The sequence below is a fragment of the Haliotis cracherodii genome, unplaced genomic scaffold (genome assembly GCF_022045235.1).
Source record: "Haliotis cracherodii isolate W230 unplaced genomic scaffold, xgHalCrac1.p SCAF_11, whole genome shotgun sequence".
Lineage (NCBI taxonomy): Eukaryota > Metazoa > Mollusca > Gastropoda > Lepetellida > Haliotidae > Haliotis > Haliotis cracherodii.
Genome location: NW_027266266.1, coordinates 37,859,559 through 37,920,506, shown reverse-complemented (window position 1 = coordinate 37,920,506; position 60,948 = coordinate 37,859,559). Strand labels below are relative to the sequence as shown.

Here is a 60,948-nt window from a genome sequence, read left to right as displayed (position 1 = left end):
TTTGCTCATACGTCGGGGTCTATTGACTTATGTCATTGTGACCTTGATTTGTTGGAAGTTGTACCCTGGAGATTGCGCAGATCACACACATTAAACATACTACTGGATCTCACAAGCGTACAGATCAATGTTCATGTATATTTCAAGGTTCAATCGATATTTCATTGTTCTGTAGTATATAATTTCACAGTGTTCGTTGTTTCAGAAATAAAATATAGGACTCCTTCTCTTTAGCGATAGTTAGTGTGCGAGAGCAATCGGGATTGTATTCTGATCCTTTAAACATACTTTGATAATATTAGTTTTATATTTCCGGTATTACACCTAATTGGAATGTCTCTTGTTTATCCACTGTTGTTTAGTCACATCCTACTATTTTAGAATCACTCCATTTATAAATACTATGAATCCGATACTTCCGATCATTTCCACGAGTGACTCATGTGAGTTCTTTTATAGTTCAGACTGTTTCATATTGTCAAGAGTTATTTTACTGTCACCTTAAACATCGGGAAACAGGCCACATGACCGGAGCGTTAAACACCTCGTCTGATGCTTCCAGGTCACACTGGGACACGGGTGGCCAAGTCGTCTAAGCCGCCGCAATTCTCTGTGCAGAGTTGCCTTCCTTGGACACACCACAAACCTATGATCGTGGGTTTGAATCCCGGTTTGCCCCAATTATGTTTCTAAACGTCTGCGGCCTGCATCACTTCGGGCTTTCCTCCCACATTAAGCTGACACACTGTGATATAAGTGGAAAACTGTTAAAAGCGGCCTTAAACCCAACTCACTCACTCACTCCAGGTCATACATTGAAGGAGACATATGCTTTAAGAATTTTGTCCGTGAACAATGAACACTAATCATCATTGAAGCTTTTGGAACATTAACATTTTAATTATGAAAATACAGAAACAATATTTTATTTTTTTTATGTCCAAGTATATATACACGATAATAGTCATATTTATAGAATTGATACCGTCAGACATTTGCAATGCACGAATTGTATTAATTCCGCAGTTTCTCCAATGACACTACAGTCAAAACGTTAAATAAGATAAGTCAGCTTTACATCACGTCAACTGTGTGACCTACATTGATGATATACAAGAGTAATGTACACTATTCCCACACGGGACACTCGGGTCTTATCAGGGTGACGAATCAGGTAGTGAGTAGGACAGTTACTTGGTGCACTTTCAACCACGAGGCTACCCATACCCCGTTAGCAACAGGAACACATTCCGAAATGGCAGCAACAACATGCTGTTGGTTTATGATGTTCTGGATAAACGTAATGCCAGCGAAAAGAAATGTCGACAATCCTGCTTGTTTCAGTGAGGAAGATTATCAACATTTTCCCTACATACATTTTGTAGGTTACGGCAATAAGAGAAAATATCTAATGCTTGTGTTTTTGCTCAAATTATAGGCAACTTATAGTCCGCCCAATTAGTAATTTTTCACAAAGTATTCATCAAAACTAAAATTGCTGAATATCTTCATCATAACGTCAAGTTGTGTTTGGGAGTGGGTTAGCAACAGCAACAGCAACACACAACTATAGTCACAAGAAAAACCACCCCGACGGGAATTCCGATGAAAAGTCCGAGGTAGCTTTCATCAGATGTGTCTGTTGCTGCAACAGTTGATGATTCTGAAACAATTGAACCGGTTGAAACACAATGCAAAAGTGATTATTTTAACACAGACGCTTCATCAGTCAGTGTAGCATTTGGTCTTTCTGACAATGCTTCAGAAATGCATAAATGTAGTCGATGAGTGAGTGAGAAATATACCAGCACTATCCCGGCGTGTGGCACCGGAAATTAGCTTCACACATTGTACCCATTACACATGTAGATATGTCTTATATTTACCTCTGCTTACCAAATATTGTTTTACCTGTAAAATCAAAATGATAATTTCAATAATTAACACTTCATGATTTCACTTAGTACCGATCTGAACTTCAGGATATCTTACCATCACATGGTCTGTTATTTGATCCTTCCAGTGTCTGATTCCAGTAGAATTGGTCTTCGTCAAGGAAGAGTACCAATGTCAGTCTTTTGTCAATTTCGTCATGAACACTCGTGCGCTCAGTGTGAATGTTCAAATATTTTCCAGTTTCTACTTCTTTAAAGCTGTATGTTGTATCGATGTCTGCTTCGACAGCTGCTATCAGAAATGTGACCGCATCATCTTTAATGGCTTTACAAATAAGAAACTCTTTCCTGTCAATTTTATCATTGTTGGTCCAAAACGTTGGTACCACTTTTTTGTACATCACAAAAGGCCTATCGAAACTCATATAGCACCCACTCTTCTGTCTCAGGTAAAAGCCAGCTTTTCCATCGGGCGATGCCTCCTCCCAAGAAAATACTTCACTAGAATCTCTCCGTGGACATCTCAGTCCTGCATCTTGTGGTTTATCGATTCTGTCCCAATCAAAAGTACCATAAACTACAATCGATCTTTTCTGATTGGTAAACACAACTCTGCCGGATTTAGGATGGATAATGTTTATGTTATGTACCTTGTCAGCATGTGGGAAATGCTGAGGCGTGCAATTCTGAAATCTTCTTTCTTGAGCTAGTAAGCGATCTTGCAGTTTCTGCTTCACTACAGAACACGTTGGGCTGTTCGCAGAACATGTTAAATTGTACAGCTGAAAAGAACTAACCTGCAGTCTCATCAACTCCTCTTTGTAGCTGCTGATATCAGACAAGCTTTGTTTAAGATTATAACGTTGTGATGTGGCGGCTTGAAGCTCCCTGAGAACATGTCTAACATAATCACATGCTAGACCAGAGGTACGTCCTGCAGATACTACGCTGACCCCCGCTATGATCAAATGCAGTTCTGTTAACAAGTTGGGTATCCTCATTAAATCCATCTTCAAGGCCTCTTTTTCATTCTCCAGTGTTTTGTTACAGTTGTTGGTTGTATTTGCCAGCAAGCACGTTTTATAAGACTTGATGAATGTGTCCAAATAGTCATGAATACCAAGGAGACCTCGTTCAACCCTTTCTGCATCATGGACAGTTTGCAATTCCTTTAGCTCTTTCAGCTTTATGAGGAAATCTGTATGCTCATCCTGAAAAGTCAAACATTTAATTGAGAAAAAAAGAAAACAATGTGACAATGTTTGGTAAAAAAAGAACGCTATGTACATGTCCATTCTATTTCACAGTAAGGAACCTTGTTTTATGAATGATGTGAAGAGATAATTTTAGTAACTTATAATTACCTTGATAGAATTGAGAATCTGCAAAATGGAGTCAAGTTTTTCAGCATTCCCGGTTTCTGTGAAGTGATCCGCCAGAGAGTCGATACCAAAGGACATCAGCTCCTTGATGGCAAATTTGGCGATGAACGGTACGATGGGGACAAGTCGTTTTCTGCGCAAAAGGCATTCTCCACCCGCAGCTAAAACGTAACATGTATGTGTTAGGCTGGCCTCTGCAAAACCTGTTTAGTTTTGAGACTGTATCAAATCATGTCATTCGTTGAGTACCTATATATTGTCGGTAGTTATTTCCGATTAAATTACCCTGTCACCTTGACTTTGTTCAATGGATCACATTACTTGCCTGTGTATGTGTTTGTAACGGGTGCCACCAGCGAGGCACGTTACGCTCACCTTTTCGCGAAAACCTTATATTCGCCCATTTACATTCTAAGATCATTTTCATTATATTTATTCAAATCCTATGTTGATACAATTTCGTTTATAACGTTGTGTGCATTGTACATCTGGCATCGTTGAAGACACTCTCATATATGACCTGGCACGAATGGCTGGTGTGCAGAGTTGCGTCCCTTGGGCACAACAAAATCCTACCATTGTGGGTTCGAATCCCGGTTCACCCCGATTATGTTTCTAGGTTTGCCAGCACCATACCCGCGCTCCTTGGTTTTACCAAAGTTGTAAACGCCTAAGACCCGCATAACTTCGGGCTTCCTTACCCCAGTATGCGGAAACGCCGTGATATAACTGGAAGACAGTTCAAGCGGCGTTAAACCCAACTCACTCGCTCATGTATGATCTCCTACAGGTACTTTCAAATACGATATATATGATCATTTACAATATGTCATCATGCAAATGTGCACGTACATGAATGCTAAAGATTGTACAAACAAACACCAGTAGAGATTTATATTCCGTTCACAGCAGAATACAGATACCTATACACATAAAAATGATATATCCGCCTGTCGTTGTGGACGTTGTACCACTAACACGTTTACCCGAACCACACACACACATGCACGCACGTACGCACGCACGCGCGCACACTCGCACACACGCACGCACACCAAACAATACTTGATGGTGGATCTGTACATGCAAGATTAACTATATATTTCATAGTTCAAAGGATATTTCTTGACAGCCTGAAATGTTTATGTACGACAGATATATTTTTCCTGAATTTAATTGCCCATAATTAAGGGTGCATATAACACCCGAGTGCGTATTATACGCGAATAAATAAGTATTGTGTACATTGATCAATCGGAAGTGGTGCTAATTGGGATTGTTCGCTAGCAAATATACATTTATTAACAAATATCGCCGTGAGCGCTTATTAGAGGCGGCGCTTATTACGTCGGACAGCGTAACTAAAAAACGTCAACGCCAGTGAATAACCTGTACACATGTTGAATCACGTGATACATATTTTATGCTTTAATCATTACATATTGAGTATATAAAGCACATCCAACAGACGTCATCTATAGTCCGAATATTTGTTTCTCTTCATGTTATCCAAAACGTAATTGTATTTTGTGTTTAATATTTATCAACTTTATCAACACGTGAATTTAATATAGTTAAAAGCTGCAAATATGAACAATACTTACTCAGGAGTGACAACGTCATGATGATGTAAATCCAGTTTTCTGCTTGCGACTTCATGGTTGAGGTTATGAAATATGACTAAAACAGTCTGGAGGTGAGATATGACGCGTATTTGAAAAACGGTATGTTACTGTAGCAATGACATAACGATTGGATTGTGGTGGACTTTCCACAACATCATGCCTAATAATAACCGTCTAAAACCGTATGAGGAAACCACAGTTTTATATTTCAGCCTTTGGGTAAAACCACGCTGAACAATACCCGTCCTTTCTATTTAACCTACACCTACTTTAGATCGTGTCTCTTGATGACGTCACGTGTGTTTTGTGTGTTTTGCCACTCCCTGCAGACGACCGAACATCGTCGCGTCGGCGAGTGATATACAGCAAAAAGTGTAAACACTTCTGATGCAGAATATGTGTCTGCAACGGGTGGGTGATGATTTCCGCTATCCTGTCAGGTCACTACTGCGTACACGTGACAATTATGTGTGTGTTGGTTAAAGCCCCAACATCCGATCAGCCTAATCGGGGTGCATGCGCAGTAAATATTTTACGTATAAGGAAAATGGGCGGAGCCTACTATTTATAGTAACCCACGTGTCTCAATCTAAAATACATGCGGTAATCGGCAACACGTGAACACTATTATGCACATCATCGGGACATCATCGCAGGTAACATATTAACGTTGTTAATCTAATAAAATCATTTTTTTTAAATTACCTACGTTTACTCGAGGAAAATGGCGACATAGTCCTTCCGAATCTGATCCCACATGTTGTAAGTTTTCCGTTTGAGGACTTTGGTCTCGGCCTAACGTCTTGGGTTTCTAGCATCCATGACATATCTTGATGATGTTGTTGGTCTATTTACGTGTTCATTCCAGTCTAATACTGCCATATTCGTCCGAAAACGATAAACATCGTCAGAAAAATTTATTCTTTTGTTATGATACTGTAGCAGTGAATTATTGAAACTTTCAACAAAAAACGTGTCCATACAATGAACGTAGTCGTCGGTATGTTTATACACAACAGTACTTTTCAAAGCTTGACACAGAAGTAGCTCAGCCTTTGGGTCACAAATCAGTGTTTTGGATGATTCATAGTGCGCGTCTTGTCTACATCTCGACGTTTCTGAACAGTTATTATGGATATCCTTGTAATGATTGACCACATTCATAATATTATCGCGGAGCTTGTTGGCATCTTGATCGCAGTTCCTAATGCACCAATAAAAATGAGTCTTGATACTTCCTGCTTTGTCCGATAACTCGCGATGCCACGTCACACCCTCTTTGTATTTAGGACCCAAACACACACATTTAACCTCCTTTGTAACATTTTTCGTAGCATGCCATGTGTCATTTGTTGACGTTGTAGCAGGGTGCTCCTCCCTGATACATTTATTTATGACCGGATTCCTGTCATGACAATGTAATTTCACATGTACTCCGACACCATTGTCAACACTATCAAGATATTCATAGATACGCTGAGTTCCAATAAGTTCGTGTTTTTGTGTGCGGGCATTGTCTACTTTTGATACAGTTTCCGTCCTGATAACTTTGTGTTAGCGCCAATGCAAACAACATCAGTAAAACGAGAGTTTTTCCTTGTGGCATGGCGAGCGTCAGTGAGAATATTAATTCCATCCATATTCGGGTAGGTCACAATTTCTTCTAGAAGTGCATCCTCGCATGATTCACGACTTAAATCACAAACGACTTCTTTATAGTTTGAAAACATGTCAGGTATGTAAGCTGAACCAAGTCTTCCAATGTCAGCTGCTTTTGCAAATCTGTCGTACTGATTGTGTAACATTCCAGACACAAGGTATCCATGACACATGCGAGAGTTTACCAAATATTTGTTACCAAAATAAGGTGAACTGGGCCATATTATCACATGATCTTTTTCACATCTGAAAGTAACATAGGCAACATGTCCAATCATTTTCATGTCCAATTTCTGAGCAGGAAACGAGGATGACAAACTGTGCGAATAAAGTCGATCACAGAGCTTTTCAAGAGCATTTTCAGAGGCACAAAACATCTTTTGATTGCATTCATCCGTATTTTCACACTTGCAGAATGAAGAATCACGCGTAAAAGATTCGTCAGTTATATTCCCATCGTTTGCATCATCTGTTAAAACGTTTGCACGGACTGAGTCGATATTTTTCTCAATACAATATGAGAAAGTATTATGGAGAAGTTGTTTGTTTGTCACAAGATTAGGGTTCCCTTCTCAAAGGAAAGTTTTGATTTTCTTCGCTTGTTCATAAATGAAATCAATCTCGTCTCTGTTTTCAGCTGAAAAGTTAATTTTTCCTTGTGGCGAAGTTTTTCTCTCCGAATTTCTTCGTTTCACAGCTTCTGGGTTGTCTTTTGAATATTTTCTCTTAATCCCGTTACTATCGCTTAACATTCTAGCAATACCTGCCATTTTTAACAATATTCGACACTCTAGATCTACAGATCGGTTGCATAAAATCAGCAGACAACAAATAGAGAAAAGCGGGAAATTGGGCGTGGCTTATGTAACCCACAGGGGTGTGACAGGTGACTTTCGCTTTTGATAAGAGTTTAACTTTGAGACCTTTTCGAGAACCTAACTTTAGTTGCATACATTATTTCGTTTCCCACAAGTTTTATTTATATAATACAAAATCGGTCGGTTTTGATTGTTTTAATGCAATGAATGCCATTAACCCTCCAGACCAACACAACCCATCCAACCCGTCGTGTATTAGACTACTTACCAACGCTTCGGTCACGCGACATAAGAAACAGCTGACCAAAACAACGCGCTACCATTATTTTGAGGGTTGTAGAGGGTGCTTTCCATAAGTTGAAATTTTGATTTATACGACTAGCCATGCCTAAATATGCTTATTTGTAATGTGAAATGATACTAATTCACGGTAAAAAATTAAACACTCCTTAAATCGCTACAAATCGAATATTCATCAAACTTTTTCATGAGGGGTAATATATCTTTCATATAATGAGCGCTTCCAAATTCTATCGGTTTCTAATGGGTGTCACAACCAAGAAATTTTTTACAGGTCGTTTTCACGTTCGTTCACTGCTCATATATTTCAACGCTTTCGTGTTGTCATCCAAGTTCACTATTACACTAAATGTTGATGAAATACAACAAGAAGCCATTCGAAGTTTATTCAATTACTCGGGATGGGAATACGATGCCGCAGTGCAGGACGTTTCGTCGTGTGATGCCAGTGTTCAGACGCGGGAAAGTGATGCAACGATTGACGAGGCCATGGAAGACAAGTTGAGTGATGCAAGTGTAGATGTCACCCGTGAAGAAGATTCGTTTATTGATGCTGAGGATGGAGTGAACGTTTTAGATTGTGATCTGAATGTCAGTATCGACGATCGTTTCCAGGAAATTCAGGAATGTGAAATTTGTTTTTGCCGCCCGTGTGTGACAACATTTCCTCAAAGTTGGCTTGGCCGAGGCTCCGCCCCCCACGACAGAAATAGTGGGTTCGCAGGAATATTTACAAGAACTACTGGTCGATGTTGGATAGACGAAATGCATGGAGGAATCCAAGGTATCTTTCCAAGAAGACAAGACTGTTGAATCGTGACCATTTGGACGAAATTGTTGTTTGTGTGCGCCGGGAAATTATGCCCCATTGTGTTTTGAACCATGTTCGTGGATTATATCCAAACATTCCTAATCGGGATTATATGGGACATAGGTGGTGCTAGTCCTCAAAACTCTTTCCAAGAACTGCTGGACGATGTTGGACAGAAGGAATGCTTTGAGGAATCATCGAGGGATCTTTTCAAGACTGTTGACTCGTGACTGTACGAAACTGTTGATGATAATTCGGACTAGTGTGCGCGTGAAATTATGCCTGATTGTGTTTTGAATCATGCATGTGCTCGTGGATTCACATGCATTGTATATTCTGAATATGGATTATATGGAACATACGTGGTGATAAATCTGCTAAATAAGTTGAAAGGTAAGACGTCTCCTGAAGTAAACATCGACTATTCATAACCTGCATATTTCTATAAACAAGCACTGTCTACATATTTCAAATTGATCATCTGATTTGTAGAAATCGAATCAAGAATTACTTCATATTTTGTATATGTAACATGTTATATTAACATGTCCACCAAATATGATAGATTTGTGTATAAATAAACTACATATTGTCGACATTATGACTTTTATTTCTTTTGTATAAGTTAATTTGTATAGTCGCTTTTACAATATTTTCGCCAATTGCGGTGCGGTTTTCGCCAGAGAAATCGGTGACGTTTTGCTGAGGTGCCGTTTTAGCCTGCAGCCTTTACAATGACTAGACCTGTCGTGTTTGTCCTTTTAGCGCATAAATGTGAAAGAAATGAAAGCAAACTGTAATAAGGTTTCAATAGCTAGATCTAGATATATTTTATTTGGAATTCCCGTGTCAAAAGTTGTTGGGTCTGACTCACAGAATGTTTCATGCGGATGTGACATTTCATTTCAATGCAAGTCAAAATAGTGTTCATTCGGCAACTTCACAACATACCTGCATAAAACAGTCGTAAACTGTATGGGTATGTGTTCATTGTGGTACTGAACTTAACGTCATTGTAATGCCATTTGGTAGTTTCTTGGCAGTTTCGTTGCAAGTAAACAAACAATGCAATGTGCGAGTTCGCCACGTGGTTTACTATAATTAGATTCGCTCGCGCAGTAGATGTCAGCTGACCGAAGGCTAACTCCTCCCACGTCTGTTGTGCAAAGTTTTTTCACAGACGACTGGGTTTTTTACAACCAAACATCAGATCGAATGTAATATTTTTTTATAATGTGTGACTTTTGTTACATTGACTGGTGTAGGGCAAATCTGTCTGCCAAGATTTGGATGTGAATGTTGTCTCGTTCTTTAGTTATTCAAGATTTTGGGTCACCGATTACTAGCTGACCGATCATCGCAACGTTTGTGCATAAATTTGAATTGCCGCACAGAAAGGCGTGTGAATATTTGTCAAGTACAAAATAACAAAAAAATAATAATAACTAAAGATGTTTCCAATTTATTGTGAAGAATTTAATGTGCGTTATTTATTTGGAATGGGACATGGAAATATACAAAAGATCATATTCAGTACCCCCCCCCCCCCAAATATAAACTAAATCATATTCCGCATATATATCGCCATGTGTTTTAGAGCTAACCGAAAGCATTACCGCAGTAAATGGGGTTTTGCGAAATTGTGGACTGTTTATCCCAGTTCTGGTCGTATCCCAGTTCTGGTCGCTTTGTAGCGACCAGAACTGGGATACGACCAGAACTGGGATAAACACCGTAGAGAATTATATCTCTGGCATGCAACTATGTGTTTGATTGACAAACATTTAATAAGAGCAAAATCATCTGCACTTCTTGTGTTTTGTATTTTTACTCCGTTCTGCAAAGTGCGCCAATGGCAATGCTACTGACTCGATGTCCGACATTTGCAGCTAAATATAGCAGTGTATAAAAGTGGTAATGCGGAACTAAAGCGGAATACAATTTCTTCTTTTTATGCATATCGCTCATGACAAAATGCAATTCCTATAAAAATGGTCGTGTTGCTTATTATCTGTAATTACTGCCCATTGCCATGTTTAATTTCTAACCATGATATCACTCTCAAATGTATTATTTAATTGTCTATCATATCATAACCTTTGTGAGGTGGTGACATGTTTAATAACAGAGTAAATTTTCTGTTAAATAGCTATCTTGGCCACTTCTGAACACAGTGTTTCCTACAAAATAGCAAAAGCCAAATGAAAATAAAATTATTCTCTAATTTATGTATTTTAAAGTTGTTATGCCGCTCATTGGTGGGGATACAAGCGTAATAATTCAAGTTCCTAGGATGTTTGTGTTATGCAATTTTGCAAGAGTTATGAGAGTTGGACATATTTCTTCTCATACACAGTAAAACAGCAGGTAAATGTCTAGGAATAAATACTCATGACATTGTACAATAGGCCATGATGTTCACAAAATATATGTGGGAGGGTATGTACATCAATATAATAATATTAATTATTTTGAATATAACTATGTGTGTCATTAAACATCAAACAATGAATACTCAACATGTCAGAGTTGAAAGGGGTACAGTTAAATTTGTACTGTTCAAGGGATTTCTAAGCAACAACACCTCACAGCCCTCTGGCAACTGATGTGTGTATTTTTGTTTGTATTCTCAAGTCCAAAGTCATTTTTTGTAAATATTACTATCATTATCATGTTAGATTTTAGTGGTAACAATTATTCAAAATCACTCCATTTGATTATTGTGTACATGATGATAAAAGCAACTATTTTCTTATATTAATGGAGGAGGTACATGTAACTGCTTCCAGGCATAGCAGATGCAGGATGTGAGAAAGTTTGTGCTTCATCTTATCAAAGGAACATTAAAAAATAAAAGAAACTAATTACATATGGAAATATTAGAGTAGAAATTGTTGAAAAAAAATTCTCTTGTTAAAAAAAGATGTCTTTAATGTTGCTTTGATTCAACCACCACCCTATTCTTTTTCTCATTGTTTTAAAGGAAAAAATACATATGTAATACCCGGTATGACAAAATCTCCTTCCTGGTCAGTATTAAAATAACTGGGAAACTCATTGAACCATTCCTGGTAGCTTATTGACATGAAAACGTTGAACCTTTCATAACCGTTTTGCCAGCAAAATGTCCTCATATTTCTGGGGAGACCATATGGAATCTAAATGATATTATTTAATATGATTGAAATATTTAGAAAGGTTTCAAAATTACCAACTTAAGACAGATAACATATATTTAATAAACCCATTACTAATAGAGAACTGAACTTGTTATCTCATGCTCTGTCATCATTGACATTAAAATTTGCAAGACAAAGCAACAGTAAGAGTTATCCTCCCTTTACAACTTGATCAAAATGGTCGTCTGGTCCTTGCTGTTGAAGGCCAAGTGGCTGAAGTTTCTAAGATAATATTTCTTTGAAAGACGAGAATGTGTAGGTAAGTCATTATACCTTTACTTTTTACCTTTTTTCTGTGGTTTCTATCAAGGCAGGTACAGACCTAGCACAATGTCATGCATTGTGCAGTCAGTCCCTCCATGATGATCAATTAGCCTATTACAGCTGTGAAGGGGACGAAGCTTTTTTTTAAACTATGTAGTTTCATATGCACAGCTTATTGTCAAAGTACATGTTTCTCAAAGGTTGTAAATGTGAATGACAATGTTCAGAAAACAAAACTCTCAAGATTCCTTTCATTCTTGAAAGCATAACATTTATGCCACTTCTGGTTGAGGGGATGTGAGTAATAATATAGTCAACAATCTCTTAACATTAGTAATATTGACCCATAGCATTCAGATTCTCCTCACAAGTTTGAAATGTTATTTACTATCATCAGCCAAGAAGAAATCTTAAGATTTCATTAATAGTAGATTTTAAAGGTGTTATCCCATTTCTGGTCAAGGTTATATGAATAATAATATACCGGTAGTAAAAAAAATCTTTTAAAATTAGAAATCTTGACTCAAAGTGTTGAGACTTTACTCACAGGTTTGAAATGTTATTTACTATCATCAGCCAAGAAGAAATCTTAAGATTTCATTAATTGTAGATTTTAAAGGTGTTATCCCATTTCTGGTCAAGGGCAGATGAGTGATGATATAGTAAAAAATCTCTTAAAATTAGAGGGGGCACAGGTGGCCGTGTCGTCTAAGGCGCCGCGATTCACTGTGCAGAGTTGCGTCCCTTGGATCCGCCAGCAACCTATGATGGTTGGTTCAAATTCCGGTTCACCCCAATAATGCTTCTAGGTTTGTCAGCACCATCACTTCGGGCTTTCCTCCCACATTAAGCTGACACACCGTGATATAACTGGAATAATGTTAAAAGCGGTGTTAAACCCAACTCACTTAAAAATTAGAAATATTGACCCATTGCATTCAGATTCTGCTCACAAGCTAGAAATGTGCTTTGCTATCAGCAGTCAAGAGAAAATCTTAAGATTCCATTAATTGTAGATTTTAAAGGCGTTATCCCATTTCTGGTCAAGGTTATATGAATAATAATATGGTAGAAAATCTCTTAGAATTAGAAATATTGACCCATTGCATTCAGATTCTGGTCACAAGTTTCAAATGTTATTTACTATCAGTAGTCATGAAGAAATCTTCAGATTCTGTTAACTGAAGATTTTATAGGTGTTATCTCATTTCTGGTCGAGGGGATATGAGTAATAAAATAGCAAAAAATCTTTTAAAATTAAAAATATTGGTCAATAGCATTCAGATTCTGCTCACAAGTTAGAAATGTAATTTACCATCAGTAGCCAAAAGAAAATCTTAAGATTACCTTAATTGTAGAGTTTAAAGGTGTTATCCCATTTCTGGTCAAGGCAAGATAAGTAAGGATATAGTAAAAAATCTCTTAAAATTAGAAATATTGACCCAAAGCACTCAAATTCTGCTCACAAGTTTGAAATATGATTTACTATCATCAGCCAAAAGAAAATCTTAAGATTCTATTATTTGTCGAGTTTGTAGGTTTTATCCCATTTCCGGTCAAGGTTATATGAATGATAATAAAAATTTTAGTAAAAAAAATCTCTTAAAATTAGAAATCTTGACTCATAACCTTCAGGCTTTGCTCACAGGTTTGAAATGTGATTTACTATCATCAACCAAGAAGAAACCTTAAGATTCCATTAGGTGTAGATTTTATAGGTGTTATCCCATTTCTTGTCAAGGTGATATGAGTCATAATATAGTAGAAAATCTCTTAAAATTAGAAATACTGACCCATTACATTTAGACCTTTGTTCATAGGTTTGAAATGTTATTTACTATCATCAACCGACAAGAAATCTTAAGATTCCATTAATTGTAGATTTTAAAGGCATTATCCCACTTCTGGTCAAGGTGATATGAGTTATAAAATAGTCAAAAATCTCTTAAAATTAGAAACACTGACCCATTACATTAAGATTCTGTCAACAAGTGCGAAATATTATTGACTATCATCAACCGAGAAGAAATCTTAAGATTCCATTAATTGTAGATTTTAAAGGCATTATCCCACTTCTGGTCAAGGTGATATGAGTCATAATATAGTCAAAAATCTCTTAAAATTAGTATTATTGACCCATTACATTAAGATTCTGCTCACAAGTGTGAAATATTATTTACTATCATCAACCGAGAAGAAATCTTAAGATTCCATTAATTGTAGATTTTAAAGGCATTATCCCACTTCTGGTCTAGGGGATATGAGTCATTATATAGTCAAAAATCTTTTAAAATTAGAAATCTTGACTCAAAGTGTTCAGGCTTTGCTCACAGGTTTGAAATGTTATTTACTGTCATCAGCCTAGAAGAAATCTTAAGATTTCATTAATTGTAGATTTTAAAGGTGTTATCCCATTTCTGGTCAAGGTTATATGAATAATAATATAGTAAAAAAATCTCTTAAAATTAGAAATCTTGACTCAAAGTGTTGAGGCTTTGCTCACAGGTTTGAAATATTATTTACTATCATCAACCGACAAGAAATCTTAAGATTCCATTAATTGTAGATTTTAAAAGCATTATCCCACTTGTGGTCAAGGTGATATGAGTCATAATATAGACAAAAATCTCTTAAAATTAGTATTATTGACCCATTACATTAAGATTCTGCTCACAAGTGTGAAATATTATTTACTATCATCAACCGAGAAGAAATCTTAAGATTCCATTAATTGTAGATTTTAAAGGCATTATCCCACTTCTGGTCAAGGTGATATGAGTTATAAAATAGTCAAAAATCTCTTAAAATTAGAAACACTGACCCATTACATTAAGATTCTGTCAACAAGTGCGAAATATTATTTACTATCATCAACCGAGAAGAAATCTTAAGATTCCATTAATTGTAGATTTTAAAGGCATTATCCCACTTCTGGTCAAGGTGATATGAGTCATAATATAGTCAAAAATCTCTTAAAATTAGTATTATTGACCCATTACATTAAGATTCTGCTCACAAGTGTGAAATATTATTGACTATCATCAACCGAGAAGAAATCTTAAGATTCCATTAATTGTAGATTTTAAAGGCATTATCCCACTTCTGGTCTAGGGGATATGAGTCATTATATAGTCAAAAATCTTTTAAAATTAGAAATCTTGACTCAAAGTGTTCAGGCTTTGCTCACAGGTTTGAAATGTTATTTACTGTCATCAGCCTAGAAGAAATCTTAAGATTTCATTAATTGTAGATTTTAAAGGTGTTATCCCACTTCTGGTCAAGGTTATATGAATAATAATATAGTAAAAAAATCTCTTAAAATTAGAAATCTTGACTCAAAGTGTTGAGGCTTTGCTCACAGGTTTGAAATATTATTTACTATCATCAACCGACAAGAAATCTTAAGATTCCATTAATTGTAGATTTTAAAAGCATTATCCCACTTCTGGTCAAGGTGATATGAGTCATAATATAGTCAAAAATCTCCTAAAATTAGTATTATTGACCCATTACATTAAGATTCTGCTCACAAGTGTGAAATATTATTTACTATCATCAACCGAGAAGAAATCTTAAGATTCCATTAATTGTAGATTTTAAAGGCATTATCCCATTTCTGGTCAAGGTGATATGAGTCATAAAATAGTCAAAAATCTCTTAAAGTTAGTAAATACAAGAATTTCTGAATTCTGACACTCCTTGTGTAACACACTTACTGGTATAATATTCCCTATAAAAGTACCAATCATGACCTCCCTCTTTCTGATCAAAGGGACATGAGTGATAATATAGTAAAAGGTCTCTTATAAATAGCAGTATTGACCCATTACATTAAGATTCTGCTCATAAGTGCGAAATCTTTTCTTTAGATTCCATTAATTGTAGATTTTAAAGGCATTATCCCACTTCTGGTCAAGATGATATGAGTCATAATATAGTAAAAAATCTCTTAAAATTAGAAATATTGTCCTATTACATTAAGATTCAGTCCACAAGTGTGAAATATTATTTACTATCATCAACCGACAAGAAATCTTTAGATTCCATTAATTGTAGATTTTAAAGGCATTATCCCACTTCTTGTCAAGGTGATATGAGTCATAATATAGTCAAAAATCTCTTAAAATTAGAAATACTGACCCATTACATTTAGACCTTTGTTCATAGGTTTGAAATGTTATTTACTATCATCAACCGACAAGAAATCTTAAGATTCCATTAATTGTAGATTTTAAAAGCATTATCCCACTTCTGGTCAAGGTGATATGAGTCATAATATAGTCAAAAATCTCCTAAAATTAGTATTATTGACCCATTACATTAAGATTCTGCTCACAAGTGTGAAATATTATTTACTATCATCAACCGAGAAGAAATCTTAAGATTCCATTAATTGTAGATTTTAAAGGCATTATCCCATTTCTGGTCAAGGTGATATGAGTCATAAAATAGTCAAAAATCTCTTAAAGTTAGTAAATACAAGAATTTCTGAATTCTGACACTCCTTGTGTAACACACTTACTGGTATAATATTCCCTATAAAAGTACCAATCATGACCTCCCTCTTTCTGATCAAAGGGACATGAGTGATAATATAGTAAAAGGTCTCTTATAAATAGCAATATTGACCCATTACATTAAGATTCTGCTCATAAGTGCGAAATCTTTTCTTTAGATTCCATTAATTGTAGATTTTAAAGGCATTATCCCACTTCTGGTCAAGATGATATGAGTCATAATATAGTCAAAAATCTCTTAAAATTAGAAATATTGTCCTATTACATTAAGATTCAGTCCACAAGTGTGAAATATTATTTACTATCATCAACCGACAAGAAATCTTTAGATTCCATTAATTGTAGATTTTAAAGGCATTATCCCACTTCTTGTCAAGGTGATATGAGTCATAATATAGTCAAAAATCTCTTAAAATTAGAAATACTGACCCATTACATTTAGACCTTTGTTCATAGGTTTGAAATGTTATTTACTATCATCAACCGACAAGAAATTAGAAATCTTGACTCAAAGTATTCAGGCTTTGCTCACAGGCTAGAAATGTTATTTACTATCATCAGCCAAGAAGAAATATTAAGATTCCATTATTTGTCAACTTTATAGACTTTATCCCATTTCTGGCTGAGGGGAGATGAGTAATGATATTGTAAAAAATCCTTAAACTTAGAAATATTAACCCATAGCATTCAGAATCTGCTCACAAGCTAGAAATGTGATTTACTATCCGCAGCCAAAAGAAAATCTTCAGATGCCGTTAACTGTAGATTTTATAGGTGTTATCCCATTTCTGGTCGAGGGGATATGAGTAATAAAATAGCAAAAAAATCTCTTAAAATTAGAAATCTTGACCCATAACACTCAGGTTCTGCTCACAAGTTTGAAATGTGATTTACTATCATCAGCCAAGAAGAAATCTTAACATTCCATTAAGTGTAGATTGTATGATGATATTGTGTATAAAATGTCATAGGTTGATTATGACCTGTGAACATCTGTATAGATTGATGTATTACCACCTTCCATGGAAGTGTGTATTTGTCTATTTCTAGACTTTCTAAAGCCAAACTGGGGAAAGTGGAAATTGATAGTTTATACTGAAGGGTTCATTGGTCTGTTGAGGGCTCAAACAACTGAATACAAGCGAGCTACTGCTAGCACTGACCTGACACACTAGCCATAAACATGTCACAAGATGATTCCCTAATTACTACTGACTAGTTGTCTGTTCAGATCTCTTACTGCTCAGGAGATTGTTGATACTTGAATTCCAAGGAGGAACTATCTCTATGAAGGGTGTGAGAACCTCAGTGTGAATTTAAGCAAGGTCATAAGCTCATATTGTTAATGTTGTAGCAGAAAAAAATAATTTTACTTTACTGGAATTATTTGAATTATACCTTGCTTCAAACCATCCATTCTGTCATTAGCCTTAGATATGTACAAACCCAAGTAATCCTGTGACACATTAAAAGCTGCTTCTTCAGCTCTCATTCTGTTTGATAAGATATTGATATGTTGTCGTATAATGTTCACGTCACTGTCAGGGCGGCACCAAATAAATTGTGTCAGAATTCACCAATAAAAGGTAGCAATGCTCTCTTGGAGCGAGTTTGAGAACCAACAATTTGACCTTGAAGAATAATGTTTCTGATCAAAGTAACCCCTCCTAACATGTCTTTGAAAGTGTCATCATGTACGCGATAAGTAAAATTCAATATAGCCCTCATATTTTCATCACAGGACATATGATTCGCCTGAAGACTAATTCTTACTAATACTTTGTGCACCATGTCTGAACTCCCGAAGCAAAGACAAAAAGAAACTATTCTGCCTGACATAGATTATCAATATGTACATTTTACCTCAACATTCAAGTAGATCTCTACATTAACTATGGTAATAAGTCTTCCATGAGAAGAAGACGTGTTGCTTGCATTGCAGCCAGAGGTGGACACACACACTATTGATTTGTAAATTGACATTTTGGCATGTTCTTGTTTTTTATGAAATCACACATTTTCTGAAGTCAATCAATCAATCTTTATTGTATGAAAGGCCATTGGCCCATATACACATACAGATAAACAATATCATTTACAGCTGTACAGCGCATTATATAATTATTGGATAACTAATATGATGCTTGACATGTAATAGAGGTATTGTAATAACAGTGGTAATAACCACAGTGGCAGCAGTAGTAGTATAAAATACAAAAGGAATACAAAAGGAATGGAATGGAAATATGAAGTTTTACGTCGCAAAGGCTTTCAGCCATAGCACGACGTTCAATACAAAAGCATCTATCAGTAATATACTCATCATGTCATAACAATTTGACAATTTAAATGTATATGCATTTCTAGTAGAAACAAACAGACAAAATTGAATTGTAGATACTCCTGATCTAGATGCGAAATTTTCAAAACAACTAATTATTTCTGGACATATCGGATTTACTAAGTAATTTACTACGCACTCGTAGACTTTGATAGATGTATTGTAATATCTTAGTTAATCTTTGACTAGGGATACCATTAAAAAATAATATTTTGTTCATGGAATAGTGGTTCTTAGTGATATCAGGCATATATTTCAATCTTAGGTTGTCGTAAATTGGACATATAAACAAAAAGTGTAATTTGTTTTCAATATGGTTTTCGCAGAATGGACAAAAACGCATATCCTTAGGAATAGAGGAGAAGCGACCCCTGTTGCACATCAAATCATTTAACCCTAGCCTGAGTTTAATAAATGTGTCTCTAATTTTTCTCTCTGTTATAGTATGCAGGTAAACCTCTGGTGTTAGACAATATTTAAAGGTTTTATAGACGTCGTAGCGTGTACTGTTATCTAGTGACGACATCCAGTTTTGAGTAAACATATCAATTGCTACCTGCTTAAAAGAGCTAAGAAAATACATTTTGTCTCCAACGCTTTGATTTAGCCAAACATATCCAAATCTGTGAGAGAAGAGTAAATGCTTAATGTTTGATGCCCAGGTTACGTAACCAACACTATCACGATAGACAAGCATTTCGTAGCATTTTCTTGGGATTCGTTCCCGCGACATCTCTGTTATTTTGAGCCAGTATCTGAGTAAACGTAAATATGAACAAATATATAACGGGTATCTACCACATTCGCCATAGACCATATGACTTGGAGCTGATTCAGAAACATTTAGAATGACAAATTAAACCATTTGAACATTTACAGGAGTCTTTTATCTGTTGCAAACAGAAATTGTTTCAGATTTGGTAAAAAACATAACTTTGCATTAAATCTTATTTAATGTCACAGGAACTTTTGTTGTTCAGTATATATTATTACTTATATGGCCTCGACCAGGAAAAGGGAGAACACCTGTAAAATCTACAGTTAATGGAATCTTTAGATTTTCTTTCAGCTGATGATAGTAAATAACATTTCAAATTTGTGGACAGAATCTGAATGTAATGGGTCAATATTTCTAATTTTATGAGATTTTATACTGTATTATCATATAATGGGTAGGTTTCTCAGCAGAATAAAGCCAGTGGATAAAAACGATATCCGTTGGGGTCATATGCGGAAAGAGATGCAAATATCAAAGGTCAAGTTGGGACTACTTTCAATGTTTATAAACAAACATGGCATCGCCCTTGTCATTCAGCGATCAAGTCAGAATTAACCATCGGGAATCTGGAGAAATATCAATTACTATGTATTTAACAAGCCAAGGCTCCCTAAATACAATGTTTATTCCTAATACAGGATATTTACCATCCCAAAACACACTCGCGTGATAACCTCTATTTATCACTCATATCACCTCAACCAAAAGGGGGGGCGGTTGGGTAGCCTAGTGGTTAAAACATTGGCTCGTGACGCCGAAGACCTGGGTTGATTCCCAATATGGGTACAATGAGTGAAGCCCATTTCTGGTGTCCCTTCAGTGATATTGCTGGAATATTGCTAAAAGCAGCATAAAACCATAGTAACTTACTCGCTCAACCATAAATGGAATAACACCTTTAAAATCTACAGTTGGAATCTTAAGATTTGTTCTCGGGTGATGATAATAAATAACATTTCGCACTTGTGAGTAGAATGTGAATGCAATGGGTTAATACTGTTAATTTTACAAGATTTTTGACTATATTAAGACTCATATTGCCTCGACCATAAATGGAATAATGCCATTAAAATCTACAATTAATGGAATCTTAAGATTTCTTCACGACTACTGATAGTAAATTCTTGTGAGCAGAATCTGAATGCAATGGGTCAATATTTCTAATTTTAAGAGATTTTTGACTGTTTTATGACTCATATCACCTTGACCAGAAGTGGGATAATGCCTTTAAAATCTACAATTAATGGAATCTTAAGATTTCTTGTCGGTTGATGATAGTAAATAACATTTCAAACCTATGAACAAAGGTCTAAATGTAATGGGTCAATATTTCTAATTTTAAGAGATTTTTGACTATATTATGACTCGTATCACCTTGACCAGAAGTGGGATAATGCCTTTAAAATCTACAATTAATGGAATCTTAAGATTTCTTGTCGGTTGATGATAGTAAATAACATTTTGCTCTTGTGGACAGAATCTTCATGTAATGGGTCAGTATTTCTAATGTTAAGAGATTTTTTACTATATTATGACTCGTATCACCTTGACCAGAAGTGGGATAATGCCTTTAAAATCTACAATTAATGGAATCTAAAGATTTCTTGTCGGTTGATGATAGTAAATAATATTTGAAACCTATGAACAAAGGTGTAAATGTAATGGGTCAGTATTTCTAATTTTAAGAGATTTTTGACTATATTACGACTCGTATCACCTTGACCAGAAGTGGGATAATGCCTTTAAAAGTACAATTAATGGAATCTAAAGATTTCTTCTCGGTTGATGATAGTAAATAATATTTCACACTTGTGAGCAGAACCTTTTTGTAATAGGTCAATAATACTAATTGTAAGAGATTTTTGACTATTTTACGACTCATATCACCTTGACCAGAAGTGGGATAATGCCTTTAAAATCTACAATTAATGGAATCTAAAGATTTCTGGTCGGTTGATGATAGTAAATAACATTTCAAACCTATGAACAAAGGTCTAAATGTAATGGGTCAGTATTCTAATTTTAAGAGATTTTTTATTATATCATGACTCATATCACCTTGACCAGAAGTGGGATAATGCCTTTAAAATCTACAATTAATGGAATCTTAAGATTTCTTGTCGGTTGATGATAGTAAATAACATTTCACACTTGTGGACTGAATATTAATGTAATAGGACAATATTTCTAATTCTAAGAGATTTTTTACTATATTATGACTCATATCACCTTGACCAGAAGTGGGATAATGCCTTTAAAATCTACAATTAATGGAATCTAAAGAAAAGATTTCGCACTTATGAGCAGAATCTTAATGTAATGGGTCAATACTGCTATTTATAAGAGACCTTTTACTATATTATCACTCATGTCCCTTTGATCAGAAAGAGGGAGGTCATGATTGGTACTTTTATAGGGAATATTATACCAGTAAGTGTGTTACACAAGGAGTGTCAGAATTCAGAAATTCTTGTATTTACCCAGTGAGGGTGAAGGTAATACATGGATTCTTACATGAGTTTTGTAAAACAGAATATGTAATGTGTTTATCCACATTTATCCACGTAATGCCAATCGCCAAGCACGGGTACTATCTTATTCCTGTATTTCATTTTCCGCTGTCAGGGGTGCGATTGATTAGCCTATTGGTCAAAGCCTTCGCTCGTCATGTCGAAGGCCCGGGTTCGATTCCCATCATGTGTTCAATGAGTAAACCCTATTTCTGGTGTCCCGTGCCATGATACTCCAGGAATGCTGCTAAAAGCGGTGTAAATACATATTCACCCACTTACTCACTCCTTCTGCAGACGTCTATCCACTAGACCACGCAGGCAGTTGATTTCGTGTAGAAGGGGTCCCCAGCAACACATGCTTAATTTTAATTGTCTTACTAGGTGACTTCATGGATCGGAGGTTGAACGTCCTCCGACGTGCTGGATGTTTGCTTATAATATCAATCACTATTTTGCTCTCTGCCCATGTGGACCAACATTCTACTGCAAGAACCAGTAACAGCAAAGCTGACCATGCAGGTAATAATCCCTTGATCGGATGGGGAGTCAGGCTTAGAATCGTATAATGAGAGGCGACTAACGAGCCTCGGGTAGTCAGGTTCGTTATTTGGTTGATTGCGAGACATCGTACATGTCGGCGTGGGACGTTGTTCATACTTAAACCAATCGTTTATTTACATGTTTTTATATCGGGGTACATGACACACAATTAACGAAGTCACAAGCATGCCCACCCGGTCCATAGATTGTGGTGCCCGTGAAGACCCGGGGTAGAATAGGTCTTTTCAGCAATCCATGCTTGCCCTAAAAGGCGACTATGCTTCTCGTAAAAGGCAACAAACGGGATCGGGTGGTCTGGCTCACTGACTTGGTTGATGCATGTCATCGTATCCCAAATGCATGGATCGATGCTCATGATGTCTATCACTGGATTGTCCGTGTTGTCTGGTCCAGACTCGATTATTTACAGACCGCCGTCATATAGCTGGAATATTGCTGAGTGCGGCGTTAAACAACCAACCAACCGTCGATTGTCGCCTAACATGACAAGCGAAGCGGTGGGTATATTTAAAGCAATGCCCAACATAGACATACACAATGCACTGTCCATGGATCATCGTGATTTTAGGCTAGATATATAAATATATTATTTCGACTTGCTTCAATATATCTTTCCTTTATTTCAAATTGAAGCTACCTGGTTCCTAAAACACTATGGAGTAACTATATACTCCTTTCTGTTAGGTCTGGTTTACCGGTGCATGCATGCATGCATGATGAGTCATATCCGTCTTACCGCTTATATCTGTTAGTTATACATTTATATTTATACATTTATTATAAATTTGCACACCAAACTTCTGAGCTTGCATTACCTGCATCATGTATATGTGATAGGGTTAAGTTAAGGAGGTATTTGAGGTTACCACTAACTTGTATATGTGGGTAGAATGCCATTCTGAAACAATCGTCAATATCCAGCTTGGATACTTCTTAGCATGTTTCAAAGCTTACATTGGTCTGCATCTACAGCATTCTGAAGTATGTAAAATATAATACATCCGATACAAACCCTGTATCGTTATCTATCGTTCTGAGTGATGTATAGTTTATATCCGATATACATACTCCCCCGCGTCTTTCATTTATAATGATGTATATAACATGTCTGATATACAACACCCCGCGTTTCATTCTGAGTAATGTATATTTTATGTCCGATGTACCTGTGTACTTCCCCGTAACTTTGTAAAGAAGAATTATAAAACACTTTCATCTTGTGTAATTTTCGCCTCAATCTTCTGGCAAACCATATACAATTAGCCCATCGAACTAATTAAAAGAAGTGGAAAGAGCTTGTCTAAATACAGAGAAAAGTGAAATAATTGTTTTGAAATTATATAAATATGATTTCTCACATCTACTCATGTGTGAATTACAAGGATTCCCTTCAGCACAGTTACATTAAATAAATTAATGAGGATACATGGGATTGGGGGAGACCGCACGTTAAATTGGGCCACAAACAACAGAATACGGAAAATTGTTTACAGTTACAAACAAAACAAAATCTAAATGGAATGCATAATGTGTCGGGGCTCTTTTATTTAAAGGCCACAATCCGAAATATTTCAGAAACCCCTCGAGTTACCGCTTTTACTTTTGTAATATGGCCGATTCCATCACATTCTATACACTATTGTGACCACAATGTGATGTAGAAACACATCCTTGATTTCAATTATTGATCTAATTATAACATAATTTGTTGAAAGAAATATCGCACAGACACTGTGACATTTGTGCATAAATTTGAATTGCCGCACAGAAAGGCGTGTGAATATTTGTCAAGTACAAAATAACAAAAAAATAATAATAACTAAAGATGTTTCCAATTTATTGTGAAGAATTTAATGTGCGTTATTTATTTGGAATGGGACATTGCTATTTTGTAGGAAACACTGTGTTCAGAAGTGGCCAAGATAGCTATTTAACAGAAAATTTACTCTGTTATTAAACATGTCACCACCTCACAAAAGTTATGATATGATAGACAATTAAATAATACATTTGGGAGTGATATCATGGTTAGAAATTAAACATGGCAATGGGCAGTAATTACAGATAATAAGCAACACGACCATTTTTATAGGAATTGCATTTTGTCATGAGCGATATGCATAAAAAGAAGAAATTATATTCCGCTTTAGTTCCGCATTACCACTTTTATACACTGCTATATTTAGCTGTAAATGTCGGACATCGAGTCAGTAGCATTGCCATTGGCGCACTTTGCAGAACGGAGTAAAAATACAAAACACAAGAAGTGCAGATGATTTTGCTCTTATTAAATGTTTGTCAATCAAACACATAGTTGCATGCCAGAGATATAATTCTCTACGGTGTTTATCCCAGTTCTGGTCGTATCCCAGTTCTGGTCGCTACAAACGTGTGCATGATTTTCATATGTACCTTTCCGTAGTTTAGTTATCGAATAGCACCTGATTAACATCCGTACATACTATTTGGGATTTATTAAATACATCCATTTTGATCTTGAACGAAAATACTAATGCGAGTTCGTCTGCGAGTGGGAAAATTTAAATAATCCATGCTAAGTGACATACATTGTATTTTACCAAATCAAGAGTTTATTGATACCAATTATTGTATATTTTTTTCTATTATTTCACCATGTCACATCGAAGTGTTCATCACCTTTAACTCACAACCTCTTGCAGCAAATATCACAAGGTTTTATCGACTGTTTTGTATCAGGTTTTGGTATATGTTAAAAAACAAAACAAAATGGCAATACACTCGCATCAAGAATATTTATTCGATTCATGAATACAAACGTGATTAAACAATGATATTTAACCCTAAAAAGTTTTACAAAGATTCCAATTTTCTAAAGTCTCCTCCGGGCACGCCAAGCACAGATTTGCGTTTTATGTACAGTCTTTTCACACGCTTGTTTTCTGGGTTTCTATGGTGATTTCTCCTCACGAGATGCTTCTTCGGTACACCTAAACTGAGTAGCAATTTGCGAAACTCATTGTAACCCGTTGGTCTTTTTGACTCGGAAGAAGGGTCTAGAGTGTAATGACGAATCAGCTTCGTGAGGTTTGAATCTTTTAACACGTTTCCGTTTGGCAACACAATTTCCAGATTACCCGTCACTGTTAAGTGACCCGTGACAATTTTATGTTTGAGAAATAGAAACAGAGACATTAGTTTTCCTATAGTTCTTTTAGAACTAATGTTTTTGAGAAGATGATCGGGAACTCGCAACAAAAAGTCATTGTTGTTTACGGGTTGGTTTTCATCTCGACCATCCCTTGTCGATGTGTTGTCGTCCTCCGTTTCATTCGCTGTCTGAGGAGGTGCCGGTGTCCGATGATTTTGATTCGCTATCGGATTGGGTGTCATCATCATCATCTTCTTCTTCTTCTTCTTTTGTTCCTCTTCCTGTTCGGACATCAGTCTCTGGTAGGTATCCCTTGTCAGAAGAATCATCGGCTTGCTCATCGTGAAGGGTTGAGAGGTAGGATCGATAGGATCTTATGCAAATGGGTAGAATCGAATGATGCGTGATTAACAACTCCCGTTTGACGCGTCGACCGATCGTCTTGCTGGCCAAGATACGAATGTACTTCTTGTGTCGCGACAGTCGTATTTTATCCTCATCCGGTAAGTGTATGTTTCCTCTCAGAATGTTAAATATCAGAGTTATCACTGCCACAAACTGGTCGCCCGACGCGTGTTTCAACAAAGCTTTTCTTTGTCCGGCATTAGCTTGGTTCAACATCAGAAGAAAAGTCACGTGTTTTTCTAGAAGCTCACTCATGTTGAGATGGTCGCTCACAAATGTTCCAGCGTGCGTTGACCGGTCGTTTTATAGCATTTTTGTTTGGTCTAACCTTTCTTGTTGACTTTGGGGCTGGTCCACCATGTGGATATAGCTACAGTGAGGAGAGAGTCGGAAATGTTCGATCATCGGATCATCTTCTGGTATCCAACGATGAACGCGTAGCTTGCACTTGAAACAGTAGGCTTTATCAGATTGCCCAGTGTATATAAATCCGGCCTTAGCCATCGATGTTGGTGACTGCTTCATCTGCAGTGGCCACTTGTCAAAAGTCTTTAGTCTGTCACTAAACTTTTGTCCATACACCTCAGTACAGAGGTCTGCTTTGGCGCAGTCTGGAACTACGTCGTCAAATCTTCCACATACATCCATAATGACGACGACAACGACGAGGAGAAAGGTCTGCTCACTTCGAGGGTTGAAAGTGAAATGTTGGAACTCCGGTGCAAAATCACCTTTTTTTATTTTTGTTGTTGTTTAGTAACATCACTGGGGCAAGTACACCGTACACACTTCATCGGGAAATATTCCAGTGCGCAAACGACCATACTGCGGATTAGCATAAGGCGAAACATCCAAAACGAGATACCCATATTTTTCCCCCCCAACGGCATCTTGAAAGGATTCCACAAAATATTTTGCCTGTCCCGGAAATATTTGCGATGCCAAAATTTTGTATTCGTGCGCCGAACGCGGGTTGGATAGCAGAACGAAGTAATGGGTGTTCAGAGACATGGTTCTGTTGCATTCTCCTTTGGGATAGGCGGATTGTTGTATGTTGATGACGGAAATCCCCAGATGATGCGATAGCGTGGTGTAAAGATGTAAAAACAACTGATTTTTGCAAACTTGCTGCATGAAGTCATCTGTCACGAGAAGACATCGTTTGCCCGACTCTGACGAATAAGATTTTAGCTGGTCTTCTGTAGGTAGTGAATCTTGAAATCGAATATTTGGAATGGTTCTTTCCATGTCATTGTAGACATCTTGCCAGACGGCGTAACAGTAAATAATCAGGTTGGGCGGCGGATCAAACGTGGTATCGGCTTGTTTTAAGAGTCGAGCGGTCCAAAACGTTTTTCCGCTCGAAGTTCCACCTAACACTGATATGGTAGCTGGTGTGTGAAAAGGCATCAGACACTTCTTTTCTTCCATGTTATCTCTACCGCTGTCGACCTCAGAACTGATATGAATGACTACCGGTCAAAGTTATTTATACACAACAAAGATATGATTGGAATTGAACTACTTTTTATTTTTTTTATTTTTTTTACAAGCACAGTGATATTTTTAAAAATCAATACAAGGAGTGCTCACATGAGTGCAGTATTTGAAGTAGTTACAAATGAAGCTAGTGACAAAGGCGTCATTCTATTGTAATTCATTGACATCAAACTGATGGACAATCTGGTTCAATCTTAAATGATCTTTAAATATACACAGTAAAAAATACAAGCAGTAAAACCCACACCCCTTGGAATCTGTAGATTGTAACTGTTGAATATTGCGAGTGTAAGAACCGACATAGGACTTTAAATAACGATCGACTACAACGTCAACCGGTTCTGCCAAACTGTCAAACAGTTCTGCTCTGTTGTTTCCTCGGAGATACACAGCAATCCAGTGGCGACCTCTGTTTTGTCTAACATCTGTATTGACGATGAGACCGACTCCCTTTTTCAGCAAAGAAGGGGGGAGCACGGGTAAAGTATCTTTTGCATAAACGCCTAACACGTGTCTCTGTAAGCTCGAGTCGCACTGTATGGCGCACATCAACTGAGAAGCCTTCATCGCCTCGCTTACTTGACGAACACGTTGCGGGCTTGGTCGATTTCGATGAGGGAATTCCTCTGAGTCAAGACGACGCAACTGAGAGGATTGATCAGTGCCGATTTAAATTCCAGTTCCAGCCTGACGGTGCCCGATTTCACCAGGTTCAGGTACTCCGAATCTTCGCACATCTTGTCCAGGTCGAAGACGAACAAGGCGCTCCCCAAGAGAAAGTCGCTTCTGGTGATGGCGTTTCCTTCGTCCTTCTTCCAGAGATCCATGCCGTCGAGCATGTTGACGTAAGACTTGACATCGTCCGCCTCCGTGGGTTGACTCGGCACACTGACGCCGTCGACGTACAGGGTCACTTTTTTAAGCATGGAGGACTTGAAATTAAAGGGGTTTCCGGTATACGACCCGTTCAAACTGGCGCTCTCCACCAGTCCCACGATGTATCTGTTGGCCACCGGGTTGGACACATTGTCGATGGAGTGCGTCTGCTGGCTGGTGGGGATGCTGGTGACCTTGACCTCGGTTTTGGTGTACGGGTAGAGGGCGTTGGACTTTACAAAGAGTTCGTTGTGAGCCAAGATCAGTGCGGGGTTGACTTTGACTTTGCACACCTGCAGGTAGGCGTCCAAGATCTGAACTTTGAATTCGTGCTTGGTCACGTTGCTCATCAAGCAGAATTTAGGATCCGATCTGTACATCTTCAATGTCAGGTCTACCTCGTTCAGCAGGTACCGGTTCACGTCGAAGATATCTTCGTAGATGGGTCCCGACATGGTCAGTACTTTGCTGTCCGCTATGTAGGAGGCTCTCGACGACATTCCGCCGTTGATAGATCCGGTGACGTTGCTGCTCTCCAGGTCAGAGTTTTGTTCGGCTACGTCCTTGTAGAACAGCTGCGTGGTCAACTGAGTGCTCTTGGCCTCGTGTCCATACTCCAACAGGGTCTTCATCATACTTTTGTAAGCGTAATGGTTGTTGGTGGAAGACACCAGCTGATCGACGTAGTCGCCTCCGGAATTGGACACGTGAAATTCCAAAGGCGTGGAATCGTTGATTTGGCTCAAAGGGCGAACGTTGACGAAGTAATGTTTCTGAACGCTAGTCTGATAAGGGGGTAGAGTGAAGAGGTTCAAAGTTTCTGGCACCAGCTCTTCGAATTCTTTATCGTTCAACAGAGCCATGATTACTTTTAACTAAAGATATCGTCTTCATTCACCGGGGTACACTTGAGCACTTTTGCCGTCTTGGAAGGTGTGGCGTTGATGTTGTCAGTTCGACGAATTTTCTTCGTAGTGACGCATTTGACTCCTGCCTTTCGTTTTAAAGCCTTCACCCTCTTGTCTTGAGCCTCTGCCCTGTCAACCTCGCTCTGGGATTCCGAAGTCATTTGAACGACCATCTTAGATGCATCTGACCGTTGTGCTGTTTGTGCTGCTGCTGCTGCTGCTGCTGTCGGTCGATGGGGTTGGATCACCATTCTTTGTAATTTCCCGTTGACTAGTCTAGGCGACCTCTTTTTGTCAAAGTAATGTTTAAACTTGGCGTAGTCGGGAAAGTACAGCGGACGGGAAGACGAATCCATGGTCACAATACTACTACTACTCCACGAAAGGATAACGTCTCAAATGAAGTGTGGCGTAGGTCTCCTCCGTTAAGAATGAAGGCATTGAGGTATTTTCCGACTTTAAATACAACTCGATATTGTCGGTTTCTTTCAATTTGATACGAATGTTAAATTCGGTACCAACAGTGTACGTAGGTCCCTGTCTCAGATCGATGCGTCTCAATAAGGCCAGTTGAGTTTCCCCCACCAACGAACTGTCGCCTAAGTTGCATAACACGTCCACGTAGGGGTCGCCACCGGCGATTTTTGTCAGATTCAGCTTTCCAAAATTGAGCTCGACCAAAGACACCGTCCAGAATCCGTCGAAGGTTAACCTTTGATTTAATTTGACGCGGAAGTGATAAGGTGAATTCTCCGGAAAGGCTGTCGTTTTGGAATCTGTGCTTTTCAGAAAGATGTACTTTTCCATTGCGTCTTTTTTTTTTTTTAGAGGTCTTTCAGTTCGCTCTCTTCTACGTAGGAATCAAAAGACGAAGGCCAGCTGAGCCAACGTACGAGAGCGTAGGTTTTCCCTTTCACTTTTTTTCTCTTCAGAATTTTCTCCACCTGCCACAAGACATCCGCAGCTTTGTCAACCTTCTGCAGTTCGCTCGCGTAAAAGCTGCCTTCCAGGGGTTCGTCGTGAAAATCTTTCAGCTTGTACTGAGGGAAGGTTTGTCTCTTGTAACGTTGGGCCACTTTAAACAGTTCTTCCGTCCACTTGAGATCGAGTTCCTTGCTGAAAGGTTTCCTGAGGTATGAGATGCGAACCAGGTCGCCCAATTTAAATAAGTATTTCTTGATGACGGTTTTGACTTTTCTCAGAGGTTCCAGATAGACGTGATTCCACACTTTCACTTCGTTGGTTTTATCGACATCTGCCGGAGAGAGACGGGGTAGAGACGAATGTAGGGTATGATTATAATTGGATACTAATTCCGCCAGAACGTCCAGATAATGTTTGGTGTTATTGTGGGTCATGTATCTGGTGATCAGCGATTTCAGTATTCTGTTGAAACGTTCCACGTAATTACTTTGATGTTTTCGTTGCGAGCTGTGGTGAGTTTTATCTTTTGTTTTTGTAAATACATCTTGAACGCGCCCTTAAATTCGCTTCCACCATCTACTCTCACTTTCTCGGGACGTCGCTGCTCGAGGATTTGTTTGAAAGCTTTCAAGACGGTTTCTGGTTTCTTATCGTTTAACGGAAGGGCGAATGCAAAGCGGCTCAATATGTCGATGGCCACCAGCAAGTATCTCACACCATCGTTCCACTTCGTAAACCTAGACAGGTCGGCCAAATCCACGTCAAACATTTCGTGGATAGAATTCACTCTGACTTTCATTCGTTTGAAACGGTATCTGACGGGTTTGTGTAAACTGTAAGCATCTTGATTGTTGACAAACCGTCTGACACCCCTCGTTGGAACTTTCAATTGACCTTTTAACACCTTTTTGAGTTTACTCGGACCCCAAAACGCGCCCGGATTTCTGGGAGTGAAATAATAATCTTCCAGTACTTTGTCAGAAGTTATCTCTCTCGAGCTCATCGTGTAATGATAGAATATAATGGATGATGTTTCGTTTTATATCATTGTCATCTATGCGTGTCTGAAGATGAAATACAAAACAAAACAAATTTTCAACATTGATTTTTATTTTCAATATCATAATTAAAATATACAAACTAACATAACGCTCGAGAAAACATCTCACCATTCAGCTGTCAAAAGGTTATTTAAAAAAAAAAAATGTACATTCACATTCTTTTGTCTAACTTTAACATTTTCTCGACGTGTTCTTTCAATCCCTCCTTCCATTGAGACGTTTTAAATTGAGAGTCACGATAGTCCTTGCATCGATACTGGACCAAGTTAAAGTCCCTCACATCTCGAAAACTCGGGTCTTCTAGCAGCAGTTTTCTCCAGCTTTCGTGCACCTCTCCATCGTCTACGTCGGATAATGTCATGTTAAAGTATTTCTCCACCAGTTGTTGTTCAGACAAGTTGCAGGTGTGGTCCCGTTCACCTTCCGCATCGAACATGCACCCGAAACACAGTTCAAGAGACAGTCGTTTGATTATCTTGGTGACTTGAATACAGTAGCATAGAGTCAACAGGTTTTCCACGAGTTTCATCTTCTCCGCCATAGCGACCTCGTCCGCGGACAGTGCCCAGCGAGATTTCTTGATGATGACTCGCTTCGTGACGTTGAATTCGTCTTCAAACTTGCGCTTGGCATCCTTCACGCATTCGTCTCGACTTGGAAACCATTCGTGAGATTGACGAATGACTGCCTCGTTTAGGGTGTGCGTCATTTTCATGACCTGCTTCCAGCTATAGAAAGTAGATTTGTCTTTTCTTCCCACTCTGTTTAAAGATAGAATGACCGAATTTAGAATTTCTGTGACAGCTCTTTGTTATTTATTTATTTTATTTTTTTCTTTAAAAACCAAAAAAAGTGACAAATACCAGCATTAACAAATTAAAAGGCAATAGCTATGTCGAGTTAACACTAAAACTATGATTAACAACTTAAAAGACATTAGCTATGTTAATTGTAAATCAAAATGGAGTGAACACTAACCTTGGTGCCATGATACAGTAACCGTGTTTTTTCCGACACAACTCGAGTCTCTGAAGGTACAGGATGAAATGCGTGTGATTTAAGCGCAATGACGAGCATGACACTATTCTATTATTTCAAATTCATTGGTTGGTTGGTTAGTTTGTTGATCACGTGTTCATGAAAACCTTTGATGATTGGATCTACATGAAAAAAACATTTCATTGGTTGTTGAGTGGGTGTTTATGAAGTATATTTATGGGTTGAATTCTATTCAAACTCTCTCTCTGATAACGATTCTGTTATCTCTTGTTCATAATACATTTGAAAAAGAAAGACAAACACGCATGAAAAGAACACATTATTCTTTTATTCTAACTTTTATTCACACTGAGTAACAGACATATTATTTATTTACAATATATCAATTGAATTCACTGACTATGCATTATTTCATCAGTTTATGATACGTAAATGAATACTTTCATGATCTCATCATATGATCTCAATCAATTTGGCCTCCAATCGTTCCTTCCTACTGGAAGTTAAAAAAATGTCTGTTCAAGTCATCAACATTCTCATAAGGCAGGTTTTGAATGTCCAGGAAGTCAACTCCAGAAGAATTCTTTTGTGTCCTCGCCTCTTCAAGGATGTTGCCATGGGACACAGCTTCTAAAGCATCGTCAAAGTACATCATCACACGTTCATCCGGCTCCATCATCAAACACTGATGATGCCGTTGCGATGGGTGATTTATCTCACACCCATAACAATTACTATTGCACAATTCATTGACTTTGACACACACACGGTCCAAGTAAAGCTTTTCAAGGACCATTTCAAATTGTTCTCTGTTTGATCGAAGATTATGATTTGGTTCGGGAATACTCACTTCCCGGACGCTAATAGTGAAAGGTCCTGTTAATATATCCGCTGATGTGCTATTCCGTTGACAATGAGTTCTCAGGGTTCTCTCCAGAGATCGACATCCAGCAAGATAAGCAGCAAGGAGAGATCGTCTCGATTGTGCCCCATCTCGAATAAGTTCTCCTCTTCCCCCTCTAACCCTGTAGTAGTAGGAAGTTGCTCGTCCACTCATCCTGTTTATAGAAAACACATTTTTTTTTTTTTTTTAAACTTTATATCCTGCACATTTTTTTTTTCTCTATGAGTTTTGATTTTTTTTATCAAACATAATTTGTTACTCTCAAACATATTTCTAGTGTTTTATTTTATTTGTTTGGTTTTTGGGTTGTTTTTTTTCATTTGATAAAATCTATTTTCAGTTTTATGTCAAACCATTTTTTTTTATGTGTTGATGTCAAACCTATTTTGTTTCTGCCAATTTTTTTTCTAGCTTTCATTACTAACTGTCTTTTAAAATTTATTTCACAACATATTTTTCCAAAAGTATTTTTAAAAACAACAAAAATGAAATGTGTTTACTACCTTTCACATGTCGAGGAACACTCCAGAGGTTTCATCATTTCGTGGATGTGGTCATTGTTTGCTAGACCATCTCATTTTTTTTTTTTTTTTTTTTCTAGGAATGGGGAATGTTAGTTACAAAGTTCTAAATAGGGTTGAATCCATAGGGTCGAGATTCGATGCCATCTGCCAGCAAGTATCGCTTATCATCTTGAGGAGTTAAACCCAATTTGGTCACTTTGACTGTCAAGAGTGTGTTATGAATGGATCGAATTTGATGAAATGTTGCCATGTTTTGTTGGTGTTTAAAAAGACAATCTTTAAACATCCGGTGACGGAGATGGTTTCGGACAAAAGCTTTCTGCACACCTTTAGCAGTGCGTTTCTCTACCCTTTCACCGGGAGTTTTGTCAAAAATAAAACTATAGTTTTGGGGACGAAGTCCGACAAACTCTCTGATGGTTTTGCCACCCACTTCATCTTTCATCAAACCGATGACTTTGTGTCTTTCCATGGAATGAAGTGGGTGGTCTACGGGATAGTTTGAGGTGTCAAAGAGGTGGGTGTTAGCTGACATAAAGTCTTGAGGATCGCGGACAGGAGTACCCACGGGGGACCAGATTTGATAAAACAAGCTATCCGTGTCTGTCATGAGGACCCTGACATTGTCACTATCGTATTCCTTCAACATGACATTGTAGTGAAAGTCATAAAGAAGTCTTTTTGCGTGTTCCAAAATGGTGAAGCCAACGGCGACGGGTTGGTTCAAAGTCACAGACACCTTTTCCATGCTTACCACGACCAAATTTTCCGAAAAGATGTTTACACTTTTGAAATTGGGTTTTGATGAAAACCTTCGCAGTCTTTCCTCGGTCGCAATTAATTCAATTTGTTTGTAATTTCTTACATTTTGCAACTGTTTCCCATACACGGCATTCGAGAGCAGTTTAAACAAATCTTTCGAAAAGTCATCCGTGGCTTCTTTTCGTTTCTGAGTGTTAAAGTCAATGTAGGGCTTCATCCATTTGGACTGAGTAAATTTCAAAACTTTGTGTACTTTTTTCAGTTTCAAACCCAATTGTAAATATTGCTGCAAAGTAGCAAAGTAAATGATATAATTTTCTTTGTCTTTCAATGTGCCAAAAAGTTTGGTTCCCGTGGCTTTCACCCCTTTGATACCAAGCTCTGCGAGCAATTCTCTATGATAGGGGGACATATCTTCAAAGGGAATGCTTTCTTTGGTGGGAGCGAGGGGCAGAGACTGATGGACAGAATGAAGGTGACGTTGATATTCCAAATCACACTCTACAATGTAACCCACGCTACCTTCGGGGTCGAGTTGCAACCAATCAATAGACTCTATTTCCGTTTCGTCTACCCAGTCAAAATGACCTTGAGGTAAAGGACAACTCATGGCTGCACCATACAAATTGTTAATGTCAAAGTACATCAGGTGAGATTCGGGTTTGGACGGGTCGAAATCGGACATGCGTTTGTTATTGGCTTGAGCGTGGCGATGATTGATACTCGCCACGCCTCCTCTCACTGCGTTTGAGACAAAGTTGTACATATCGGGATCGGTCATAAGATCTAAGCTCACCCCCGTCATCAAAAGACAAGCATCCATGGCCATCCCCGGGAGAGTAAAGTACTGACACGGGTCCAATCTGTAGTAGCTCAAACACATGTCACAGAATGCTTCGAACACATCGGTCAAAATCAAAGTGTCTACGGCAACGTACAATTCCATGAACTGTCTCACCGATGTAATTTTGAAAGTCTCCCAAATGTGACGGGCGAAGGCATAGTCTCGTTCAGAAATGGTGTCTTCCGATAAGGAAGCATAAAAGTCGTCACGACTCGGAAAGTCTGTTTGATCTAATTTTTCAAAACTATCCACATACTCATAAAAGTAGGGTAACTTTCGAGTCAGCAATGCCACATGTTCGGGAAAGTTCTTTGCCAAATAGACAAATTCTTCTTCTCCTTTGCTTCTCAAATTGTTGGCCAAATTTTGTAAGCTGGTGTTTAAAAATTTGAAACTGTCCAAGAAACGAAGTTGGTCTATTTGAAACATGATGAAGTGTTCCGAATTTTGACCTATGCACGTCAACTTTCGATCGGCAAACAGTTCTGCTGCTTGAAGAATCAAATGATTGTCATACCTCGAAGCATTGTGACAAATGACTTCGTTGTAGTTGACGTTGCAGTAATTGTGACACAGACCCCTGACTCGACCCGTCAAATGATCGTGATCGATGTGTGGCTCATTCTTCTGTACTTTCTCCCCGCAAAGATAGCAATGGGTTTCCGAAACTAAAGCTAACTTTTCCTCATCTGTTAATGTCATGGGCACGGGATGATTTAAGATGTCCATGATTTGATCATAATCCTCCAAAAGATGCGTCATGAAATGCTCTGAAGCCCGTTCCCCGCTATAGGTTCTCAATGGAAATGTGTACATGTCGGGTTCCCGACATACAATTTGATAACTGTAACCGCAGGGAATGTGCTCATGGACGTGGTGGTGACTTCCTCTCCTCCCCGGTGTCTCATTATGTTCTAAAGGTGACAACACGGATTCAAAATCGCAGTAGATCACAAAGGGGACTTTGACTGTTTTGGCATAGTGGCCCAACCCAAATGTTCGAAAAGCTTTGTTTGGTTCAGGCATTTTAATTCGCTGTGCTTTGTGATAACAGTAGGGGGTATGCCTTTGTAGTCTGTCTTCAGTGGTGAAAGACCACAAACATTTTCGACAAATGAATTTGCTGTGACAGTCTCCAGTTTTTCTGATCAAAGCTGGCAAACTTGAGATCAGAACATAATGAGACAGCGGGGGTTCGTCTTCCTCCTCTACTTCTTGAGTTAACAGGAGGAGATCGATGTGACGCTCTTTGGGTACTTCGGAAGTTATTGAACTGATTCGTAATGGAAAGATGACATGCTGTTGGTTCTCATCTTCGTCAAAACCATAGACATTGATACTTACATTGTTTGTTTTTTCAAATTTTGAAATATGACTGAGACTCATAGGAAATTCACACCCTTTCAAATCTAACTCGTGTAGTTTGTCCTTGTAGTGACTCACTTGTTCTCTGACCAGTTGAGACTGAACGGGGAACAGATGAGCCAAAACGCAATAGGCAAAACAGAGGTTGCCGTCCACATTTTTAATGTCTAACAGGCAGTGCTTTTTCTCTAACGAAGGGGGGAGGGGAAGATATGAACTTCCACGAAAGGGTTGAAATTTGACCACGGATAATTTCACGCTCAACACAGTTTCAAAGTTTAAGTTTGAACTATCTCCTTCGTAATTGTCCATTAGTTTCATGATTGTATTTATGACTTCAGTGTACAACGCATCCAAATCATCAGCTTGGGTGGCTGGAGACATTTTGGTTCGAAAGTAAGGCTCACTAAATGTAGTCAGACCATCAGAGTTTGTTTTGCTGAATCTAAATTGGGTACAAAGTCCCCACTTGATACTATGTTTTGTTTCAATTTCTGTTTTCAAGTGATGAATCATGTCAGGTTGAATTTTCACAAAATAATAGTAGGGATCATTTCCCTCTTGGCCCTGAGGAATAAAATCAAATTCCCTGACATTTTCATTTATTGCTTGTCTGGAACATGACTGTTGATTATCTACATTAGTTTTCCTACGTTTAGCTGCCGCCCCTCCACCACTTTGTTGATTTGAATGGGTTTGTCTCCTGTGTTTAGTGAGATCTTTCACAGATGGGAAAGTGGCCGAACATGTATGACAAGTAAAAGTAAAGGTAGAAGTAGAAGTAGATGGTTGTGGATCTTTGTGTTGACTTTTTATGTGTCTTTGTAAGCTATCACTACGGTTGAATGATTTGGAACATATTTGACAATCAAAATGTTTGGAAGCTGGGCCACAATTTCTCTGATGTCTAACAATGTTCTGTTTGTTGCTGTAGGATTTTTGACAAAACTCACATGTATACACAGGTGTTGTAAATGGGGTAGACATTATTTTTTTTTACATAAAGTCTAGCAAACAATGTTCTTGGAATACTTTTTATCTTTCTGAAATAAATAATTAAAAATAAATAAAAATAGATTGGTATGTCTGTGTAGACTAATGAAGCCAACATGATGATTTCACAATTATAATACTTCCTCAGATAATGGGTTTTTTAAAAATTGAAACTATGATATGAAATACTTGTAATAACATAAAACGTAGAATTAAAATACATTTTTTAAAAAGATATGGTCTATTAATAAAAAAAATTAAACTCTTACCTTCACACAGAAAATATATCTGTCCCAAATTGAGACCAAAAAGTTCTGTGGTATAGAGAATAAGCACAATGTTCATTCATGAACCAAGAGAGACCAAGTGCAGTATTTTAGGTCACAACACTGTTATTTATAGGGTAAAAAAACCCAGGTGTATTCAAATTACAGTAGGGCTGGAGTAACGGTAACTAGAGACGGTCTCAGAAACGCACTTGTTTTTCAAGTATTTCCTTTCACAACAGTCGTGTTTACACAAGTGTTGCCTTTCAACTGTGCTGGGGAGGGAATCAGTCGTCCATCTCAACAGCAGGGGAAAAAATATTGAACTTGTTCTGTGTGTCTAAAACGTTCTGCTTTAATGAAATTAAAATCACTGGCTTGTTTATCGATATGACACATGCGGGTTAAGGGTGGCTCTTGTTTAGATTTTTTTTTTGGGTTAGGTAGTATGTGAACTGAGCAATGCGGTCCACATGTTGGAATTGGTTTGGTTTAGACTCAAATTCACGATGCAAGTTATCACTACGATATAAATGATAACGATTTGAGAAAAAAAGACAGCTTCTGTTTTGGGTATTCTTTTCCCAAAGAGCTTCCATGAGTCGGTTGAGGTGGAACGAGTCATGGATGTGTGTACTGCTGACTCCTCCATGGTAAATGAAAAAAACTATCACCAACTCCTGCATTTATTCATATATTTTTTTTTCATATACATGTGACCTTTCTCAAACACTAACTGGAGACGGCCTTGTTGATATGAGTAGTTCCCTTTTCAAAACAGCCTCGTGTTTACAAGAGTGTTTTTCCTTTCAACTGTCCGGGAACGCCTTGTTGATACAACTGATAAAAAATAATCTGTAGCTTCACTCACTCGACTAACAGTAACTGGAGACGTTTCAAATACGCGCTCGTTGATTTAAGTATTTCCTTTCAAAACAATCTCGTGTTTACACAAGTGTTTTTCCATTCAACTGTCCGGAAATGCCTTGTTGATACAACTGATAAAAAATAATCTGAGTAACTGGAGACGTTTCAAATACGCGCTCGTTGATTTAAGTGTTTCCTTTCAAAACAATCTCGTGTTTACACAAGTGTTTTTCCTTTCAACTGTCCGGAAATGGTTTGTTGATACAACTGTTAAACGAGGTTATTGGTCAAGGTTATACGAGGTCGTTGATCGCATGACAACAACATCAACACCCCCCACCCCCCCAAGGTCAAGGTTACGTGACGTCATCAGTCACGTGAGGTTACTAGGTGCACTTGTGACGTCATCAAATGTGGATGTGTGGATGGATACTTATCACTTATCTACTACTCATGATACAAGCCTCAAACGTTTCCGAGAACTTGTTCCATGAAAGGAATAACTCATGAATATTAATGACCCCACGACCTAGTTTGGCGATGTTCGTAGATGTGAGTTCTGCTGTATTGCCATCGCATTTATACATTTTAATCAAATTATAAGACATAATATTTATTTTAAAAAGACAAAATAGCAGTGTGTAATGCGGGTTTGTGTACGTCGTACATATTCTCAACAACAAGTTGATTAGGCAAACGGAGTTAGCTCCCTTCTCGAACCACCGATAATGCGGTTTCGCCACAACCAGTTGTCTACTCTATCGGCCACATATCACATCCCTAATTATCACACAATGTCCTAAATACAACAAGGAGCCGTTCTTTCTCCTCCCACGTAGTCAGATCCGTGTTCTCCCGTCGGCTCTGAGCAGCTGTAACTTGCTCAAATCAGAAAATAGTGAGCAAGTTGACAGTTACGACATTACCAACGTTGAACTTGGCGTACCCAACGTGCCGATATTGCCTCGTCAACGTCTTTCTTGTTACGTGTTATTAACAACTTTTTTTTCAGTTGTTACATATAGTGCCACATCATTGTCACATGCCCACGAACGTGCTCATATCCGGATATAGTTACACCCGTTGCAGATACCACAGAGATACAGCACATGTACAAACATGTCAAGCCATTTACCACGTTCTCTTCTTATCACGCGGTCCTGGGTCATATGTCGATTAAGATGCATACCTCACTCGGGTATAATGTATATTCTCACAGATACAATGTATGATCACACAGGTATAATTTATGCTCACACAGATATAATGTGTACGCATTCAAGTATAATGTATTATCAAACACTCAGACATAATTTATACTGTATAACGTATACTAACGTAGGAACGCAGGATTAGAGTATACTCTCTCAGGTATAATGTATACTCACGCAGGTATTATGTATACTCACGCAGTTATAATGTATACTCACACAGGTATAATGTATACTCACACGTATAATGTATTCTCAAGTCAAGTATAATGTATACTCACGCAAGTATAACGTATACTCAAGCACGCAGGAATAGACTATACTCACTTAGGTATAGTGTATATTCACTCAGGTATAATGTATACTCACTTAAGTACAATGTATACTTACGCAGGTAAAATGTTAACTCATATAAGTATAATATATACTTACTAAGGTATAATGTATACTCACGCAGGTATAAAATATACTCACACAGATATTATGTATACTCACTCAGGTATAATGTATACTCACGCATATATATTGTATACTCATTCGGGTATATGTTAAGTCACTCAGCTAGTATGTATACCAACACAGGTAGCATTACTCACTTAGAAATATATAATATTCTCTCACTCGAGTATCATGTATACTCACTCACTCGGGTATCATGTATACTCACTCACTCGGGTATCATGTATACTCACTCACTCGGGTATCATGTATACTCACTCACTCGGGTATCATGTATACTCACTCACTCGGGTATCATGTATACTCTCTCACTCGGGTATCATGTATACTCACTCACTCGTGTATCATGTGTCCTCTCTCACACGGGTATCATGTATTCTCACTCACTCGGGTATCATGTATATTCACTCACTAGTGTATCATGTATACTCCCTCACTCGGGTATCATGTATACTCATTCACTCGGGTATCATGTATACTCCCTCACTCGGGTATCATGTATACTCACTCACTCGGGTATCATGTATACTCACTCACTCGGGTATCATGTATACTCCCTCACTCGGGTATCATGTATACTCACTCATTCGGGTATCATGTATACTCACTCACTCGTGTATCATGTATACTCACTCACTCGGGTATCATGTATACTCCCTCACCCGGGTATCATGTATACTCATTCACTCGGGTATCATGTATACTCACTCACTCGTGTATCATGTATACTCACTCACTCGGGTATCATGTATACTCCCTCACCCGGGTATCATGTATACTCATTCATCGGGTATCATGTATACTCACTCACTCGAGTATCATGTATACTCACTCATTCGGGTATCATGTATACTCCCTCACTCGGGTATCATGTATACTCATTCACTCGGGTATCATGTATACTCACTCACTCAAGCATCATGTATACTCACTCATTCGGGTATCATGTATACTCACTCACTCGGGTATCATGTATACTCACTCACTCGGGTATAATGTATACTCATTCACTCGGGTATCATGTAAACTCACTCACTCGGGTATCATGTATACTCATTCATCGGGTATAATGTATACTCATTCACCACACGGGTATCATGTATTCTCACTAACTCGTGTATCATGTATAGTCACTCACTCGTGTATCATGTATACTCACTCACTCGGGTATCATGTGTATTCACTCACTCGGGTATCATGTATACTCTCTCACTCGGGTATCATATATACTCTCTCACTCGGGTATCATGTATACTCATTCACTCGGGTATCATGTGTCATCTCTCACTCGGGTATCATGTATACTCTCTCACTCGGGTATCATGTATACTCACTCACTCGGGTATCATGTATACTCCCTCACTCGGGTATCATGTGTATTCACTCACTCGGGTATCATGTATACTGACACACTCGGGTATCATGTATACTCTCTCACTCGGGTATCATGTATACTCACTCAGGTATGATGTATACTCACGCATATATATTGTATACTCATTCGGGTATATGTTAAGTCTCACATTTAGCTATTATGTATACCAAAACAGGTAGCATTGCTCACTCAGAAATATATAATATTCACTCACTCGGGTATCATGTATACTCACTCACTCGAGTATCATGTATACTATCTCACTCGAGTATCATGTATACTCTCTCACTCGAGTATCATGTATACTCACTCACTCGGGTATCATGTATAGTCACTCACTCGTGTATCATGTGTCCTCTCTCACACGGGTATCATGTATTCTCACTCACTCGGGTATCATGTATAGTCACTCACTCGGGTATCATGTATACTCCCTCACTCGGGTATAATGTATACTCATTCACCACTCGGGTATCATGTATAGTCACTCATTCGTGTATCATGTATACTCCCTCACTCGGGTATCATGTATACTCCCTCACTCGGGTATCATGTATACTCACTCACTCGGGTATCATGTATACTCACTCACTCGGGTATCATGTGTACTCACTCACTCGGGTATCATGTGTATTCACTCACTCGGGTATCATGTATACTCACTCACTCGGGTATCATGTGTACTCACTCACTCGGGTATCATGTGTATTCACTCACTCGGGTATCATGTATACTCACTCACTCGGGTATCATGTGTACTCACTCACTCGGGTATCATGTATACTCACTCACTCGGGTATCATGTGTACTCACTCACTCGGGTATCATGTGTATTCACTCACTCGGGTATCATGTATACTCACTCACTCGGGTATCATGTATACTCACTCACTCGGGTATCATGTATACTCCCTCACTCGGGTATCATGTATACTCCCTCACTCGGGTATCATATATACTCCCTCACTCGGGTATCATGTATACTCACTCACTCGGGTATCATGTATACTCACTCACTCGGGTATCATGTATACTCCCTCACTCGGGTATCATGTATACTCCCTCACTCGGGTATCATGTATACTCTCTCACTCGGGTATCATGTATACTCACTCACTCGGGTATCATGTATACTCACTCACTCGGGTATCATGTATACTCCCTCACTCGGGTATCATGTATACTAAATCACTCGGGTATCATGTATACTCTCTCACTCGGGTATCATGTATACTCACTCACTCGGGTATCATGTATACTCCCTCACTCGGGTATAATGTATACTAAATCACTCGGGTATCATGTATACTCACTCACTCGGGTATAATGTATACTCATTCACCACTCGGGTATCATGTATAGTCACTCACTCGTGTATCATGTATACTCCCTCACTCGGGTATCATGTATAATCACTCACTCGGGTATCATGTATACTAAATCACTCGGGTATCATGTATACTCACTCACTCGGGTATCATGTATACTCACTCACTCGGGTATCATGTATACTCACTCACTCGGGTATAATGTATACTCATTCACTCGGGTATCATGTATAGTCACTCACTCGGGTATCATGTATACTCCCTCACTCGGGTATCATGTATACTCCCTCACTCGGGTACCATGCATACTCACTCACTCGGGTATCATATATACTCACTCACTCGGGTACCATGTATACTCACTCACTCGGGTATCATGTATACTCACTCACTCGGGTATCATGTATACTCCCTCACCCGGGTATAATGTATACTCACTCACTCGGGTATCATGTATACTCCCTCACTCGGGTATAATGTATACTCATTCACTCGGGTATCATGTATACTCACTCACTCGGGTATCATGTATACTCACTCACTCGGGTATCATGTATACTCACTCACTCGGGTATCATGTATACTCACTTACTCGGGTATCATGTATACTCAATCACTCGTGTATCATGTATACTCACTCACTTGGGTATCATGTATACTCACTTACTCGGGTATCATGTACACTCACTGACTCGAGTATCATGTATACTCACTCACTCGGGTATCATGTATACTCACTCACTCGGGTATCATGTATACTCACTCACTTGGGTATCATGTATACTCATTGACTCGAGTATCATGTATACTCACTCACTCGGGTATCATGTATACTCCCTCACTCGGGTATCATGTATACTCCCTCACTCGGGTACCATGCATACTCACTCGGGTATCATGTATACTCATTCACTCGGGTATCATGTATACTCACTCACTCGGGTATCATGTATACTCACTCACTCGGGTATCATGTATACTCACTCACTCGGGTATCATGTATACTCACTCACTCGGGTATCATGTATACTCACTCACTCACTCGGGTATCATGTATACTCACTCACTCTGGTATCATGTATACTCACTCACTCGGGTATCATGTATACTCCCTCACTCGGGTATCATGTACACTCACTCACTCGGGTATCGTGTATACTCACTCACTCGGGTATCATGTATACTCACTCACTCGGGTATCATGTATACTCCCTCACTCGGGTATCATGTATACTCCCTCACTCGGGTATCATGTATACTCCCTCACTCGGGTATCATGTATACTCCCTCACTCGGGTATCATGTATACTCACTCACTCGGGTATCATGTATACTCACTCACTCGGGTATCATGTATACTCACTCACTCGGGTATCATGTATACTCACTCACTCACTCGGGTATCATGTATACTCACTCACTCGGGTATCATGTATACTCACTCACTCGGGTATCATGTATACTCCCTCACTCGGGTACCATGCATACTCACTCACTCGGGTATCATGTATACTCTTTCACTCGGGTATCATGTATACTCACTCACTCGGGTATAATGTCAAATCATTCACTCGGGTTTAATGTATACTCACTCACTTCGGACAAAAACTGATCACTCTAGAACGTTTTATGAATACTTACTTATATTTGAGAAATTTCCATAAAAGGTATAATTAACTTTGTTACAAAAGTTTCATTGAAAGTAGTCAAAAATGGAGCCTGTCATGTATTGTTAGTTCTTCATGTCAATATTGTCATGCATCTGTACACATGCAAACATTAAAACTTACATGATGCACTCAGGACGCCTCTAATGCTGCACCTGTAAGCACAGGTGTCATGCCTGCTCCTTGAGTGAGTGAGTGAGTGAGCATGGTTTTTACGCTGCTCTCAGCAATATTCCAGGTATATCACGGCGCGGGACACCGGAAATGGGCTTCCCACATTGTATCCATGTTGGGAATCGAATGCAGGTCTTCGAAAACGAACGCTTTAACACAAGGAACTTCATAACTCGATATGTATATATTCGTATACATGTACTGGCTGCAGATCATCTTAGGTGCACTACCTTATACAGCATAAGATTAGATAGAAGGCTGAACGAGATAGCTATATAGCTATATTTACGCGCTTCAATTAGAAATATAAGAGGCAAGTGAAACTGCCTCATCGGTATCATACTTAGATGCATGAAGATTCAGAGTGACAAAAACTCTCCACAAGACTGTATGGCAAGATGACTCCAACTTCCCAATTGTCCCCTTTCCCTTCATGTCGACCAATGTTCCAGTAGCTCCCTCCTTTGGTGTCTTCATTTCAAACACTTAAGGCACAATCGAGCAGGCTCTTTGTAACACTTTCTAGGGTGGCACACGACACTTGCTCAAACGTTGTTTGGTCGTGCTGCAGCATTCAGATCCTTAGTGAAACTTTGAAAACGTTTAATGGTAGACACGTGGAAGACACTTCCAAATTTGAGGCATCAGTGACCAAAAGGATGTCAGACGCAATTTCTTATCTTCACTTTTGGCAGGGTACGCTATTTTGTAGGGATTCACAAACACTTGGTTATGATGTAGTCGGAACCGTAGGGAAGACTCTGCTTTTAGCAGTGACTTCTTCTGATTAAAGGTTTTGTTGCTTTTATTGTTTAAACCACTGGCATAGGGACAATTAGATCAGGTTTCGTATTAGTTCGACTAGAGGTTGTCAACATGTACAGTTGTAAACGTTGTACATTAGCAGGGGGAGAGTGAGTGAAATTGGTTCGCCGCTTTTAGCAATATTCAAGCAATAACTGTGCGGGGGACACCATAAATGGGCTTCACACATTGTACCCATGTGGGGATTCGAACCCAGGTCTTCCGCATGTAGACCGAACTTCTCTAACCACCAGGCTACCCCACCGCCCCGCTTATTTAGCAGAGATACATAGACGAGTTACTTCCCTTTTGTAAAGCCATTATGCAATTCATGAAGTTTTAACATTTCTGTTCATATATGAATGGCATTGTATTGCAAGTGATGTTTTTTCAAATAACCCGGCCGCGTCATACCCAAAGACGTTAAAAGATGGTACTTGTTGTTACCCTGTCTGGCGCTCGGCATTAAGGAGCTAAAACAAGGACTGGTCGGCTAAACCCACTTTCACTTCACTTCATAAGCATAGAAAGTTAGGTGCGGTGAAATTGGATAAAACGTTGCGTTTTAAGCTGCACTTGCATATCTGTGTGTGTGGTTTTTGTGTGTGTGTGTGACTAGTTATGACGTATGCCGGATTTATAGTGCTATTCCACTAAGATACTGTGCCGCAGTATAACATGGATACCCCCATCAGGCATAATATACTGACTCCGAGGCAACCAGTCTCTATTTTATCCTGCGCCAGGCAATGTAGCAACAAGTTCCATCTTTGGTATCGAACCACAGACATTTCTCTCTGTTGTCAGACCCTCTATCCACAAATCCATTGAGGCGGTCCTATCAAGGGTGATGATACAAGACGACAAAGTTAGCGTATCCTGCACCCGTCACAAACACATGCAAAGTCAAATCAAGATGGTGTGATATTTGGCTGATCATTAAAGAGCTTGGTTTCGTGTAATCATATAAGTTACAGTGTTGCGGTGACATTAATAATTTTCTGTTTCATTAAAGTATTCACAAAGCTCATACAAGTTTCTTACTTCTTAATTAAATAATTCCGTTTTATTATATACCTTCACAGGACAATGTCGCTTACATAATAGTCATTACTCCTTTGCATTTACGTCCTATGGAATCTGTTTCAGCAGATAGTCCAGTCTCATGTTGTCTGACGTTTTGAACTCACGTGGAGGGAAAACTCAGGGACCCAGCAGTCTAATTTAAAACGTCAATTCGTTGGTGCTGTATCTATATTCGTATGTCCACTCGCGAATCAGTGTACAGTTACAGTCACGACGTCAGGTGTATCACATACTCGTTGGTGACAGGAACCAATTTTTATGGCCAAGACACGGCATCTTTACCCATATCACACGGGGTATGAGAACCAGCGCTCTATCAAACACTTCAGGAATATCCCTCCGTCAGTCGTATTCCACCCTCAGTCAGTCGTATCCCACCCTCAATCGTATCCCACCCTCAATCGTATCCCACCCGCAATCGTATAACCCTCTCAGACAGACCCAACCCTAGAAAATACATTACATTGTGGCTAGTTGATCACACCTGTTGAAAAGTTCATGTGCTGGCGCATGCTCATAGTAAGGTGAGTCGGTGGGGCAGCCTTGTGGTTAAAGTGTTCGTTCGTGACGCCGAATACCCAGGTTCGATTCCCCACATGGGTAAAATGTGTGAAGCCCATTTCTGGTGTCCTCCACCGTGCTATTGCTGGAATATTGCTAAAAGCGGCGTAAAAACATTCTCACCCACTTATTCACTCACTTGTAATGAAGGATCTACTTCTTGAACAATCATGTAACAAAACATGAACGACCCTTCTCGAATTTTGTCCGACCAATTAAATGACAAACAAGAAGTCGACATTAGCCAATCAGAAAGCAGTTATCTTGAGCTGTACGGAACTAGTTTCAAACTGGCGACTTCTATTCGAGACAACGCTTTGAAAAATATTTTGACAAGGTTTTCGATTCAAAATTTGAAAACTGAACATAAGAACGTTCTGTAAGGTCAAATAGGTGACCGAGGAGGTATGGCAGTACTTTCCACGGGCTATGCAAAGTCTCTTCGGTTCAAATGTTAATGTCATTGAAGAGAGATAAAGACGATATGTTTGAGGGAATAAGTCGTACAGCTCGCAACTGTCGTTCGGAACACCCCTAGTTAACATTTTCGTGGCTGTATGATTAGAAAACACACACTGCCACTTTCCTGATCTGGTAAGCGAAGCCCTGATTGGTCGGCTAAAAGTCGTCCTGATGTGATGTCTTCAGATCTTTGTTCAGCGCTATCAAGAACTCAAATCTGACTTTAACCAAATTGGCTTAGTACCATAGGTCACAAAAATGGTCATATGTCAAAACAATGATCATACGTCACAACAATGGTGATTCCTGTACATTTTATTTTCAATAAGTACAAACACCAGAATGTCTTTCAGTAGAGAACTCGAAGCACAAGTTTGGCCCCTTTCATGTTCAGCAATCTACAGAAAAAAAAGAAAGATTCACTGTTAAAACACAAAGACACCCATTTGTATCCTTCTTTCACTGGTACCTTAGGATAAGCGATATATAATTTTATTATTATTTTTATTTATCTATCAACTATAAAGTCCACTCATTGGTCAGTTAATCTGTTACTCAATGGTCCACGAACAAACACACAGTACCCTCCGAACCAATTGCCTTTTTGCTTCTTAACCATCTTTTAAGTACGTCTGCATTTTCAACAAAATATCGTTTTTGGCCAAGAAAGATTCAAAAAGAAATAATTCAGGCTGGCCTTCTTAATCTTTGTTGTATAATATTCAGCCGGTAATACAACCAGACCATTACACTAGCAACCTGGCCCTTCCTGGAACCGACCATCCACTACCAAGAATGCTTATCCCAGAACAGATAGCGTGTTATGTGTTATGTTTATGCTCAGTCGGTTAGGGGGATATTTGTACACGAGGATGTACTGGAATTGGTTCTTCTCTTATATGCGGATGACTTGTGTATTTTTGCGGATTCAGTTCTTGAACTACAGAAGAAGATTGATGTTTTACACAAATTTTGTAACAAATCGGGTCTAAAAGTTAACATGGATAAAACTGATATCTTAGTTTTTCGTAATGGTGGTAAGTTAAGGAACTACGAGAAAACTACTGGGGCGTATGCCTGTCAAGGTTTCTACATATTACAGTTATTTGGGTATTATATTTCCAAACAGGCTGTTTTGGTCGAAAACAGTTCAGACATTAGTTTTGACAGCAAGTAAATCTTTAATTCCTATAAAACAGCTTAGTTATAAACTTCGAAATATCGCTCCCAAAGTGTTGTTTAAAATGTTCGACTCTCAGATTAAACCTATTATTTTATATGGTTCAGAGATTTGGGGGGTTCATAAATGGTTGTTTCTCGAACGTTTCCAAGCAAAGTTTTGTAAATTTGTTTTGGGTGTCGGTTCCAAATCTACGAATGTTGCAGTGCTCGGAGAATGTGGTCGATATGGTATTTATATTGATTCTTACACAAGATGTTTAAGATACTGGTTTGAGCTTCTTAATATGTCTCAAGAGAGATTTCCAAAACGGGTTTACGATATGTTAGTTAGGTTTGATGCCGTTGGTAGGAATACATGGGTTTCGGCTATTAAGAATATGTTATATTCTCATGGCTTCGGACATGTGTGGGAATTTCAAGGTGCTGGTGATCCTGAATATTTTATAAGTGAGTTTATACTGAGGGTTAAGGACTGTCATGCACAAACATGGTATTCTGAATTGTCTGGATGCTCGAAATTAGAACTGTATTCATTATTTAAGACATCATTATCACTTGAACCGTATCTATTAAATGTATTATCAAAAGAAAAGCGACGTATGCTTACCCTTTAACGTATCGGAGAACTGGGAATTATGCATAATACAGGAAGGAGGGATGGCATCGATAAGACACTCCGGTTTTGTCCATTGTGCAAGTTAAGGGCAGTTGAAAATGAAATTCATTTCATTATTGTTTGCCCTATTTATGAAGATATTCGTTCAAAATATTTCCCATATTTAGACTTCATTACTATTAATAATCGTAAAGACACACTGGTTAGAATGTTAAACTCTTCTGATGTAAACCGCCTTGAGAACTTGGCCAATTATGTTAAAAATGCTATCTGTCTTCGTTCTTCTTACCTGTAAATATTATTTCATGCAGCACTTGATGTGAAACTAATTTGTATATATATATGTACGTGGGCCTGAGGCCTTATTACCAAATAAACTGATTGATTGAGTCGGTTATATCACAGTGTATACAGGTGGAAAGTGTAGTTTATACGGAAAGAGTCTGTACCAGCGACATGCGCAAGTGCCCGCCACGCCGCCATGAACAACGGAACAATGTGAGCTACACTGGCAGTGGGCGAAGTCAGCATTGTTGATGCAGAATCCGCTGCATGTCTACGCCTTGGCTACATCAGCTGAAGTAAACAGAAAGGTGGGAAGATACACGTAGGTAGGTACATGTATGTCTAGGTAGGTAGGTAGGTAGGTAGGTAGGTAGGTAGGTAGGTAGGTAGGTAGGTAGGTAGGTACATGTACATGTATGTCTCCAGTAAGGTAGGTATCGCATCGTGTCATCGCAGCGTGCCTTCGTGACTTGTACTATCGCCCTCATGTAAATCACGCTATGATACAAAGAAACGAAATCACAGAAATCAGCGAAAGATTAACATGTCCAGATTCTCATGTCTTTCTCATTAATTCAAAGTCGATTTACGTTTACCTTAGGTAGGTAGGTAGGTAGGTAGGTAGGTAGGTAGGTAGGTAGGTAGGTAGGTAGGTAGGTAGGTAGGTAGGTAGGTAGGTAGGTAGGTAGGAAGGTAGGTAGGTAGGTAGGTAGGTAGGTAGGTAGGTAGGAAGGTAGGTTGGAAGGAAGGTAGGTAGGTAGGTAGGTGGGTAGGAAGGTAGGTAGGTAGGTAGGTAGGAAGCTAGGTAGGTAGGTAGGTAGGAAGGTAGGTAGGTAGGTAGGTAGGTAGGTAGGTAGGTAGGTAGGTATCCAAAATAGATAAATAGATGGTGATACATACAAATAGTTGGATAGATACATGTAGATAGATACACACACATAGATACGATCACAAGACACAATCAGACATAAAGACACATATAGACAGACATATTAACATACAGACTGACACACACACATTGACAGAGATTGAACTCCTGACCAAACTACTCACTAACAGCTCCGAGGTGGAGAATGGAGTCGAAAACGAGGAAGAACACAGCTCTCATGTTGCACAGAACAGTCAATGCTGATGTTTGCAAACACCCGTTGTTTATATACATACCCTAATCCGTCACTGCTCATGACACGTGTTGGTTTCCACTGCAGTGACTAATCCTGTGCACGACACAGGGCTAAATGTGGGCCCAAAGATCGGTGCAAACAGTTCATTTAAAAATGAAGTTTCATTTACATCAGAATTACGTACGTTTATAAAACATGAATTGTCACCCTGTAAGATTATTTCTTTGGCAGTCAGTAACTGTATTCTGGAGAATACAGAGAGTCGAAGGTTTTAATTGTTTTCGTCGTGTTTCTCAGCTTCATACATGTGGGATGACATGTCGTATATATACTATAACTACCGGGCATAAGAAAGTTTTCACTTTAAAAATAGTTGTATAAAAAGCAAAAAAGCTGGTACAGATTTGAACCCCCGCAGAAAATATTCGCCCAAATGCAACATGACCGCAACGCAGATTTCGAACACAGCTTTCCAAATCATGCATCGTTGAAAACGTGCAAAACGTGATTTTGAGACATTCACGTGCGTGATTGTGGCATAAATACCGACGTTTGACAGAGCAGGCATTCGGTAAGCAAAATACCACCAAGAATATGACCAGACTTACACAAGCGCAACGAGACAGAGCGATCGGTATGTCCAATGTGGGGGTTACTCAAATAGCCACAACCTTCAACTTCTCCCAGACCACCATCAGCAAGTTCATAATCCGCTACCAACAGACAGGACAGACTCAAGACCGGCCAAGATCGGGAAGACAGAGAGTGACAACACCGACCGAAGACCGCTACATCTGGCAGATTCACCTCCGAAACAGATGTGTGACGGCGACGTCAACGGCGGCAACAGCACTAGGACATGCCACCAGCAGACGAACAGTCCTTCGACGACTTCGTACGGCTGTTATACGAGCCTACCGACCCTTCCGTGGAATGGCCTTGACCCGTCAACGCAGACTGCAATGGGCACGAACTGAACGTCGGCGGCAGCGACGTGACTGGGCGAGAGTGCTCTTTACAGATGAAAGTCGGTTCTGTCTATTCAGGAACGATGGCAGAGTTCGAGTTTTTCGACGAAGGAGAGAGCGACTGGCGCCAAACTGCATTAGAGAAGTTTACCCGTTTGGAGGTGGAGGGTGGCATTTCTGGCCAGATTACAACACGGCTGGTTATCATCCGAGGAAACCTGAATGCTCAGCGATACAGGGATGAAGTGTTGAGACCTGTTGTGGTGCCTTTTATTCAACATCAGCCAAGATGATTAATTTTGCAACAAGACAACGCAAGGCCTCACACCGCCCGAATTGTTCAAGACTACCTGAAGAACGTTAACGTCAACGTATTGCCCTGGCCACCTTGTTCTCCAGACAAGAACCCCATTGATCATCTCTGGGATCATCTTGATCGTCAGCTGAGACCGACAGGAACTTGAACAGACTCTTATGGACTTATGGAGCAGGATTCCTGTTGACGTTATCCGCCGACTGACGACGTCAATGAGGAGGCGTGTGTTGGCGTGCATGGATGCCCAGGGTGGTCACACTCGCTATTGATGACGTGTTACCTGACAATTGTGTCATTAATGGACTATTCATGCACTTTTTCATTGAACTCTGAATTGTTTAATTTTTAATATGGACCCCTTCTCTATTGCTTTGTGTATTGCGTAGAATGCAATATTTTCATTCTAATTCATGGAAAACGAGTTCATTTTATAAATTTATCATCATAAATCTCATATATACCTTTGTTTTTGGTGTTTGGTCAAGTGAAGTCGGTGAAAACTTTCCTTTGCCCGGTAGTTTTAGTATGTAATGTAAAATATTAATCAACACAATGTCTCGTGCACAGACGGTTAAATATAATCTCAAATAAGCGCTGAATAGAGATAAAAAACTGTTGAGTTTATTTCCTAACCATTTAGTTTTATATTTATTTAATTTGTATTTTATCCTGTGTATAACATATATCTTATCACAGCAAGCAGAATGTCGGTAACAGGGCCGAATCGTGATGCCTTATGTTTTGCATCGTGATGCCTTATCTCTGGCCTCCGGATATGCCTTATCGAGATGCCTTGTTGCGTCGTGGTGCTGTTCTGGGTACAACTATAGATTTGACGGGAATCATGCGATCTCAGACACAGAAATAATTGTCAATCACGTGACACATCTAAGTGTATAAATACCACGAGCCATTCAGATGAGTTTCCAAACATCTCAGTCACTATGAAGGCTGTGTGTCTGCTTCTCCTCGTCTCTGTCCTGCTCGTAGGAGCAGCCTTTGTCGGTGAGTTTTTACATCTCCCAAGGTTTAACTAGGTTTGTAAAGCGCCGAATTGGTAAGGGCTCAGTCACACATTCAGGAGTTCTACTGCCGTCCTTGAAAGGACCATTCCCGATTCAAATTTGTCAAAAGTCTGATCAAGAAATTCGTGGCGGGTAATTCAAAATCTGATGTTGTTCAGGAAACGTCCCGATTCATCCGTTTCCAGCCGAATTCGTCCCGATTGTCCCGTTCTCAGTCCGAATTGAGGTTGTCATGGACGTTGGGATGAGGACTGACACCCATATCAATGATAATACATTCAATATTTAGCCATATCTTATGATGAACACGAACATTTCCGATAAAATCAGCTTCTTGTATCCACAAATGGTTGTTATGTGAACAATAGAGTAATCATTGGTGGAATACGTATACAGTAAACTAAACACGGAATCACAAAGGGATCACTATTTTAATACGTTGTAACCGTAGTTCGTTATAAGCATATGTACAAAATATAAACAACAAATGGACAGGATCAAGAAATAGTTGGTTATATCCGTCAGTTCGTTATAAGTATGTTCGTTATCAGTTTACTGTAGTTGATGAAGTCCAATATGCATGATATCCGACGACTTTATATGTATAGTTGACTGAGGGGTATCGGAATAGTTTAGTGGGTAGTGTGTTCTGCTGTCACGCAGAAGCACTGCGTTCGAATATCAAACTGGTCTAACCTGTCTTGATATTCCAATTGTTGACACTATTTGCAGGGGCTCAATAGAAATTGCATACTCTTTCTGGCACACGCATATCTTGTTACATGTTAAGATTCCAAAATTGAAACAGTATGTTAACCCATGAATCTGTACGTAAAATAACCTAGTGTAAAACCAACAAACAACCAACAAGCGGTATACAGTTAACACATCTATTACAAAAATTAACTAGTTTTACAAATCAATACAAAGTACTGCACAGCAATTACAATGCCAGTACACAATAGAGTGGTAGTACAATATTAAATGGCAATAAATAGTGATGGCAGTGGTCAGTACGAAATGCAAAAATACAGTGGTGATAGCAAAAGTCAGTGATAACAATATATATATTCACCCAGTGGCGACAAAGTTTAATCTTAAGAGATAAGATAAGTTAAGACTTTATTATCCCAAGTGAAATTCATATGGCAGAGTTGATTAGCACTAAAATATGAAACGGAAAATATAGGATATTAAAAAATGTGCACAAGAAAATAGGAGATGGGCTAGATAGGGAACCGGGTATGATGAGAGCTGGTTCCAATGTGATGAAAAGGCGTGAGAGATGAAATGTGTGAGATATATATAAAGCGACAAAACCCTTTCCATTGCCACAATTTCTCTGCATAAAGCAGAGTCGATTGCACGATTCCGACAAAATCATGAGCATGTGTTTATGAATCATTATGAAATAGTAATGATACCAGGTGATCGCGAAAAGGTGAGCGCATACTGTCCCACCGGTGGTATCCGTCATTAACACATGCAAAGCCAAGTCAATTGTTCACCTGAAAAAACACGGGAACATATGGTGCAAGTCAAAACAGGGACTTATATCGGACATCATAACCTAATATGTCTAAAATGTCTATAACGTGCCCTCATCGCATAGAACATTACAGAAATATCAGTAACAAACTATCACCGCCCGCGGTATATCGGACCGGACGTTTACATACCACACTGGTATCTGAATATAGTAACTTCCTGACGACTGATTACTGTCCCAACACAATGCAATGAACGTCTACCGAATCCAAACAGAAACAAGGCAACCCGCCTACAATTAAACAACAAAATACACTGCCATATTACAATCTTGTAAACCTATGATTGTGGGTTCGAGTCCCGGCTCGCCCCGATTATGTTTCTAGGTTTGTCAGCACCATACCCGTGCTCGTTTGTTTCATCGAATTGGTAAACGTCTGAGACCTGCATCACTTCGGGCTTTCCTCCCACATTAAGCTGACACGCCGTGATATAACTGGAATACTGTTAAAAGCGGCGTTAAACCCAACTCACTCACTCACTCACTACAAATCTTGTTCATCCTTCGTTGTAGCCGACGCTCAAACATGCAACGGCGAGTGTAACAACAACAGCGACTGTAACCACTGCAACGGCTGTACCTTCCGTTGTCAAAAGAGTCCCGCCGCCGTCGTTGGACATTGTACTTGTTCCTAGTAAGTATCATGCAACAGATGGATCTTAAATACTCAAAGCGATTTTCAACTAGGGTGAAAATAACTCTGAATATTTCACTTAAACGTGGACTGACATGCAAAATGGTCATTTTGAGCCACTTTCATTATTCTTACACGTAAGGAATAAATGAAATGGCTATTCGGCAAGGATTGAAGAATAATGTCTTTGGTTGTATTGAAGAAATGTAATTAGTATAGCTATTTTAGCATGCACCTTGAATAATAATTAAGAGATATATTTCATATACATTCTCAAATGTCACACGATTTTTCATTTACAGGCGTATAAGCTGTTCCCAACACATATTTCGCTATATAGAGACGATATATATTATTCCGCATTAACGATGTGCTTCAAATTGGCATCGGTAAATGATTAGATTAATAGCAAGATTGCTTGTTTAAGGTAATGAAAATGTTTTAAAGAATTAATGATACATGTATGTTGCGTTTGTTTCAGAACCCCAAGCAGGATCGTCCACAATGTTGCTGATTATTGAATAAAATGGAAATGGTTTCTGCACATTTTTATTATATTTCTTGCACCACATAGATCATATTGCCTAACATACTAATATATCAGGTATTTTTCTCATTTTAATGGTGTTTTATTCTGCAAATAATAGCTATCGGCGACCATGATGGATATTTACGATAATAGGCTCAAGCTGAGTCATGTAAATATAAAATGTCAACGCCAGGGGACAACCAGTCTCGTCTTTCTGCCGAAACAGATTTCTTTTGTCAGTGACGACAACAGGTGTTCGCGAACACCTCCTATATCAGTAGGACCAGCGTGGCCTTGGGCGCCGCAACTCAATGCACGGTGATGCGTCGCTATGGAGATAAAGATGATGATCCTTGGATTGTCAGTGCCACACCCGTTTTATGAAAGTGGTCCTCGACTATGCCCTCCGGTATTTACTGTCATAGTTGTCAATATCTGAGCTGACTGAAATGGGTTTTTTAGTTATACACGGCGTCAGAATTGCTTACCCATTCACATAATTAAGTATTCGCATTTCTGACAATTGCTGGTGAAGATAGCAACAGTGAGTACAGAGTTGCGCCCCTCTGTGGTCAGACATTAAACAATAGCTCGCGTACCATTGGAAGAGTACAGTGGTCACACCAGGTCTTATACACGTGGTCTATTTGTAATAGTCTTTTGGGACATAGGGGGTTATGTTATATTGTATAGGACCATCATGCATTTTTTATTTTGTCTTAAATTGTCTGTGACAATTCATTTAGTACATGTGTTTTACCCATTCCCGTTATGTTTTTATTTTTATATTTTTAACGAAACCCCCAAATTCATCAATTCATCAATTCATATACTGGTTAACAAAGTTTGAAGGAAGACGCGTGACCTGAATACACACACACACACACACACACACACACACACACACACACACACACACACACACACACACACACACACACACACACTCACACACATACACACACACACACACATATACATATACATGGAACTAGTGAACGAAAAATGCTTTCGAATGATTATTCTGAACATGTTTGTCCTGATATAATAACATTCTGAATAGCAAATTTTTCTTTGTGTTTGTAATAGTTGTCTGACAGGTTTATGGGACTTATGCAGTTCATTTCGACGATTTGTTAGTTTTCAGGTTTAGTTTTATGTAAACCCCGAAATACACGACATTTGTTAGAACATTTACTGCAATAATGAGCGGGGTACACTGCCTCTCATCAAAAGCGAAATGGGGCTTGACCTACGGTCTGAATAGGCTACTGTGCTAATATGTACTGTGGAAAGACATTGTTTTTCAAATCCAGTATGTAAGGGAGATATTTGCTTAGTAGTCAAAAACATGGTTTAAGATTTAAACAGGAAATATATTGAAACCAGTAGTGTTCATAGTGTTTTTAAACATGCCTGTGTTTATTGAATATTTGGGGGGAATTGTGTTAATGCTCCGTATCAAAATATTTCTTATATATTCTTTGATGACATGCTGCGATTTCTATAGGCAATAGTATAATCCTTGATGACCTTATCACACCCCTCAACTGCATATGTCTAGTCTTTCAGAGTAATCTCCCTTGAGTATGCGATAAGGTGAATATGGGTTACCTCATGTTTCATTTCATATCATACCCCGCATGGGCTCATATAACGTCATACTACATGACATAATCATTATATATACTAGGTAGAACGTTTGTAAAATGACATCACATTGTGTTGTTGGTTGGTTTGTTGTTTAACGCCGTACTCAGCAATATTCCAGCTATATGACGGCTGTCTGTAAATAATTGAGTGATTGATATTATGAGCATCGATCCACGCAATGGGGATTGATGACATGCATCAACCAAGTCAGCGAGCCTGACCACCTGATCCCGTTAGTCGCCTTTTACGACAAGCATAGCCGCCTGTTACGGCAAGCATGGGTTGCTGAAGACCTATTCTATCCCGGATCTTCACGGGCCACATCAAAATTTACAGGGGTGTGATGGCGCTGAGTGCGAGCATGGACCTCTGGTTCTCAAAACCCTGCGATAAGGGCATCAAGGACTATACTATTGCCAGGTCTCTGAAAGGCATTTAGAAGCGATACACATAAGAAAGAGAATATATGGATGTCAACTTCTTTATTATGAGGAACACAACGTTTTGGAGTATATGCTTACTCCTTCATCAGGTGAATGAATGCCATGAGGCAGAGGGCATATATGTACATGTAAGGACAACACAATTAATTAATTAATAAGGTCTAAATGAAATCGCCTTTGTAAATGTTTTTTTTCGAAGACGAGGTCACTGTGAGTTCCGTGTTATCCTCTTCGATGTATTCGCATGTTAAGTTATAAATATTGTACGAAACACACCATATCAAATATACAACTCAAGTAACGTCAGATCACACAGTGAGGTTTAAACGTTGTATAAAGATATTGCAGCTTTAATACTCAATTGATAATAATGATACGTATCGAATTCTGACAAAGTAAGATAGGCTCCACCTTCCCGAGGCAAGAGAGTTAACTGACTATAAAGTCCACTTTCCACCCTTGCCGAACTAGGCTGCTATTATGGAGTTACATTTTCGCTGGACTCACGAGAAGAGTCAATGCATGGTCCAATCAAAATCGCGCACCGAAATCGAAATCCGTGTAAGATTTCAGTCGATTGCAGGATTTGCAAAGCATGTGCACCGCCAACTTGTTGTCAGTAGATATTTTCCCAATCTTTTCATGTTTTTTTCAATCAAGTCGCTCACGTGATTCGATTCATTTCGCAATGTAAGACCCGTTTTATCACAATATAGATCTAGATTATTCATCAGATCGTCTTGACCGGGCGCAACCATTTTGTGTGAAGCAAACGCAAGAGATACGAGACGTGGAATCTGATTGGTCCATATGAGAGGCTTAGAAGGGACATAGCTGGTAATAGCCACTGGTGTCGCTACGATCGAGCCCAGTAATTCCAGTCAGTTAACTCTCTTGCCTCGGGAAGATGGATAGGCTCCTGCATTGCGCCTGAATTTATGTAGTGAAATATACATATACAGAAAAAATATCACTCTTTTCCTTACTCCAATAACGAACAGTGTTGATAATCTGTATTCTTTCAATATCTCTTATTCAAGAAGTTGCGTCATTCTTATACATTAAGAAGTGGTCTTTCTATTTGTATCACTATTCTATTGAGTTTTCAATGTTTGAACATCATCCCAGTTATGCACATACGTATATTATATAGCAAGGTCAGGAGACACGATACATGCATGAATGAGGGGTGGCTGATATGTTCCGAGGCTCATATACAATACATTAAAGGATTCCGCATTGACACACTTTTGCCAACGACGTTGGAGAGATTTTGTTCCAGTTTCAGAGCTACATCGGGAGGATATGGTGCGCAGAAAGAATTCAAAGTCAGACTCGTGGATGGTAGCGATGACAATGAATGAGTTGTGCACTGTCACATTATCCTAATAGAAGAACCAATGTTTCATCCATAGTCACAAATTATTGCAAGAACCACACATACACAAGATATTAATTGAGTCAGAGATCCATATTGATAAATCTTTTACATGCTGAAAAGAGTGTTACATTCATATAGAACTTCCTACTAATATATATATATATACATATGTATGCGACCCATAAACATCCAGGATAAAAGTGGTCTTCGGAAACCCATGCTTGCCGTAAAATATGACTATGCTTGTCGTAAGAGGCGACTATCGGGATCGGGTGGTCAGGCTCGCTGACTTGGTTGATGCATGTCATCGTATCCCAATTGCGTGGATTGATGCTCATGATGTCGACCACTGGATTATCTTGTCCAGACTCGATTATTTACAGACCGCAGTCATATAGCTGGTATATTGCAGAGTGCGGCGTTAAACAACAAACGAACGAACATATCTAAGAATACTGGTTTCAATTTAACTGTCAGAAAATGTTTGAATTTCGTTCAGGCTTACTATTTAAGAATAAATGTTCCCTCATGCTCATTTTTGGTTTAACTCTATGTCCAGTTCTACCAACGATATTCGTGTATCGATCGGAATTTTGAGGCGTCCCCACACATTGACACATGACACACCCCAAACCCAGGTATGTCATGGCGTGACAAGTCAGCAGGAGGGGAGCAAAAACTAGCTCAAATCTCAAACCTCAGCACTTTTGTTAAACTCATGAGCGCGAGAGTATTGCTGACAGAAGTAGTCAGGCTTGAAATCTCAGTCAGCAAATCCTGGCCACAAAGGGACGCAACTCTGTACTCACTGTTGCTATCTTCACCAGCAATTGTAAGGTATGCGAATATTTAATTATGTGAATGGGTAAGTGATTCTGGCGCAGTGTAAAACTAAAAACACCCATTTCAGTCAGCTCGAATAATGACAACTATGACAGTAAATACCGGAGGGCATAGTCGAGGACCACTTTCATAAAACGGACGTGTCACTGACAAACCAAGGATCATCATCTTTATCTCCATAGCGACGCATCACCATGCATTGAGTTGCGGCGTCCTAGGCCACCAGGCCACGCTGGTCCTACTGATATAGGAGATGTTCGCGAACACCTGTTGTCGTCACTGACAAAAGAAATCTGTTTCGG

General features: G+C 38.8%; 2 protein-coding genes, 1 long non-coding RNA gene and 1 pseudogene across 3 annotated transcripts; 1 reads left to right on the top strand and 3 right to left on the bottom strand.

The window, feature by feature from the left end:
* Window positions 1-891: 891 nt before the first annotated feature.
* On the bottom strand, window positions 892-5,336 carry LOC139455745 (uncharacterized). Its single transcript, XM_071237291.1, has 4 exons — window positions 4,882-5,336; window positions 3,260-3,438; window positions 1,993-3,106; window positions 892-1,663 (listed from the first exon to the last, which is right to left on the bottom strand). The coding sequence occupies exons 1-4, from the start codon at window positions 4,934-4,936 to the stop codon at window positions 1,542-1,544; spliced, it is 1,470 nt and encodes a 489-aa protein (XP_071093392.1). The 5' UTR covers window positions 4,937-5,336; the 3' UTR covers window positions 892-1,541.
* Window positions 5,337-5,697: 361 nt separating this feature from the next.
* Window positions 5,698-6,727, bottom strand: LOC139455064 (uncharacterized; annotated as a pseudogene).
* A 21,526-nt stretch (window positions 6,728-28,253) lies between these two features.
* Window positions 28,254-29,417, bottom strand: LOC139455063 (uncharacterized protein F54H12.2-like). Its single transcript, XM_071236642.1, has one exon. The coding sequence runs from the start codon at window positions 29,415-29,417 to the stop codon at window positions 28,254-28,256; it is 1,164 nt and encodes a 387-aa protein (XP_071092743.1).
* Window positions 29,418-53,427: 24,010 nt separating this feature from the next.
* LOC139455744 (uncharacterized) lies at window positions 53,428-56,335 on the top strand. The gene is made up of 3 exons (XR_011652498.1): window positions 53,428-53,594; window positions 55,677-55,797; window positions 56,279-56,335. It is a non-coding gene; the product is annotated as an uncharacterized lncRNA (long non-coding RNA).
* The last annotated feature ends 4,613 nt before the right edge of the window (window positions 56,336-60,948 follow it).

Coding starts and splice junctions, on each gene's coding strand:
- LOC139455745 (XM_071237291.1), bottom strand. CDS start 4,936: ATGAAGTCGCAAGCAGAAAACTGGATTTACATCATCATGACGTTGTCA. Junction 3,439..4,881: donor CATGACGTTGTCACTCCTGA/GTAAGTATTGTT, acceptor GTTACGTTTTAG/CTGCGGGTGGAGAATGCCTT. Junction 3,107..3,259: donor AGATTCTCAATTCTATCAAG/GTAATTATAAGT, acceptor TTGACTTTTCAG/GATGAGCATACAGATTTCCT.
- LOC139455063 (XM_071236642.1), bottom strand. CDS start 29,417: ATGGCTCTGTTGAACGATAAAGAATTCGAAGAGCTGGTGCCAGAAACT.